The following is a 60,948-nucleotide window of genomic DNA, read 5'->3' on the forward strand; positions in this document are numbered from 1 at the left end:
TGGGAGCCCGGCTCTCCCTGTGCAGTGGTTGCAGCCCGTAAAAGCATCCGAGGAATTCGCCACGGCGGTCCCTGTGCAGGGTGAAAGCCGCCCTTTGTTCCCGCAGCCCTGGGCCCGCCGAGTCCCACACAGGGACGAGGCTGGAATCTGCGGAGCTGGACGTGGGCACGTCGCCCTGAGCGGTCCCATCGTGGGTGCCACGCTGCCGTCGGGAAAGGCCCTTCCCGCGTCCCACCCCGGCCGGGGGGAGCCGCCTTAGGTGCTGCCAGGGCACGACAGAAAGATTTCCCCGGGGTTTACCAGCGGGGTCGAGCGCCTGCCGGTACCCGCCGGGTGACCCGAGCTTTAGCCCCGTGCTGCTTAAGCTGAGTCAGAGGAACGGAAATCCCTTCTTACACAGATATTTTTCCACTAAGTGTTCGATTACAGGTTTGGGGTTTAACCTCGCGCCCATCTCGCACCGTTCGCCGCCTGCGTGCCGGGGCTGCTCCGGCAGGAAAGGACGGAGGGCTGACACCGAGCCAGGACGTGCCTCCGCCGCAGCCTGCACACAGGCGGCTGGCACCCAGCCCAGAACATGGCTCTGGAAAAAAATAAATGCCTTTTTTGTTTTTTTGAGGAAAGCCCAGAACGCTTCGACAAGGACAAAACCTCTTCCTAAATCCGTTTTTATAAAGTCCTGTTTTCTCTAAGGGTTCAAAATGATCTGGCTAAAAATGTCTTGCTTGTCCGTGGCCAGCTTGGATGCGATAAACCTGGACCCACACTGCAAAGGCTCCCTCTGAAACCACAGGTTGTGGGGGGACTGAGGGATGGCACCCATGTGGCCCCTTTCCAGCAGGGTCCCCACCCATGGGTGCTGGCAGGGGGTCCCTGGACCTTGTCTGTGTTGTCATTAGCAGAAGAAAACCACGGGGTGACTCAGCAAGCGTCGGGTGCCAGGCCGGGGCTTTGTCACTGTCCTCCAGCAAGACTGACACGTACAATTCAGGCGGAGCCTGGGCTGGCTAAAGATACTGTGTTACTTAAATATTTTATAGAAAATCATTAAGCAATTAAATCTGGCGGATCTCGCAGCGTAGAAAAAGCAGATTGAAGTCTGTGCAGTAAACAGGGCAACGCTTCCTGGTCGTTTGGGATGTCTTCTTGGAGTCTTAACTCCAATCCTTGCTTCGGAATAACTATAATTATCTCTTAATTGCCATTATTGTTTAACATTTTTAGCATTTGCAAGTGCAAACTGTTACAGTTTTCCATGCAGATACAATCAGTAGCCAGGGTTCACAATGAAAGCAATTAAAATCCCGTGATTATTACAAGCCTGCGTGTCTATACAACAGCTTCAATCTGCATAACTTGCCAAGATGTAGGCTAGAAACTCAGACAAATTTAGCATTTATTTAGTAACCCAGCAGAGCTACTACTTCTTGCTGCCTCCAGTGATTTGCATCTACAGCACTTTTTGGAAGGACGCAAGCCTTGGGAGGGGAAAGAAAGCATTTTCTAGAATACATCCCTGGAGAATATACAGCCGAGATAAAATTATGCACATGAATTATGCATATGAATTATGATTTCACTCCTATTTTTGTTGGGATTAGCTCATGTTTGGTGTGCATCCCTGGCAGGCTGCTGGTGGTTCGGCAGCTAGCAGAGCGCTCTCTCCAACTCCCAGCAGGTCCCTGCAGTGGCGGGTCCCGCGTTCCCCGCTCCATGGGCTGGCAGAGCTTCTTGGGGATCCAGCCCAGCGACGGCAGCCCCTGCTCCTTCGCCCCTCTCGGGGCAGGGCAAGGAGTTTTTTCGCTGTTAATTTACGGCATCTCTTCTGAAAACGTGTGCTGGATGAAAACAGATTTAGGTATAAAACTAAAAGAGCAAGTCTGAGCTATTTCGTGTAGAGGGGGAGGCGTTTGCAGGCTCCGCTGCCACCAGCTGGGCTTTGCCAGTGTCCCCCGAGTCCCCAGCATCTCCTGGGAAGGCAGACATGGAAACATCCCAGCCTCCGCCAGCTCTGGGGAAATAAAGCCCGGGGAGAGGAGCACAAGGGGGAGGCAGTAGCAGCGTTTCCAAAATCTCTGCATCAGACTCAGGTCAGTCCCAGCACACAGTCAATTAAAGCCACGTTAAATAAAACCAGCAGTTCTTCCAGCAGAAACAGCTTGAAAATCCTGAGGGCCCTTTCCAGGAGTGCTGGTGACTCCAGCCCGCGGGTGTTTCCATGGGAAAGGAGGTTTAATGGCCTTCGCTGCAGGGGAGGAATTACCCTAATTAGCCAAATGTCCAGGGCACCTGCACCCAGGGCAAGGAGCAGGCTGGGCCTGAGCAAGTGGGGCTCAGAGAAGCGGGTGGGGGGTCCAGGCTGGGGTGAGTGGGAGCAGGAACACCCTTCCTGGGATGGGACCACACTGGGGGGCTCCCTGGCTGGGTCCCCTCCCCTCCCCTTCCCTCACTCCTCGTCCCATTCCCACATCCCATCTCTGCTGCTGCCTCAGAGAAACATCCCTGACAAGGCAGCAGTCCTTTGCAGGAGAAAATGAGATTAGGAAAGTATTTCAAGTATTTGTGTCTGTTGGTCAGTGGCAAACAAGCCCGGAGCCAGTGCTGTTTGTCCCGTCAGCTGGCTGGCAGCTTGGGAAAACAGCCGGGAAGGCTGTGGGAGCCACCTCTGGCATCTGCACATGCCTCTTGGGGAGTGGGAAATGTGGTTTGCAGGCACCCCACTGCGGCGGGGGGCTCCCTGGGACAGCCCCTGCTCCTTCACCCAGCTCTGCTCTGGGTCAAGTCATTTTTCTGTCCCCCCTGTCCTTGGCCTGGCCGCTCTCCTGCTCTCTAACCTGAGCGAGTCACCCAAGAACCAGCATGGCTCAGGATGGCACAGCTCGTGATACTGGTGTGTGACACACGGCGATGCTCCGCGGGGCACAGGCAAGCGGTGCAGCCACACAGACTTCTCCAGCTGTATGAGCACATCAGAGGATCAGGGATTTTTCTAGGTTTGGGTGTTGTTCATCTGCCTTGAAATGCTGCTGATAGGAAGTGAAAAGTCAATGAACTGGGACAGTCCCAGGAAAGGACTGACAGAAACAGCGGGACTGAAACCCCCTGAAATTCCCATCTGAGCTTTGGGTCAGTTATCTTCTCAGAGCAGTAAGATTAAGATGAACTCTCTCCATTTTGCCTTTTTCAGGTAGAGATGCAGCTGACAAATCTGAGAGGCGAGGAGGAGGCAGGGAGAACCGGCGGCAGCTCCCAGGTCATCGCTTTGTCAAAATCAGCAGGTATCTGCCGTGCCCTTGAGCTCTCTAGCGTGGCTCCTGTTTAAATTGGCTTCCCCGCGGCAGCTGTCACCATCGCTGCCTTATCAAACCACCTCCCTGAATTTCAAGGCTCTCATCCATATATTCAACAGGAATATCAGTTTCTGGGAGCTCTTGGCGGCCTTGAGATCAGAGCAGCTAAACCGGGGATTTCTGCTGAGCTGTGCTTACGGCACCGGCGCTGGAATTTCTCCTGGCTGGGCTGCCTGCTGGGGGGCTGCAGGGAGGTGGGTTTTGTTTAAGCTGTAACCCAACAGGGTTGGCAGAATGTTGTCAGTGTTAGCCCGGCCTTAGCCCCGCTCGCCGGCACGTGGAGGCGCGTGGATCCCACCCCGTGGATCCCGGGGGCGCGGCGCGGTGCTCGGCCGGTGGGACCCATCGCCCAGGTGATGCAGCCCAGGGAGGATGCTTTCTCCATGTGTTTTTAAGCCAAAAGTGGCTCTTGAAATCAATAGAGAAGGCGATTCCTCTGCAGCCTGGGGAACCATCCTGTCCACATTCTTTCTGAGACCTTCAAAGGAGCTGAGGAATCCAATTCCCACTAATTTACTTTGAAAACACCAACATAAAATTGTAATTATGGCATGCTGTATTACAGGGGAGGGAAGAACCGACCAGACTGTAGCTACCTTGTTTTCCTAAGACATCAGTTTTGATGATTTATTAAGACTTACATTTTTAACAATATTATGTTGGTTAATGTTGGAAGATGTTCCTACAATTAATGAAAATTTCATAGACTGACTGGGGAAGAAAGAGACCATTTTATGTCCCCTACCAGATGGCCTAAACCAGCTGCTCACTTTTTTCTTTGAACTGTGATTCTAATGACTCCTCTGTCCTTTGAAGTCTGCTTCTGAGCTGCTGAACCAGATGGATTTGCATGATAGTAGCAGAGCACGTTTAACAGTTGGAGGACTTGTGCTATTTTCCCTCGTTTGGAGGTTTTAAGGGGTGAGTAAAATGTGTCTTGGTGTAACATCACTGGCTTCAGTGGAGTTATTCCCCAAACCCACGGCGTCTTTACCCAGCTCTTGTCTGGTTTCGTTGCCTTGCAGTGGTGTCAGCCTGCTTTCAGTCACAGACTTATTAGGGCCTCACAAAAGCGGGGGCTGCTGTCAAAACGCACATTTCAGCACCATTTTAAAAACAGAGGACAAGAAGAAAGGAGCTTTAAATATGTATTAAGAAGTTTTAAAAATAATAAATCACAAAATAAAATCGTGACGAAAAGAACAAAACCAAAAAACAATCCCCAAGCGTGGGTTTGGTAGAAATTTAGGCCAAGCAGAGCTGTTGGGAAGACAACGCTGACATTCTTGGCTTTGACATGTCAAACCCAGCGCAGCTCCACCTGAGCCCGTCCCCAGACGCTGTAAACCCCTGCACGGGAGGGTGCGACTCCCAGGCAGCGCTCACCCACCCACTCGAGGAGCTTTCCCACCAAAACCACACACGCATTTCTTCTGACCACGATAAAGATCCTCGCACAAAGGCTCTGCCACAATGAAGGTGGCCACATGCTCTTCTTTTTTACCATTCCCCAGAGCACTTCCAGGGTATCAAACAGCTGTTCTCCCCGGAGCGATGGCTGGGCTGGGAAGGCAAAGAGCTCCCTAAAATTATCCTTGCACAATATTAATATGTGGTACTGCTTGAGGCTGTCTCTGCTACTTGTTTCACCATGCCTGCCTCGGAGGCCTGTTAGGGACTTTTTGGGGAACAAATATAATATAGAATAAATGGAATGATAAAGGTAAGAAGCAGAGCAATTAGCCATAACCAGACAGCCCCAGGGCAAAGAAGAAAGCCAAGGCGACAGCGTGTACTTTTCTTACTCGAGGTGCTCAGTCTGATAAGGAAATGAAAGTTAAGCGAGGTAAAACAGAGGTAAGACAGTCTCTCGAGTGAGGAACCAAACCTGGGCTTGGCCTGGTTGTGACATGGAAGGAGAGGGGACCGTGCCCCCATCTGCAGCCTTCCTGTTCCTTCCTGGGTGGGGCAGGTCCCCGTGTCGGGAGCTGTCGCTGTGCAATAACGCCTGGCTCGGCCCCTTCAAGTGTTTCCCATCAGCTGGGGGCTTTCAGTCCTTGGCCCCTCTCCTGGGATTCTATTCACAAGGAAATGGCGGGAGACCCTCAGTTAATTCGATGTTACCCATCAGCAGGGAATTAATTCCGGGTGAGGTGCAGATCAAATTCTCTTCCCAACCGCCAGCCCCTTGTGTCCCCAGGGCTGAAATCTGTTACGCCCCGTGTCTGTGCCTAAAGCAGGTCCCAAAGAGGTACGGACAGGTCTGGGACGGGGCAGTGGGTGTGGGCAGGAGCGGCCTGGACCGTGCTCTTATTTCAGGGTACAACGATCACTCACTGTTGGTTTTAAAGAAACACTGAGTGTCTGCGATGGTTAAAATCCGCAGGGTCCCCCCGGGGCGCTCCCCCGGGACGCTCGGCCGGAGGCTGCGCAGCAAGGCCGGGCCCAGCGCTTCTCCCCAGCCGGGGATCACCGGGCTGCAGCCCGGATCGCGCCGGGCCTTGCGGTCACAAACACGGACGGGCAGTGCCACCTACTGCGGCCCTCCCCGGCCACCGGCACCGCGCCCACCCCGGGACACGCTCGGCATCACCCGGGGCCTGGCCTCGGGTCGGGAGGTGGCAAGACCTGGAGCCACAGTCACTGCGCGGGGCAGGTGTTTGTGCTGCTCCCGCCACCCGCAGCCACGAGGTCTGCTTCTGCCGGGCTGAGTGCTGCGAGGGGACACGGCTGTGAGGGGACACGGCTGCGAGGGGACACGGCTGTGAGGGGACACGGCTGCGAGGGTGACACGGCTGTGAGGGGACACGGCTGTGAAGGGACACGGCTGCGAGGGGACACGGCTGCGAAGGGACACAGCTGCGAGGGGACACAGCTGCGAGGGGACACGGCTGCGAGGGGACACGGCTGCGAGGGGGCATGGCTGTGAGGGTGACACGGCTGTGAGGGGACATAGCTGCGAGGGGACACGGCTGTGAGGGTGACACGGCTGTGAGTGTGGCATGGCTGTCAGAGTGACATGGCTGTAAGGGTGACAGGACTGTGAGGGTGACACAGCTGTGAGCGTGATGGCTGTGAGCGTGGCACGGCTGTGAAGGTGACACGGCTATGAGGGCGACGTGGCTGTGAGCGTGGCACAGCTGCGAGTGCAGCACACCTGCGAGGGTAACACAGCTGCAAGGGGGTGACATGGCAGTGAGGGTGACATGGCAGTGAGGGTGACTCGGCTCTGAGGGTGTCTCGGCTCCGAGGGTGACACGGCTCCGAGGGTGCCTCGGCCGCCGGCCCCGTGCCTGCTGGACGCACACCCAGGCCCGCAGCCCTCTGGTGGGCCCCCAGCGGGGCCGCCGGTCCTGCCGGGCCCGCCGCCGGCCCCGGGGCTCCCCCGTGGCTGCTCAGCCTGCCCCGAGGTGACAGCCGCGGGCTCCCGGGCCCGGCCGCCCGCTCGCCCCCCAGCCGGGCCCCGCCCCCCGACCCGGAAGTGCTCGCGTTGCCATAGCGCCGCTGCCGGGAGGGCGGAAGATGGCGGCGGCGGCGGCGGGGCCGGAGGAGCCGGAACCGGGCGGCTCTTTCCGCCGTTACCTGGCGCGGCTGGGCGCCCTGCGGCCTCAGCCCGGCGCGGAGCGGCCCGACAGCGGCCGCCGCACGGAGCTCCACCTGCTCTTCGACCAGCTCATCTCGGAGAGCTGCGGCCCGGCGCCGGCGGCCGGGCCCAGCCCTCAGGTACGGCGGGGGTGGGTGGGCCGGGGCACGGGCCCCCCGCCCTGGCGCGGGCACGCGTGGGGCTGTGCACGCTCGGCGGGGAGGAGAAGGAGAAGGCGCTCGCTCGCGGGTGTGCGCGTCCCGGGAGCGGCCTCACGCCGGGGAGCGCACGCTTAGGCGGGGCCGTCGCCCACCTGCGTGGGGGACACGCGTGTGCGCGCCCTTCAAGGTGGGTGCGCGGGCGCCTTCCCGGCTGTGGGCCCCCACGGGTGTGCGCAGCCTCGCGTGGAAGCGCCCGCAGCCGCCTCGCCCGGTGCCTCCACGCAGCGGCCCTGTGCCCACGGGCCGGCTCGCTGCAGGCCGTGGGTTTTCTCCTCCCCACGACCACGTTCCCTCCTGCTTCAACTCACCGCCCGGTTCCCTTCCCCACCTCTTCGGGTGACCCGTGAGCCCTGCTCCCCTGTGCCGAAACCCTGCGTGGCCCAGCGGCGGGAGGGCGGGAGCGCTGGCGGCGATGGCGGGTGACACCAGTGGGTGGGACCGTAAGCACCAGGGCTCGGCAGTTTTCCGTAGTCTGCTGTTCAAACAATTAAAAACTGTCAAGTCTTAAAGTGAGCCCGTCAAAGCTGAGTGCTGTAGTTCTGCAGGGCTGACACTGCTTCACTGGGAACACGCTGTCCTTTGTTATTATTACACGGTAAAGAGAGACCTCAGAGCGGCCTCCCAGGGCTGAAAGGGGCTGCAGGAAAGGTGGGGAGGGACTCTGGATCAGGGGAGTAGGGAGAGGATGAGGGGTGATGGTTTAAACTGACAGAGGGGAGATTTAGATGAGATCTAAGGCAGAAATTCTCCCCTGTGAGGGGGTGAGGCCCTGGCACAGGCTGCCCAGAGAAGCTGTGGCTGCCCCCTCCCTGGAAGGGCTCAAGGCCAGGTTGGACGGGGCTTTGGGCAACCTGGGCTGGGGAAAGGTGGCCCTGCCCGGGGCCAGGGGGGGCCTGGATGATCTTCAAGGTCCCTTCTGACCCGAACCACTCTGTGATTCTGTGAAAAGTGCTGACTTACCAATTTTTCTTCATTTTATTTCCTGAGTAGGCTTACTTTGCACTTTGGAATTAAATGACTTTTTTGGACAATGCTCCTTTCTTCCCCCTTCCGTTCCTTGATCTAACTTTGTGTTTTTCTTCTGCCATCATTATCGGCTTTGATTTTGCTCCAGTGTTTAAGTGGTATTGTTTGAGCAGCGCTCCTGCAATTTGAATCCGTGTCAGCGTATCCCTGCATGGGGATGGAGGTCTGTGGGTAGCTGAGGGAAGCTCACTAGCTGGCGTTTCATTCCTTTCGTTATATCATCCGTGTGTGTCGATGTTAGTGCTGTCCACACGCAGATCTGGTTGTCTGATCAAAGTCTTAGCTGATGATGTGGTTTCCACCCTAGCCTTGTAGTCTCTAAATAATAAACCGAGGCTTTCTTTTCCAGGATGTTTGTGCTCTGCTTGTCCAAGCCTGTCAGCTGGTTCACCTTGATCAGGAACATCTTGTCAGCAAACTTTGTCAGCTTATCCATCACTTACTTAACAGATTTCAGGTACGAGAAGTTTGGCTTTGTCCCTCCTTTCCCTGCGTGCTGGCTGCCTGGTCCTCCACTGAGCCAGGGAGGCTTCTGTATCTTTATGGGGCTACAGAGCTGACTTTCATGCCGAGTTTCTTGGATTTTCACTTTTTATTCTTTATATATTTCACTATTCTTAGTTGAGGTTTTGATCTGTGGCTCTAGCATGGTTCCTCATGTAAAAACAGCTCTCAGCCAGAAGCGATACACCATCGGAAATACTCTTGGCTGTAGGATGCTTGTGCTGATTTATCCACTTCTTAAGTGTCGGCTGATTCTGTGTCTGTGTGTAGTTTTAACAGCCAGATCACCTGAGTCTGTAACCAAGATATCTGCATATACTGACTCCAGCAGTACATGATGATGTTTTCTTGACCACAGTCCTTTTCTGTTACAACAGGTGATGGTTGATGAACAGAACTTGAATTTTCTTCTCTCCTACTGCATCTCTGCTCTTAAGCAGTGCAGCTCTTGGACACATGTTGAAATTCTGCAAGCCTTAGCAGCTCTTGTTTACAATAATGGACCTAAATGTCAGAAAGTGAGTTTACAAGCTAAGAGAAAGTAACCACAAAAATATTTGCACCCTTTTGCTGTTTCTTCTTCCTTTTATATTTTTTTTTTCCCCAAACAAAGAATTAAAAAGTGTCATGTTCTCAAATTGCCTTACCTTTCATGCTAAGATTAGATCCCATTTAAATAGTGACTGATATTTATGGAAAAGTTGAATTTCAGGTGTGATAGGTGTGTATACTAATAATCAAGAGATAACAAGGTTCTTGCCATGTTGAATACCTGCAGGCTGCAGCCATAGGGACCTTTTACCCAGCTTGAGCCAAAGGCATGGTATTAAAGGAGGGCACCAGACTTAGTCTGCAGACTAAGCACCCTGGTATGCCTCTGTATCAGGCAGGAAGAACATGGGGAGCTTCAAATTTCGCATTACTCAGCAGGCTCCATTGAGGATCCTGAAATTCATCCTGTAACCAGATCAGGTCTTTAGTGTGTGGTGGGCTCAGAGCCGTTTCAGCGGAGACTATCAGGTATCAATCCTGAGGTTTGTACGAAGCTCCTTGTTGCTGCAGTGTGACTGGTTGTGTTTGGTACGTTGAATTCTCCTGCTTGTCACCAGCTCTTGGCAGCTTGCAGAGCAGTTTCTGCTGTTGGGCTGAAGCACAGCATGGTGATGCTAGCAGTTTGGAGCTGCCAGGTTGCGTGGGTTTGCAGCCTGTAGAACTGCAGCAGTTTGGTACAGCAGTTGTTACTAACGTAACTTTGTGTCTGGGAAGGAAGCATAAGCTGGGACTCAGTCTGAACTATGCTCACACTCCAGACTTTTTCAGTACAAAATAAGAGAATTTTGGAAGTTAGTGGTTTCGTGCCACTTTTTATAAACGTAGTCTGTCTGTGAAGTCTGAAATTGCAGCTGACAGATCTTTTTTTTCAGCATAAATATGTTTAGCTACCAAAAAGAAGAACCAGGAGGCTGAGGGAAGAGCACTGACCCCTAATGACTTTTGGTGGTTTGTTTTAGTACCTGCCGGATTTGCTGGGCCAGGCTGGGCTCTTGGTGCAGTTCAGTGACTCTGCTCAACCAGACGTGGAGCTCAGGAGAGCAGCGGTACGCAGCATGGCAAACCTGTGTCTCAGGTGTGTACAAACCTTTTCAGGTGGTGGAGTGGATGCTTCGGATGTACATCTGACAGCACAGACAGCTGGTCTGCTCTGTTGGTGCTAGGAACGGCAAATTCAGGACCAGTACGGTGTATGTGCATGAATTTGAAGTGTAAAATCTTTAGTGCTCCAAGATACTGCATCATCTGCAGATAAAACCCTGAACTGTCATTCTTCCACAAATAATGTTACAGAGATTAGTTTAGGAAAGAAAAGAAAAAGTGTTATGCTGTCTGGTCCCTGCAGTGATTCTTTGGGTTAATTTTGCATAAGGAGTGGACAGCTACAAGTTTTCGTAGTGATTGTCAGTTATTCTTTTGCAATTCATCCGTTTTTACATTCCACATGTAAATATGCTGATGCCACAGCAATACCACATCTTCATTAGCTGCTCGGTGGGAAGAATTTTGACTAACCAGACTCTGTAGGCAAGCAAGGAATTAATAGAAACAGTAGATATTTGGCCTTGCTGTAAAGGGTTTTTTGGTTAATAGTTCTCCTTGTTTTTTATTAAAAAGAAACGCAAAAACTTGGAATTTCAGCACTTACAGATGGAAGTCTGAAGAACTACTTAATAAATAAATGCAGCATCTGGCATTTTATTGGGCAATTTAGGGCACGATGATTTTTCTGTGTGGAGAGCTGGGACTGTTTATCCTGGAGGAGGCTCAGTGAGGATCTTACCTGAATGGCAGGGAATGAAAAAGAGCCAAACTGTTTTCAGTGGTACCCAGTGGAAGGACAAGAGGCAATGGGCACAAACTGAAATACAGGAGATTCTGATTAAGCATAAGAAAAAAAAATAAAATTATTGAACACTGGAATCAGTTGCAGGGAGAGTCCGTGGAGTCTCCAGCCATGGAGATATTCAAAACCCAACTGGACAGAGTCCTGGGCAACCTGCTTTGGTTGACCCTACTTCAAGCAAAGAGGTTGGACTAGATGATCTCCAGAGATCCTTCCAACCTCAACTATTCTCTGATGCTAATTTCAGGAAAATCACTTGTAATATCAGTGTTGTCCTGTGAGTATTATGAAATGTGTCGATGGCTTGAAGTAATTAAATGTGTTGGAAGCAGGTACTTAGGAATCCATTACGAAAGAATTTATTTAATGATTGAATCTGCTGCAAAAATGGCCAGCTCTTACTAAATGGTACTCAAGGTAGCAAAGATGAAGTGATTCATTTGCCCTCTCTATGCAGTAAGTCGAGTGGGTATTAAAATGTTTCAGTGCATTAAGGTTGCTCAGACTTCACAGAAACTGGGGAAATGGCAAAGTCATTCTAGGCTCTTTTCAATGGCAAATTTTGCCTGAAAAGCATTTATGAGCATGACGGTTTGTTAAGTTGTGCTTGGAGAGTCACTGTAATTGAGAAGGCGGCCTCAGAAGCAGAGTAGGTGTAAGGCACGCTGCGACTGAGTAGTTCTTTGTGCAGAAGGTTTCAGTTTGGTTTTTATAGTGGTAGAGCTGATCCCTTTCAACGAGCCGTCCGTCCGTCTGGGGCTGTGCTCTTCAGTCTAGCCAAGGGCTCAGATCTGCCTTTGTGTAACTTTATAAAGCTGTAAACCAACCATCTGTTGTGCCCTGCTTTAATTCTAGTGTGCCTGGGCAGCCATACTTGGATGAGTCCTACAGAAGTGTCTGTTTTCAAACTTTTCTCAGTGTTCTGCAGTCTTCAAAAACCTCTGATGTAGATGACATCACTTTTTGCATGGTAGGTGTGAGTCTAATTGTCTAGAATACTCTAATTAGGAGATTGTGCTGCTGGAATATTGGAATTTGGAATATTGTCAACTGAGATTTTGCTTAAATAGTCTGATTTTTTTTAATAAGCATAAGTAACTGTCCCGGTAATTATATTGAGCAAAACTGTAATTGCCTAGAAGGTCACTTGAAAGATGTGAACCTTCAGTGTTTTGGGAAAGAAAAGTAAGTAATTCTGTGTTTTGCTTTTCAGTTACTGCAAAATGCACTGAAAGGTATCCAGTCACTTCTCAATGGCGGGAAGATGAAACTAATGCAAACTGACCAAATTGGATCTCTTCTTGCAGTATTAAAGGTAAAGACTTCAGTCCATCTTGGGAAAGAGGCAGCACTGGAGGGTGCGTGGTCCGGATGCTTGTTAAGTGGGAAACGGTAGAATAAGAGAAAGAGGGAGCGGAGAAGCCTGAGCATGGGGGACAATGTAGTGTAGAGTGTAAAGAAAAAGTAATGGAGTTTCTCTCACAGCGTCTTCACTGCACTTCCCACAGAAGAATGGGAGAGAAGGACGGGAGGCTCGTTTGTTTGGATCTACTTAAAATCCTTCTAGATATAGTTGAATTTCAGGTGTTGCGTAGCTGTTACATAGCACGGGGAGAGGCAAGACCTGGGGGAAGGATCACAAACCCACCTGAAAATTGCTGAACAACTGAACACATGTACTGTAATGTAATGTAAACCAAGTAGATCTTGGTGTGTCAAAAAAGGGGAAGGGGTGCTAACGGTTTTGTTACTGTTCCAGAAATGTATGTTTCACGGACTGCCAGGACTGAGCATAGAAATGCCCACGGCCTTGTACCCGGCTCCGTTACCACAGTACGATAAGAGGTCGCCTGTCAAACAGGAACAGTCGGAACCGGCCGCCTTTAAGCAGACAGGGGTGAGCTGAAACACCAGTCGGCTTCTCCGGTGCGCTCGCTGCGCGCGTGTTTGTGGCGGTTGTACGTTACCTGCCGCGGTGTCGCTGGCCGGCAGGCTCTTTGTGTTCGGAGCGTGTCATCCATTTCACGTTCTTTGCTTTAAAGGTATTGATTATAAATCTCTGCACCGAGTACAATTGCTTTGTAAACTCACGACGAGAACAGACGGCTCTGCAGAGATCGGTTTTCCTGAGTTAAGCTGTGTCTGTCGGTTATTTATCTATAGCCAAGAATTCTTGGCCCGCAGACGTGGGGTTGGTGCGTGCAGAGTAGCCAAAGCTTTTTATTTTATAGGTTACATTTTCTCTCCTAACACTTGCGCAATTGTTTGACTCTTTCTTGGGGAAGTCAAGTTCATCTAGAGATTGATTTCCTCCCCCCTCCCCCATCTGTTCTGCTTAATCCTTCTACAGGTTATTTTTTAACCCTGTAAACATTTTGGATTACTAATTATCTGAAAGACATCAGAAAAAATAAAGCTGTATAGTCATGTTGACTTGTTTCTTTTTAGATGTTAAATACGTACTGTAAATCTAAAAGAACCGCGGAAGTATTTACTGTTCCTCCTCTTTAATCACTTTTGTGTCAAATATGATTTTTAACTAGAAATTTTCTTGGAAATCTCTTGCTTTACTGCTGAAGAGGCCAAAGCTTAATTTTTGTGGCTGTTCAGATACAAACTGCTGGCTTACGCTGAGGTATTACTGCACTGATATTACTGTTGCTACTAATAAGCAGAGTTTGCAAACTCTAAGATATTAAAGCAATGATTGTTTCTTTATGTACAGTATTGCACATACATATAATGGCACTTATGTGCAGTATTGTTGCGTCAGAAGGTGCTAGCTAACTGTGATGACTCTTGGTTAAACTCAATCTCATCTAAAAACTCATTTAGAAACTTGTATAATTTGATGTTGATGTCGATGTCAGAGGGCATGGTTTATTATATTACACTGCTTTTGTCCCGGATTAGCAATGAGTTTTGTTTTCAGATGAGACCTTTTTCCTTTAGATTCACAACGGTAAAATGTTTACACATCTTTCTAGATATTATTTCAAAAGATTAAAAAAAAAAATAAAATCTGTTTTTGTCTTAGAACCGAAGAAAGAAGTCCAAAGGGAAACAAAAGAAGGGAGAGCTTGCAGAAGAAGGAAGAGAGGAGCTGGGTGATGCGGGAAATGAATCAGTGCTCGGAGCAGGCATGCTGAAGTTACACCTGGGGGGTGTGCAGAACAACCCTTGTTCGGACCCTCGCACTGGCACATCAGATGTTGTGTACGTGCCTGCTGGAAAGGATCCCTTGTCCTCACACTATACTAGTTGGAAAAGAATCAGCAGCAGCGAGTCGGAATATTCAGATGCTGAAGGTGGAATCCAGAGCAAAATGAGGTGATTGTTGTTCACCTAAACATAAATCGCAGCAGCAGAGCGTACTGTTGTTCCCAGCAGTTTAAGCTCACGTGTCGTGTTAAAGCATACCTTTTGTTCCTGTAGATCTGGCACAGATTTTACCTGTGTGCAGACTCTTACACTGCCACAGGATCCTAGTGCTTTATTCTTAATCAAAACTGTTGAGGAAATCACTTTCCCTGTTGATTTATGTGGTGATACAAGAAAATTGGAATGCAGTCATTTGTATTGGTTTGAAAGTACATTTGCTCTTTCTCTTCCTGTTCTTGGTCTAAAAAATTTCTTCTCACAGCTAGCCACTAATATAAGTGAAAAAGGTAAAGTCCTTTACTTTTCAATGCTGCTGCTTCATTAATCTTCTTGTTTGTTTTTAAGATCTTATCAAGCCAACGTTCGTCAAGGGGCTCTAGCCTGTTTCCTCTCCGCTATAAAATCAATAGAAAAAAGAGTTCTTTACGGCTACTGGTCAGCGTTTGTTCCTGATGCACCTGGTATTGGCAGTCCCCAGTCAGTGTCCTTGATGACTATTGCTTTAAAGGACCCTTCGCCAAAGGTGAGGCAGTTCTGAGTAGAAAAAGCATTTTATTTTTCCCATGTTGATCTTAAGAGTTGTCTTCTCCGGCCTTCAGTAAGTACTTTGGCTACTGTATCGGTGTCACTTGGTCACTGTACTGCAGGACATAAAAGAGGAATGGTATTGGTTAAGGAAAGAAAGGATCGGTTGTATACTGCTTAAAGTTGTGAGAAAAGATCGTTGGAGTGGAATTTTCTCTGGCTGGAGAAAGAGACTTTCATAAATTTTAAAGTTCTCCGTCAGCTTGAAGGAGGTGTTAAAAGTGGGTAACAGAAATGTTTTATCATTTCAGACCCGTGCCTGTGCTCTTCAAGTTCTCTCGGCCATCCTGGAAGGTTCTAAGCAGTTTCTTTCTGTTGCTGAAGATGCGAATGATCACAAAAGAGCTTTTATTCCCTTCTCCGTAACTATTGCTTCGAGCATCCGGGAGCTGCACCGCTGCCTGCTGCTAGCCCTGGTGGCAGAATCCTCCTCTCAAACACTGACACAAATAGTTAAGGTAACTATGCTGTAAACATTTCAAATGCTGCCCAGGAGATGATATTTGTCTCTAGATTAAGCCTTGAAAAAAAGATTACACAGAAGTTATTGTAGGTGCTGAGGACTGAGGTGGGTGGTGGTGGTGGGAAACAGGCTGTTGTCATCTCACAAAGCTTCAATGACTGAGGCTTCCTGCAGAGTCCTGGGGTTACTTTTCTCTTCAGCACAGTCCTCTTGTTCCTGCATTTCTTTTGTGTAGTCTTTTTGGAACTGAAGGAAGCTATGAAATTATTCTGAAGACTCCCATTGGCTTTAAAACTGGAATCCAAATTGGTAAAAAAAGCTTTCTGTGAGCTACTGAAATGCCTCGGTCTTTATGCCAGGTCACAGCAGTTAAATACTTGTTCTTAGGAGCCAAGTTTGTAATCAGTTTTCAAACAGCAGATAATTGGGGCATTTGTTTTCAGGTGCCCTCAAATAATTAGCTGTCTAAATGACCTAAACTGCAAATGTAGAAACAAACCTGTTGGAGGCCAGGCTGACACTGTAACGACCGCTCCGTGTGTGTTCTTTTGTGTGTTTCAGTGCCTTGCGAATTTGGTTTCAAACGCACCCTACAGCCGTTTAAAGCCTGGGCTGCTGACCAGAGTTTGGAACCAGATAAAGCCATACATTTCTCACAAAGGTTTGCATTCTGTTTGGCTGGAGCCTCTTTGTATATGTTCTGTCTTAATTCAGCATTAGTCATTACAAAATGGTTGTGGATTTTTTTTTTTCCCCCCGCTGTGCTTCATAAATACATAAACACGTGTATTGCTGTTGAATTACCTGTTGTGATCTGTCTTGTCTGGCAACTGCTGCAGAAGGATGCTGATGTGTCTGATACTAACAGACTGGCTTTTTCTTCCCCCACCCTGTTCTTTCTTGCAGACGTTAATGTTCGAGTTTCTAGTCTCACGTTGTTAGGGGCTATAGTATCTGTCCAAGCACCTTTACCAGAGGTGCAGTTACTCTTGCAACAGCCCAGTTCTTCGGGGCTAAATAACAGTGGTAGTGCAACCCCTCACCGTTTTAATTCTTGTGAGCAGTGGAGAAAAGCACTCCCCTCAGAAGGGGAGCCTCCGGATAATCCAGCAGGGTGTGTGTCTTCCGAACCGTGCTGGCTTCTCCGTCTCTGCGTTTCCATCATCGTTCTGCCCAGAGAGGATTCCTGTTCTGACAGCGATGCCAACTTTCCAGCATTTTCCAGCGTTTATGAACCGTGTCCCCTTCGACTGGAATCCTTACAGGTGGGGACGAACAGCTAGATCGTGCAATGAACAGCTTGGTATGGTATCAAATTGCCAAATTATCAAGTGTCAGCCAAGCCCCAGCTGTGGGTCGCTTTTGCTCCTAGCTCTTGCAGGGAGATTTAGGAGAATGCGTTTAGTGCAGCATGTCTGAGCTGCTGTCACCAAAAGAGCAGGAACATTTTGATTCTATGCCTGTGGCCACAGCACAACCATCCCATAGTAAACCTGCTGCAGCAAGTTTGTCTGCCTGTGGTGTTTACCACCTTCATTATTTTTAAATATTATTTGGTTGTGTGTTGGCATCTGGTGAAGGCTGTGAGTCTTCCCCACGCAAACTCCTCCATGTGGAATCTAAATTAAAGTTTTGCTCGAATACAGTGGGGAGGATCCTTGGAATCAAAGAACAGTCTGCGAGGAGCTATGGAGTGGTGCTGATACGACTAAAGGAGTACCTGTGAATGTTGAGACTTGGCCTTGTTTTCCTTCACGTAACCACAGAAAATAGTAAGATTTTGTAATGTGCATCCCAAGAAGTCTCACTCTTTTTCTGCAGCAATGAATATTAAATCGAGCTTCATGGAACACAGCAGCAGTGTCACAGGAGGTACAGAATGTGTCGCTCTTATAGGCACTCTTGCTTGGTTTTTTTGCTACAGCAGACCTCACTTGCAGTAAATAATTCATTGTGTGGCTACCCGATAGTGCTTTTGTGTCCCTTTTTGAACAAGATAATGGAATAGGGAGGTTTTTAATTAGCTGTAGTAGTCTAGAAGTTGTGCTGCAAGGTGTATCTGTTACATCAGAGTTTAGTATATGGTCCCAGTGTTGATTAGCCCATTAATGTTCTCTCTATGTGTATTTGGAGTATTTTGGTTTAACAGAAGGAAAAAATACTGAGTGGAATTTTTTTTATTTGTGTTCAGGTGTTGGCTCTTCTTGTAAAAGGTTATTTCTCTATGGCCCAGAGCTATTTCCTAGAACTTGGAGAAGTGGCTTGCAGGTGCATGGAAGAAATGGATCCATCCATTCAGCTTCATGGAGCCAAAGTAAGAGCACGAGGAAACGTCAACGTTGTTGTAGTAAAAGTCAATTTTATCTATTAGTGTGCTTTGCAAATACAGATGGGTAGTGGTGAATATTCGGAGCATCTCCGTGTGTGTGATGTAGCACCCGTAAAGAGCTGGTACCTGCTCGAGCTCTTTGGGAAATGCAATACCCTGATGCTTTGAGAAATGCACCTTCAGCTGCCTGTCTTGAATTCTTGGCAGAATTTTGTTGCTCTGCTGAGTCAACAGAAAGCTTGGGAAATGCAAGGACTGGCCCTTCCCTGATTTAGCATCAGCTGGTGCTGGAATTGTACTCTGTCACCCCAAAATTGGAGAGATTTCCTCTTTGTGTGGCAATTTGTTATGTTGGTCTAGCTGGGGGCCTTATGTAAAAAAGGCTTTTCCTCTAATTTTTTCACTAGCAGGGATGGAATAGACTCCAAACCGATACTGAAACTTTATTTTTGTTCCCTGGGTAAGTAAGTATTGCCCTAGGTCAAGGTTGCTATAGTTCCATGGTACCTGAGTCATCCCTGCTACAGACCTAGTTGCTTTCTGTTTCCTTGCAGCTTCTGGAGGAGCTGGGCACAGGTGTGCTGCAGCAGTACAAACCCGATTCAGCCGTTGCCCCTGATCAGAGAGTACCTGTCAGCGTGGTAAGTGTGTGGGCTCCCTCTGAGATTCCACTTCACTGAGCTTCCTTTCTTCAACTCTGCAAAGTCACCGGCACAGATACGGATAAATCAGGCAGAAGGGGACTCAGTACCCTGCAGCTGACGGGTACAGTTTTTGTAGGTGTCCTGCATTATTTTGGTATTTGTTTTTGTATATCGTCAGGCATGTTGGTTGTATTTTTTTCTTTTACATGATGTTAATACTGCCTTTCTGCCTTTCCTCATCCCTCCTCTTCCTGCCTGCTGTAAGTCAGCTGGAAGAACAGCCCCGATTTTGCACGCATCGTTACTGCGGCATAAAACCTAGATGTACACTTTCAGAGTTTTGGTGAGTTTGTGTTGGTACAAGAGCCAGCCTACGTGCTCTGGCTGCTCACAAGTGCAGAGAGAGTGGCCAGAACCATAACATATGTGATTTCAGGAGAATTCATCATTTGAGGCTGTTTGTGGAAGCTTAGGAACTGGTGTTCTAGTAGTAACATAGGCCTCTAAGTTTTGCTTCTGTGAACAGAAGGCAAGTTTAAAAACTTCCTTGGTGTACAGTCACCAGTGACCCTACAAGATGGGAAGTGTGTCCAGTAGCACCAGGTCCTGTTACTTGATATGAATGTAAATTGTCAGGCAAATGAAAATACCCAGCTGTGCGGATTCAGGAGTGGAATTGTAATTCTACCTAATGCAATCTAATCTGACTGTATGTGGCCTCGAGAAGGAAACAAACAGAACTCGGTGAATAAGTACCTGATAGCAGTACTGAAATGTCTTTCAAATGTTTCTGAACGCTGAGTCTTTCAGGCTTCCCAGCAGTTGTAATCCCTTTCATGTGTGACTTTGCTACCTGCCGTAAGTATGTCTCAAAGAAGATCATAGGAAAAGACAATCTATTTTAGAATTTAGGCATAATTGCTGAGTTTAAATCGGTAAACCTGGCTGCTTCTTCTGTAGGTTGTGACTTTCTGGACTATGATGTTAAACGGCCCTTTGCCTGGCACTCTCCAGAACTCTCCGCATGCGACTCTGCAGACGAGTGCCTGTGATGCCCTGTCCTCTATCTTGCCAGAAGCTTTCAGCAACCTGCAGGTAAGGGAGGACCCCCTGAAGTGCTCCATTTTTACCTAGTGAGGCTTTGTTCGTGTCTACCAGGTTACAGTAGTGTAAAGCCTTTAAAAACTTAAAAGAAGAGGGTAGAGAAACCTTCCAGAATTATTTTTTTTTACGTTCTGAACAGGTTGTGACTATTGAAGATTGGAAAAGGCGATGTTGGGAGTAATTAGTCTGTCAAAACAATTAAACTGTGGGTCACAGAAGCTGTTTGGCCCTGCCATGAATACTCAGCCTTGGCAATGATGCCCGGGAGATGGAGGGCAAGAATTTCATTGCATGAGGGAGGGGTGAAGGGTTGTTATTTTGCTGGTTAAGTCTTTGAAGAGACAGCTGAGCCAACAGCCATGGACTGACGTTGTTCACCGATTTGCATGCATGTTTTTTCTTTTGGCTGGCTTTTAAAACACCAAACTGCGGTGATTGCCCTGGCAGAAGCAAACAAATGTGTTGGCCTTACTCTCCTTTTTGCAACATGAAATATGCTTTTAAACATGAAAGCCTTGGCAGTGTATCACCACGGCATTGTGCAGCTCCTTTTGTGTCACTGTGCCCTTCTTGATGGGAGTACTCTGCCAGCTCTCATTTGCCCAGGAATTGCTAGTGCAGCAGTATCTCTGGAATTCTCCCTCTGGTTTCTCCAAGTACAACGTGTACTTCATCACCCTGTACTTTGATCCCTTGCGCTCTCCTGTCCCTCTTGGCCCCGTGGGGTCAAGTCGGTGCCCACTCTGACCCTTTGCTCTGATGAAACAAAGATGTTTGTCATGGGTTGGTAAACTGACAATCTGTCCAGGGTGAACTTAATCTGCTTGACTGTCCTTGTTAATGAAGGGGAAAGAGTGAAGTAAGACAGGAAAAAGCAACCGATCCAGTCTGGGTTACTTCTGATGGCCCACGCCTTCTGTGTTTGGATGGTAGCTAACATTCTGGGTTCCTTTGTGTTCTTATTTAACAGCAACAAGATCACGTTTGCTGGAAGCATTCCCATTTCCTCTGTGGCATCCCAAAATGCCAGTCAGTTCACTTTAAAGGAAAGAGCACACTCTGAATGTTAGCTTCTACAGATTCCTCATGTTAGGGTCCTTCAGAGTATGTCTCGGCTGTCTGTCTTTGTGGGACAGAGATCTTTTCAGTTCCCCTCCACTGCCATGACTGTTTCTCGTTGCAGAATGAGCAGCAGATACTGTGTGTCACTCTGCTGCTCGGCCTGAACCACAGTGAGAACCCGCTGGTAAAAGCTGCTGCCGCACGTGCCCTTGGAGTCTACATCCTCTTCTCTTGCCTTCGGCAGGTCGGAACTGTCTCGTTTTTCTTCTTTTGAGCCATTCTATAACGGGCTTGATGATCCATAAGATGTGGGACATGAGCTCTTTTGGAATGAAAGGGCCTTCCTTACTTTTCCTTACTGTCTCCAGACCTACTCTTGCCTTTTGTGTGGTGAAGAGAACCAGCTCAGTTTTAAGTGAGATGAAGCAGAAGGCAGAGTGCCTCGTGAGTGAGAGCAAAAGGAGGGAGGTCAGGGTCTTCCCCGAGCTCTTGGGGATGGAGGTGGGAAAGGCTGGGCTGGCACGAAGGAGCTGCAGGAGGGGAGGTAGAGCTGGGAACGAGGGAACAGCTGTACAGCACTCTGTTTAACAAGTTTTTCATTTGAAGGCTTCAGTTTTGCTTAAAACTACAAAGTAAAACTTATTTAGAGAAAGATACTGTTTTGTTTCCATAAAAACAATGATCTTTGCTTGGCTGAGCTGGACGGCTCTGTAGTTTTTGCAGTGTGGCCTTAAATGAGTGATTGTAATAAAAAAAATTACGCAGTAGCTGACGTTGAGCTTTGATTCCGAAACATTTTGAAAGAAAATCTTTTACCATAGGCAAGGGAATGAGAATGAAATGTAATGTGCCATACAAGAGAAGATGAGACAGGCAGTTCGACAGGGAGTTTGGAGAAGCAATTAAGAGTGAGATTTGATGAGTGGCAGTCCAGGTAATTATGTTAAAATCCAAAGTAACTAAAGCACCAATGAAATTCAGTACATTGAAACCTTAAAAACATTGAAACCTTTCAACAACAGTTACCCACGAGAGTGGTGAACTTGGTCAGCATGCAGGCTTAGACTGTTAATTAAAGATCAAACAAAGCTGTACAGAGAGCACCATAACCATGTTAAAAGTTGAGCCTAAAAAAGAAGAGTGTATGAATAGAGCTGGTCTCTGTGCAGGTATCATTTTCCCTAGAACAGCCAGGATGCATATGTTCCAAAGGAAACCACCTGCGTTTTTGAAAACTTTCTAACTTTGCAGCAGTTTTTACTTGTACAGGACGTGATGTTTGTGGCAGACACAGCAAACGCCATCCTGAACTCCCTCCACGACAAGTCTCCGAACGTCCGTGCCAAAGCAGCTTGGTCCCTGGGCAATCTCACAGACACTCTGATCATCAACATGTACGTAAGCCTGCCCTGGCCGGTGGGACGCCTCCCTCTGCCCCTGTTCCCCTCGTGTCAGACAGAGCCTGCTGATCTGCTTACTAGCAAAAAGCAAAAATTTGGCTTGGATGCTTCTTTTTAACCACTTCTCAGCCTGTGTGTGTCTACCAGCCATGAGGCTGTATTATAAGTATCTTGTATCCATCTGGGATTGCCTTCTACCAAACTGGTTTTAGGTCTTTCTAATCATTAGTTCTGGAGTATATCCCAGTTTTCTTTCCAGTTACCTGTTTCTTGCGTGTCACTCCGTGCAATTGCACGTTCCCTGGTTACTTCACTTTCAGCGTAACACAGAAGTAAAATTAATAAATATCTAACGCTTCCTCAAGCCAAGGGCTGAAGGAAGTCTAACCTACTGTTACATTTTTAACAGGTGAAATAGTTATCATATATTCCTGCCACAGAATTGTCTCTGAGCAATTCATTGCCCTCTGTTTTTTATTACAGACTTAATGCATTGCTAACCAGCTTTCTTGCATTGATAGTTTGGTTTTAAATTAATAAACATAGTGGTCACATGTAGTAAGGTCTGCCTTACATATTAGCCTTCTCAAGAGTGAAGGTTGTTCGTACGCCTTTGTAAAGGATTGTGTCTCATCTTTGGGGATGGATCAGCTGAGCCAGCCTTTCCCCGTGTGATTCTTCTAGGGAAACGATGGGACAAAGTTTTCAAGAGGAATTTTCTGATCTCCTGCTGTTGAAAATGTTACGGTCCGCGACTGAAGCATCCAAGGACAGAGACAAGGTATGACTGAGGGGAAGGAGGGTGGAGTTACCGTAGTGGAGTTAACCCTTGGATTTTTATTTTGAAAAAAGGAAAAAAGGCACCAGTTACTTCGAGGTGTTTTGCCCCAGCAGATGGGGAGCTGCAGCTCAGCAGCCTGCCTCGAGGGCTGGCGTTTGGAGGTTTCCCATGGTGTTTGATCTGCAGGGCATTTGATTGTGCTTTTTCCAGAGTGTGGGGGTGGGTTTTGGGGGATTTGGTTCTTCTTTTTTTCCCCAGGGTAAATACCATTTGCAGAGGATGATCTTTGTGGTGGCGTTGAGGAAGTTCCCATCTGATAAGACAGGGGTCTGGTTCCAGATGGGCTCCTTGTTGGCTCTGAGCATGATTTCATAGCAGGCTTGACAAAAGCTCTGCCTACAAGCTGAAAGCCAGAATGGGGTTTTTTTGTGTGTGTTTGTGTGTTCTAGGTAAAGAGTAATGCGGTCCGGGCCCTTGGGAACGTGCTTCATTTCCTTCAGCCGTGCCACATAGCGAACCCCAGGTTTAGGGAAGCCATCGAGGAGTCTCTTCAGGCCCTTATTTCTACTGTTCGGAGCGAGGCCACTATGAAAGTGCGCTGGAATGCTTGTTACGCGCTGGGGAATGTGTTTAAGAACCCTGCCTTGCCACTCGGTGAGTAGCTTGTCCCACTGGCTTTGGATTTGCACAGCAGGTTGTGGTTTTGATAAGAAGGTCTCTGCTAGCAATGTGCAGGGGAAGAGGGGAGAAAGCAAACTGAGCTGGATCTTGCTGCTCTGGCTTTTCCAGAACTCTTGCCCATGAAATAGGCTCAGATCCTGTGAATACCTGCAGGGCTGGGTCCAGCTCTGGGGGCACCAACAGCAGGACATGGACTTGCTTGAGCAGGGCCAGAGGAGGCCACAGAGATGCTTGGGGGGCTGGAGCCCCCCCTGTGAGGACAGGCTGGGAGAGTTGGGGGGTTCAGCTGGAGAAGGCTCCAGGGAGACCTTAGAGCGGCCCCCCAGGGCTGAAAGGGGCTGCAGGAACGGGGGAGGGACTCTGGATCAGGGGGGAGAAAAAAGGACGAGGTGTGACGGTTTTAAACTGACAGAGGGAGATTTAGATGAGATCTAAGGCAGAAATTCTCCTCTGTGAGGGGGGTGAGGCCCTGGCACAGGCTGCCCAGAGAAGCTGTGGCTGCCCCCTCCCTGGAATGGCTCAAGGCCAGGTTGGACGGGGCTTTGGGCAACCTGGGCTGGTGGAAGGTGGCCCTGCCCGGGGCAGGGGGTGGCACTGGGTGGGCTGTAAGGTCCCTCCCAACCCAAACCAGTCTGTGATTCTATGAATGCTGATCCGAGCATCACTGTGCTGTATTCAGTTGGATCTGTCATGTTAGAAAAGAGCGTGAGGATGGGATTATAGCTGTGAATAGATGCAAAATGCCACTTTAGCTCTTACAAAACTTCAGAAGATTAACTTTTTAAATTAAATTTTCATTTCATAACCCCTGATTCATTTAAACCAGAATAAATACAGTAAATGTAAGCCCATTAAATATTTAGGAGATACATTTAGTGTTTTGTATATTTTGACTTACTGAAAAGGGTTGGGTTTTTTTTTTTTAGGAGAGACTCCTTGGACCACGCAAGCATATAGTGCCCTTTCCTCAGTAGTGAAGTCCTGTAAGAATTTTAAAGTCCGAATCAAATCAGCCATGGCCCTCTCCATCCCTAGCAAGAGGGAATGCTACGGCTCCACCGAGCAGTTCTGCCAGATCTGGAGCGCCTTGGTGGTAGCGCTGCAGAAGAGCGAAGACACCGAGGACTTTCTGGAATTCAAGTACAGTGCCAGCCTCAGGACGCAGATCTGCCAGGCTCTGCTTCATCTGTTGAGTCTGGCAAAGAGCACAGACCTGCCAGTCCTCCGGGAAACCATCGCCGAAAACGGGGATGCGATCGGATCCCACGTCTTGCAATATCTGAAAGCTGGAGTTGAAGAAAACGAAGCGGGAGTGCACACGGACCTGTGCGAGAGGGAGAGAGCGTTGAAAGGAGCTATCGAACATCTCCATGGGGTCGAGGAACAGCAGGAGGGCAAAGCCAGGGTCAGGGTGGCTCTTTATCTGGAAGGTGTCTTGGCAAACCATGCCAATGCCACTGGGCTAATAGAGGCTTAGAAAGAAACACCTCCTGGCGACCAGTACCTTACACTTCAGGGCACAGAGAAGAAACAAACACGCTGCTTTCACCTCCACAGGGCCTCCAGAAGAGAAGTTTCCTGTTGTTGGTATTAAACAATTTATTTCAAACTGACTGAAATAATTCGTTAATGCCTGATGAAAAGTTCTGTAGAACTTCATTTTTTAAAATGTTTTTTATTCTCGTGTTGAGTGAACTCTTAAGTTGTCTTCCCTCACTTAACTGTTACAGCGTTACCAGTTGGAAAACAAATGCCTTTTCCTTCTTGGTGTGTTTTATAAAAACAGCCTCTTTCTCAGCTTATCTAAAAGCATTTTGTTACTATTGCTGCTGTATTCAAAACCATGTTTGTAAAGGAGGGGTCTGGAAGAATTCTGTTCTTCTGAGTGCTGCAAATGTTGTCACTCTTGTGTTCCTGCAATAAAGCCAAATATGCCAATATTTGAATAATAGCATAGAGCAAACACCCCCTGCCTTTACCTGTCCCCGTTCCTGGTGTCTTACAGCACTCAGCCCATCTTCCAAAACCTCAGCATTCCTGGTTTCCAGGTGATGGTACTGTGCTGCCTAAGCCAGAAAATCCCAAGTAGAGACTCCGAGGCTGGAATTTTGACTCTTCAAGCAGTGCTACCCCTGGGCCTCCGTCGCCTTTCTGTGGGAGGCACAGCCACATTCCAAACTGCCCGTGGGCTTGTTGCTGCTTCTGAAATTCCGTCCCCTTCCCTGTGCTCGCTCTGGTTGCTGTGTGCTGGCCGAGCTCCCGCGCCGCCGCCGACAAATCGACGCCTCCAGGAACGAGCTGGTCTGTGGGAGCGAAGCGCCTACTCCCCTGGATGTTTGAGCAGAGCTCAGTGCAAGCCCTGACTGTCACAAAAGCCCTTTGCGATACAAAATTTACTTGTTTTTTTCCATCCTCACCACTGGTTTCAGTGGGGCTCAAGTAGTGCGAGTAACCGAAACCCCGGCAGCGTGATGGAGCCCCGTTCCCTGGATTTTCTCCTGCCGGGAGCGACTTTTCCCGCTGGCGGACGCTGGGGCCTGGCTGTGTCTCGGAAGGCTTCAGTGTTGCTCAAAGCTACAAAGTAAAGCTCATTTGGAGAAAAATACTGGTTTGCTTCCATTTAAAAAATGGAGCTTTGCTTGGCTGAGCTGGAAGACTCTAGTTTTAGTGATGGGGCCTGGGCTGGAGGCTGAGGAGGAGAAGGGCAGAGCTGAGCGTCACTGCTGGGCCCCATCCTGCTCAGGAGCACCCCAGCTACGCTGCGAGTTACAGATTTTCCCCTAAACTGCCACTTGCTCCTTTTCTCCCTCTTTGGCTGCTGCCATTGGACCTGCAGACATCTTGGAGCTTCCACCACCCAGAGTTTCCCAGCTGTGTTCTGCCTCCACTGCCAATGCGACCCTGCCTGGATTTCTTGCCCAGGTTTGCTGACATCTCCAGAGCTGCCCACGTCCTGTCCCAGCCGAAATACAGGCAGGGAGGGAGCTGCGGGGCTCAGTATCCAACACATAGCCAGGTCTACCATGCTGAGTGTCTGCTCCAGCAGCCCACATCCCCTATCAGGGTGTTCTGAACAGAGAAATCGCTGATTTTATGCACTCTAAGAAGTGGATGGGAGCTGCTGCCATTCCCAACAGCATGTAGCCAACATCTTTGGTTTCAATAAAAATTTCTGTGAAGTCTCACCTGGCTCTTGAATATCCAAAGGCTTTTGAGGAAACATGGAGTTGTTCTCTGAGCGGCGTTAAGCCAGTGATAAAGACAAACTGAGAGCTTGAGCAGGTGGATAAAAAAGAAAGGGGTGTCCCCACTGAGCGTGGTAGCAGCCTGCCTGCAGGAGCTTGCCTGCTCAGCGTGTGAAGTTCTCTAAATAGCCACAGCCAGTATTTCAACCTATTTTGAGGAACCTGCAACTTTTCTCAGAAAGAGGAGAATATCTTTTATATTTGGGAGCAAAAGCAGTTTCTCGGTAGCCTTGGCTGAAGGCGTCATACGCGGTTTTCTCTGTGTGAGAATCTGTGTGTATTTGTTTAACGAAGAGCCCAGCTCGTTCCCAGATGCTGGAGCAGACGGGGTTCAGCACCTTCCGCTCTGCTGAGCCTGTTCCCCAACATCTGGCTCCTCTCTCCCTCAAGACCAGACACAAGGCAGTGTGTGTCTGAGCACAAGAGGGTTCATCTGTAAAGGAACTGACCCAGTTAGGGGCTGGGTTTTGTTGGTTGTGCCCATCCTCAGCCACTCCCTTCTGTACCTGTTTTTCCCGGACTGGGAGTCCCCGACACCGACTCGTCCCATCACCGCGCTACAGCAACAAGCTCTGAAACGTGTGTTTGGGTAGAGTCTGGATTTTGTGGTCTCACCCTGTTCCTTCATCCCAAGTCTGCGAAGAGGGGAATGTAAAATGGGTCTTACATCGATGCCAATGGATCCCCAGCTTCTGGACACCCTTAGCTGACCCTCTGGGGAGAAAACCAGGGAGAGGCAGGAGCTGGTTTTTCACTCTGGCTGGTGGAACTCCATCCAGCATGTCCCAAAGATGAGACAAACACCCCATCGCCCCTGCCCCGCTCCCCTCCCGCCAGCACACAGGTGTTGTTGGCCAAGCACACGACATTCAGACCGAGTTTCTGTGGGTAACAACTAAAAAGCTGCTGTGTGGGGACTTGGATCAGTCATGGGGGTCAGCTGTGCCCGGCCCCTGCCCCAGGGGCGATTTGTGCTGCTGGGGGTTGCACCTGGGTACAGCCCTGAGGGTGCCGGAGCAGTGCTGGGCTGGGTTCTCCTGCATGTTGCCAAGGTCAGTGATGATTTTTTGTGTCATTCTAGCGTTAGATGCTCCGTTTGGGTGCCGGACGGAGCAGCGTGGGCCCTGTGCTGCCCGTCCGCTCGCGGCCTGTGAGAGCAGCAGGGGCTGATCCATCCTCGGCTGGGGACTGGTGAAACATGAGGTGCGTGGGGCTGGCGAAAGGCAGCACCTTCCCCACCCCAGCCAAGTTTTTATTGTCCTGCCTCTTTATTGTTGTGTTTACAAGCCAAGCGCTTTATAGGTTTTCCTATGAATAGTTTCAAGGAGAAGGTAATTACCTTATCACATGCGGGATGATTTATAGCCAAGGTGGCAAGGGACATTCAAGCTCCACATCGGCTCCGTTTGAAAGACAATCCGCCCGTTCTTCCGCGCGGGGTCACTGGGTGGGTGAAAACAAAAGGGTTTTAGTGCCTGGCCAGCGCGGTCCCAGCACGGGGACATCTCCTGCGGCCGAGCCCTGGAGGGGGCCGACGCGATGCTTGTGCCCACCTGCAGCCCCGGGGGTTTCCCGGGGGCTGCCCGTGGTGGTGGGCCCTGCCCGGAGCGACCCGGTGGGTCCCAGGCTGGGGTCGCAGCTGGGGCTGTAAAGCCATTTTTGTGTCACCGCAGGGCAGCGTGTGCGGGGATGGCTGGGTGAGCCGGGGCCGGTGCTTCGCCTGAGCAAAGCCCCGCACCGACGGCACCGGGCCTGGCTCGCAGCAGCTGGGGGCACTGGGACACATCTCCCCTGCCAAACAGGCTGGTTTGTCATCTTCTTTTCCATATTTCCTCCTCCTTTCCTTTCCTGGTTTTTTTTTTCCTTTCCTGTTTTTTTTTCCTTTCCTGTTTTTTTTTCCTTTCCTGTTTTTTTTCCTTTCCTGTTTTTTTTTCCTTTCCTGTTTTTTTTTCCTTTCCTGTTTTTTTTTCTTTCCTGGTTTTTTTTTCTTTCCTGGTTTTTTCCTTTCCTGTTTCTTTTCCTTTCCTGTTTTGTTCTCCTTTCCTGTTTTGTTCTCCTTTCCTTTCCTGTTTTCCTTTCCTTTCCTGTTTTCCTTTCCTGTTTTCCTTTCCTGTTTTCCTTTCCTGTTTTCCTTTCCTGTTTTCCTTTCCTGTTTTCCTTTCCTGTTTTCCTTTCCTTTCCTTTCCTTTCCTTTCCTTTCCTTTCTCCTTTCCTTTCCTTTTTCCTTTCCTTTCCTTTCTCCTTTCCTTTCCTTTTTCCTTTCCTTTCCTTTTTCCTTTCCTTTCCTTTTTCCTTTCCTTTCCTTTTTCCTTTCCTTTCCTTTTTCCTTTCCTTTCCCCTTTCCTTTCCTTTCCTTTCCTTTCCTTTCCTTTCCTTTCCTTTCCTTTCCTTTCCTTTCCTTTCCTTTCCTTTCCTTTCCTTTCCTTTCCTTTCCTTTCCTTTCCTTTTTCCTTTCCTTTCCTTTTTCCTTTCCTTTCCTTTTTCCTTTCCTTTCCTTTTTCCTTTCCTTTCCTTTTTCCTTTCCTTTCCTTTTTCCTTTCCTTTCCTTTTTCCTTTCCTTTCCTTTTTCCTTTCCTTTCCTTTTTCCATTTTTTTTTCCTTTTTTTTTTTTTTTTTTTAATTCCCCAGTATCTCTCTCGTTACGGACTCGGAACAAAGACAATAATAATTCGCTTCCTGCCTTGTGGCTCTCGCACTCTGAGCAACCAGATGCAGCCGCCGCGGGGCTGGGGACGGCAGCGGGCCGGTAGCCCCGGGGGGGCGAGCAGGGGCCGGGAGCAGCTCCGGCCACCGGACCACGAGGTGGCACCACGTCCCCGGCCACCGCCGAGCTCCGTCCCGGTGCCGCGGGCTCCCCACGCGTGACGGCCACGGGCGGCTGCCGGGGCGCGTCCCCTTGCGCGGGGGTGCCCCTCGCAGGGCGCACAGGGCCCGTGGGGGTCCCCTTGCAGAGTGTGGGTGTCGCCTGCCCGTGCACCCACCGGAGGCTCCCCCCGAGGCCTGGGAGGGCTTCGATGCCCCTTGGGGACCCCTCCTGCGTGGGGCCTCGCTGCTGCCCACCTCCCCCTGGCGCGGGAAGGGGGATTTCTCACCCGGGGCGGGGGGTGGCAGCAGCAGGGCCGGGGGTGCGGTGGCAGTGACGACGTGGGTCCGTGAGCAATGGCGTGGCGAAGGCAGGGGTGACTTCCAGTGGCGGGGTCAGAGGGAAGAGGCTGATCCTCAGTTCATGCCTGCTGTCTCTCCCGTAAAAAATGGCTCCACGCTATCTCGCAGGCCGTCCCTCCCTCGGCCCCGCTAATTCGGTGATTTTTATCCTGTCTGTTTTCCTTTTCTCCCTTCTGCCCTGCTTCAACCTCCCGTCACTCCTCCTCGGGGCAGCACCGGGGTCGCTGCTGATGGATGGCCCCCGGCAGCGCCGGCGAGGGGGCTCTCGGCACAGCCAGACCCCCGGCCACTGCACAAACCTCGCCCCGATGCTCTTCCCTGGGGCTGAAAGCCCGTTGGGGGCCGTGGGGGTCACAGCAGGAGGGGTGCGGGCGATGGGGGAAGGCGTGAGGCACCCCAGGGCCTTGGGCAGGGGCAGAGCCAAGCCCGGGTGGGGACCGAGGGAATAAAGGGGCTTGGAGAGCCCCGGGGCGCAGAGGGGTGTCCCTGGGGTCATGCCTCCTTGTGCCACCCCCAGGAAAAAAGGAGCCCGCAGTGCCCCGCGGGGGGGTCGTCCGGCTCCCTGGGAGTCCAGACTGGTATTTCAGTCTAGACGTGCTGGTATTTTTTCAGTCCAGCAAATTTCCTTGATGGCCCAGCGGCGAAGCACGAGCACGCTCGGCGCGCTGGCACCGGCGGCGGCTGCTGGAGGGTGGGGGGGTTCCCGCGGGGGGCACGGGGGGCAGAGGCTGGGCAGCCATCCTGCCGAGGAGATGTGCCCGACGCCTGCTCCCGGCGAGGCAGGAGAAATATTTGCACTGGAACAGGAGGGAAAACTATGTGAAACTTGAAATTTGCTCATAAAACCAGGCTTGCCGGGTGGAAAACTTGCCGCATCTTGCTCGAGCGTTGGCCGGGTCTGCAGAGGGCTGCGACGGGCTGGCGTGAAAGGCTTTATTCAACAGCCACCGATGTTCCTGCTGCCCCCGTGCTGCGTGAGGCCGCCCGACCCCGCGCACCCGGCAGGGTTGGGCTGGGTAAATACTTTGGGGGGGCAACGGGCTCGGTGCTGCCGGAAACATCGCGGTGACTCAGGGGTCAGTCCCTTCCCCTCGGTGCTGCAGGACCCGGCCGGTGTTTTTACCCTCCTGCCTGCCCCGGCGATGCTCCTCCTCGCGCCGCCTGCCCCGAGGGACCCCCGACGCTCGCCCAGGGACTGCCTGGGTGGACAAAGGCGGCTTTCAGGGCCCCGGCGGGGCCGGCCGTGCTTGGGCGGCCTCCGAAATGTGTGAAATTCAGCTTTTGCCCAGCTCCTTCCTGGAGCGGAACTGTTCTCAACGAAACCGTCCCCGCCACCCGCCCTAATGGCTTTTCTCTGTGCGCCCGCATTAATGAACGCGAGGCCCAGCCTAATCAGAGGGAAGCCATGCAAGTAATTGCTTGAATTTTTAATTCGGGGTTATGATAGGGGAATCAAAGTCACACGGCAGCCGCTGAGGCCGCCCGTGCTCCGCGCCATTGACTCCTGCAATCTGCGTTTGATTTTTGCCCTCCTGGCTCCCCCCATGGCCCAGCAGAGACCCCGCCGGGGGCCGGGGCCGGACCCTCCTAGGGAGGGCACCCAGGGGAGAAATGCGTTTGGGGTGGGGGTCCCACCTGCGGCAGGCGCTGGGCTGCGTTTGGCCGGCACAGCCGTGCCCCTGGGGTCCCTTGTCACTGGTGTGAAGCTGTTTGCAAACCCTGACGGCGTTTGCTTGCCTCCAAAATCCCTCTCCCAGCGACGGCCACACCTGTACCTGACTGCGCTGCCCGCAGGGAGTTGGGGTTTATTTTTCTTTTTCCATTACGGCAGCAATCCCCCGCAGCCCAGGGAGCTGCCAGCGGTGACCCCCTGCCCGCTGCATGCCCGGGGCCACCGTCCTTGCACGAAGGGGCGAGCGATGCGCAGATGGGCATGGGCTGAGACACGGCGTTTGTGTTGGGGAACCCGGGCTGGGGGGTCCCCACAGTGCCACGGGGGTTCACACCGAAGCTGACGGGACCCCCATTAGTGAGGAGCTCCTCCAGCCCCGAGCATCTCCTCCACGCCACCACACTGCTTTTGTTTTCCCAGAAAACAACCCCACCTCCCGCGCCGGTTCCAGCTCGCTTCTCTCCTTTTTGTCTTAAAATTAATAAAAACTTGCAGGACGCGCGTCTGCTCGGTAAAGCAGAATGGCATCCGCGAAATGTCTGCCCTGCGTGGGGAGAGGGCGCCTGGCGAGGCTGCCCGTCTCCCTGCCGGGGTCTCGGGAACCGGCTGCACCGGGAGAAGCGGGGCCGGTGCCGTGCTCCGCCGTTGGGCACAACCCCGCGTGGGACAGACCCTGCGAGCGCGACGGGGCAGAGCCCGGCTCTTCTCACAGCCGGCGGGCTCTGCCCCGTGCCCCCGTGTTTGGGGTTTGGGCCGCTGTTGTGGTGTTCTTTGTGCCACGATTCCTGGGCAGATAGCATTGTTTGCCCTGACACGAAGCTGGTGGTAACCTGCAAGAGCTCTGGCATGGATTCCGGCGGCGCGGCTCCCAGCCTGCCCCGCGTCCAGGGCCTTTTTATAGCCTGGCAAAACTTGTTCTCTGGCAGCGAGGCAGAACCCTGAGTGTGGGCTGGGAAGCCGCAGGGGAACACGCATGTGGCTCATGGTGGGTGCTGGGTCACGTCTGCACCCCCAAACACCCCCCGGGGCAGGTCCCTGCTCCCCATGAATCACCCAGCTGCAGTGCTTGCCTCTGGCTCAAGACTCGGGGAGCTGGAGGGAACCCCCCAGGCTCTGAAAACGAGGGGTTTGGGGGGGTCCCAGAGAGAGCTGGGAGCAGAGGTGGGGATGTGGTGGCCAGTAGAAGGGCACGTGGCCGTGGCTGTGGGCCGAGGCGGTGCTGAGCCCCGGCAGAGCACGGGGATGCTGAGCAGCCCCAGGGGGGTCCCGCCTGCGGGCAAGGGGCTGCCAGCACCCCTGCCCCCCCCCCTGCAGTGCAGCAGAGCCTCGGCAAAGGACGGGAGGTGAAGCCGGATTATGAAAGTGTTTCTTTGCTTTGCTTTTGAGAAAGGAGAACTTCAAAGGGGCCATTTATCACCAGACAAAGAGAGTCGCGAGTTATTTGCAAAGTGTAAGGGAGAAGCATTAATTATCGAGTGACAGACAAACGCCGCTGCCGGGTGTCCTCCTGCCCACCCCTCCGCCCCGTCCCGGCAGCTCCTGGCAAGTCCCGGGTGGCACCCGCGCTCCCGTCCCTCCTGCCACCCCGGCCCCGGCCCCCCTCCAGTGGGGCTCGGGGTGCTGGTGGGTGCTGCAGCGGATCCGCCCGGCTCCGGGTGATGGCACCGGGGCGGTGGATGTCCCCCCCAGACGGGGTTTCCCATCGTCTGGGAGCTGCGGGCTGGGGGAAGCGCTGCCAGGAAGACCAGCCCGCTGCCCCGGCCCCGCTGGGTGCTCGTGGTGGGTCAGACAAGATCACGGTGGAAACCAGATGGGGTGAAATTTGGCACTTTTGAGGCAGTTGAGCAGCGCGGGAGCATCTTCCCCCGCAGCAGCCCAGCTCACCCCACCCTGCCTGTGGAAATGGGGTTCGCCCAAGATTTGCTGTGCTTGGAGCTGGGGGGGCCCGTGGGTGGAAGAAGAGTCGTTCCTACACCCCTGCCTTGCTCCGTGACCCCTCGGGCATGTCCCGTCCCCAGGAGCTCCTGCCAGGCCTGGCCTCGTGCCCGGCGGGATGTGGGGCACAGCCGGTGCGGGTGGGGTGTTTGTGCTGGCCACTGCAGGGGCCAGCTGGTGGCCGTGGCCAGCAGCCAGGTTGGAGGTGGGATCAGCAGGGCTCAGCCCCCCACAGGGCACCAGACCCCCCCAGCTGAGCCCCCACCCCAAAAGCTCTGCAGGGGGAGAGCCGCGGCTCTGCGCACTGTCCGGGCGGGAGAGGACGAGGAGCGAGAGCATTTACACCCCAAAGTGCCAGCAGCGCCGGCTGCCCTCGGAGGGTGAAAGCAGCGCCCGTGCCACCACCCCCGGCACCTCTGCGGTGGTGGGGGGCTGCAGACGTTGGGGTGAGCAGGCTGGGGGGTGAGGGGTCCCCGCGGCCCTGCTGAGCGAGCCCTGCGCGGGGCGGGCAGCTCTCCCTTTCATGTCTGATCCCTCCCGAAACCACAGCTTCCCTTCGCCCCGCGCGGGGATCAACCGCGGGTCATATTTAATAAAGGTGGGGATGGGAGAAGCCTTCAAAACATTACGTCACCTCGGTGTGGGGGAGGCGGAGGCAGGCAGGGAATGCGAAAATCTCGGCGCAAGTGGGGGCAGAGGAGAAAAAATATCAGCGAGGGGATTTAATGGCCCTGTTTTGGTGGGAACTCTCTTGCCCACTGCCCGCGAGGTCAGAGGCAGTGTGTCTGCACGCGCTCAGGCGTTAAATGAAACTGTAAGAAGAAAAAAAAAAAAAAGGCATATACGAAATGCGTAAGCGCGTCCGTGGCAGAAATCCCCCGGCGCTACGTGAGTCACGGCGCTGCGCCCGGCTGGCCCGCCGTGGCGGCTTGTGGAAGAAATCCCCACTGGTCCCCAGAATGATCCCTGGGGAGGCATCTCCCACGTCGCCACGCTGCCCGGGGAGAGGGTGGGCGCGAGGCTGCCCCGACGGGGACACGTGGGGTGCCCTGGCAAGGTGCCCCCACCTTCCTCTGCCTGAGACGCGGCCACACAGGGGCAAAGTCCCCTGTGCCCGACCCCACGGGGCTGGCTGTGGCCACAGGCGAGGGGTTGCCGGGCCGCGGCAATCGGGCTGGGACGGTTATTCCCTCGCGGCGATTGTGAGGGGATGGGCTTTTCCTTTGGTAGCGGGGAGCCTCGCTGGTGCTCTGAGCGATGGGGAGCGTGGCACGAGGCTGCTTCCAGCCACGGGAGCTGGCGGCCAGCGCCGGGCACCCAGACCCACCCGTGACACATGTGGGCTGGCTGCAAGCTGGGTGGCTTTAGAGGGTTGGGGGGCTGAACTGAGCATGTTCAGCTTAAAAAAAAAAAACCCGCCGTGTGCAGCCACCCCGCGTTCCCAGCCGCAGTCACCTCCTGGGGAAAGCTCAGGCTCATGCTCACGCCAGGCTGGTGCCTTCCCCCGGCTGGGAAACTATGTGCTCCCAGCCCTGCGGGGCACCCATCGGCCCCCCGAGCCGTGATGACCACGCTCTTCTGCTGAGAGGAGTTAATGAGCTGTGCAGGACAACGATGGGAAAAGGCTCATTGCAGTGAGGCTCCTGACACCGCTCGGAGGAGCTGGGCGTGGAGGAAGGGGAAGAGCAATAGGGTGAGAGAGATGGACCAGAAAACGATATCCACTTCATTAGCCAGGTGGCTCCAAATGTGTGGAAACAGGACAAGGTCCAGGGCACCCACTGTGACAGAACATTATTATCATGCGATGCCATGAGGCCTGTGCAAAGACCAAGTCAAAGCTCACCAGCCCACTTGAAAGGGAGAGGGGACCTTCTCGGAGCAAGAGCCAGGCCGTTCCCAGGCCAGCAGCAGGGCGGGGGGGTCTGTGCCGGGGGGCTCTGGGTGCTCAGCCCGGCTCCTGCTCACCCCCGGCACCTGTGGAGCCTCCCACGTGGAGGGGGCAGCCATGGGAGGACAGACGGGGGGGCACAGCGAGTGTAAGCCCATGTCCTGGTGGCAGTGGGATCTGGGGTGCTTTGGGGTGATCAGAGACCTGCCGTGCTGGGAGGAGAGCACCCATGGGTGCAAGGGACCTGCAGGGCACGTACCACTCGCCCTCGCAGGTGGGAAAACCAGGCACGGGGTGGGGGGACACTCACCCAGCAGCCTGGTCCCTGCACTCTGTAGATATTTGGGTGCTCAATATACAGATGTTTGGAGCTGACCCGAGCGGGACTGGCATCGGAGGGGGTGCAGAGCCCGGGAGCCCCCCACCCTCACCAAAGGCGGAGCAGAGCAAGGGAGGGGTGTGAGGGAGCTGCCTTTGACCCCCCCCTGGCTGCACAGCCCTGAGTGTGTGGGAGCAGAGCTGGGGAAGATGCTCGCAGGGGCAGGGGGCTCCAGGCTGGGAATTTTTGGAGGGATTTTTCAGTCTTTTCTTCCAAACGTTGTGCTCAGCCTGCCACGTGCCCTCGGGAAACCGCGCACGGCCATCGCGTGCTCATCCACAAACTCCCAAGCACACAGAGAGGTTTCCTGCTCCCTCTGGAATGCACTTGACCCCCGGCCCTCCCAATGCCAGCTGTGGCTCTGGCCCCGTCCCCCAGAAGGGCAAGGGGGGTCCGAGGGCCCCGGGCTGGTGTCCTGGCCCCGCGCTGCTCCATGGAGCAGGAACGGTTTCATCCGGCTCCGCAGCAGCGGGGTCAATCCCTGCGGCTCCCAGCAGTCACTCCAGAGCTGCCGGGCTTTCCCGTCGCTCTGCCTGGCTCTGCTGGAAGCAAAACTGCTGCCAGCTCCCCGGAGCGTTTTGCTGGGAGAGGGACCCGCGGTGGCTAGTGGTGGCCAAGACCCGCAGCCGGGCTCCGGTGGGGCTCTGGGGCTGCGCTCCCGTGGGTTATTCCAGCGGCTGGTGGGATTTTCTGGGGGTGTTTGTGATGGGCAGGCAGCTACAGCTCAGTGTTCTCTGTGAAAGTCCAAATGCGGGCTGGAAACGCTGGGTTTAGAGCTACTGTCCTTTGCCAGGGCTGACGTCCAGGTGCCAGCCAAAAGCGGTGGGCAACTGGGCTACCAAACTGGAAGTGTTTGGGAGGCCGGGGGGGGGGCACGACTGGAGATTTCAGACACGGGCCCTGCCTCCCCCTGCAGGTCCCAGGCCCCTCCACGTTGTGCTCAGGGTGTGGTGGTGCCTCTTGTACCCGTGCCTGCCTGGATTTCAGGGCATTTGGGACTTGGTGCATTAGGAAAAGCCGGTTTTGTTCAGATCCCAGAGCCTGGATCTCTCCTACCCGCTTCCAGCCTCGCTCCCCGCTTCCACCCCGACAGCCGCCAGGGTTCAACCGGGGCTTTGCGTCCCCCGAGCACCCCTGTCCCCTCAGGGTCCCCTTTGCAAAGCCACCAAGACTCCCCCCACAGCTGAACCACAGCCAGCCTGTCCCCAGAGCTGGGCTACCCCCGGCACCCCCATCAGAACCCCCCGGTTTAGGGGTGCTCTCCTGGGGCCTGGACCCTCACAGCCTGTACGTGCCTGGGCCTGGGCTTGAGGGGGGGGTGCTGGGGGACAAAACTCCTCAGCGAGGGGCACAGCCCCCGACGTGCGGGCGGGGGGGCGCCTGTTGTCCCCGGGGGGGTGCAGGACCGACGCTCGAGGGGGCGACCGCGTCCCCATGGCGGGGAGTACGGCCGGCACCGGGGCCGCAGCCGCCCCCCTTCCCTCCTCGACGGCTCCAGCCGTCCCGTCCCGTCCCGTCCCGTCCCGCCGCTCCTCCCGGCGGCGCAAAGTCCATCCCAAAGGCACCGATAAGGGCCGGACCGGGGCGGGGACCGGAGGAGAGGCCTTGCCGGCGCTGATTTGCATAAGGTATCGATATACCTTATGGTGGCGGTCATGGCTCGGTAGAGGGGCGGCCCGCAGCAGCCCGCCGGCCGGGGCGGAGCGGCAGGCGGCCGGAGGGCGGGCGGCAGGCCCGGGCCGAGCCCGGGAGGATGGTGTCCCAGCTGAGCGCCCTGCAACGGGAGCTCCTGGGAGCCCTGCTCGGCTCCGGAGCCTCCAAGGAAAGCTTGATCGGCGCCCTGGAGGACATGGTGCCCGCCGCCGGTTTCGGCGTCAAGCTGGAGAGCCTGCCGCTCTCCCCCGGCGGGCCGCCCGACGGCAAGGCCGCCTTCCCGCCGCTGGCCAACGGGCACGGCAAGGGCAAGCTCTCCGGCGACGAGGGCTCGGAGGACGGCGACGATTTCGACACGCCGCAAATCCTCCGCGAGCTGCATGCGCTCAACACGGAGGAGGCCGTGGAGCAGCGGGCCGAGGTGGACAGGATGATCAGGTACCGCCGGCACCGGCACCGGCACCGGGAAGGCGACGGGGCGCAACCCCGCAGCGCGCCGGGGACCGTCCGCAGCGGCTCGTCCGACGGCCCCGGCCCCCGGCGCCCTGCCCGGTGCCGGCGGGTCCCGAGGCTCCCTCAGCCCCGCGGTTAATCCCGGTGGCGGGTCCCGGCGCTCTCTCAGTCCCGTGGTTAGTCCCTGCCCGGCGCTGGCCGGTCCCGGGGCTCCCCGCCCGCCCCGTGGTTAATCCCGGTGCTCGCTGCCCGGTGGCGGGTCCCGGTGCTCCCCGGCTCGGCGGGGAACCGGGCGGGCTGGGACCCCGCTGCGGAGGGGAACGGGCAAGGGAGAGGGGCCAGGGCCGGGGCAGGGCGGGCCGGAGCCCCCCGGCCGCGTCCTCCCGCCCCGTCGGGTGCTGCCGCCCGCCCGTGGCGGCGGGGCCGGGGGGTGCCGGGGCCGCGGAGGCTCGGACGGGCCGCCGGCTCCGTCCCTCCGCGCCGGGAGATAAAACATAAACTGCAACACGTGGAGCCCGGGGTGTTATTAATTTATTTCTATAAATCATCAACAGAAAGATACACAAAGGGCCGCGATTAGGGCGAGCGGAGCGGCGGGTTATTCATTGCCGAGGTTGTAAAGCGGCCGGGGAGGGGGGGAAGGAGGAAAACCCCCCAAAAGGCTGCGGGCTGGGCTCCTGCCTCTCCCGGGGCTGCGGCTTCGGGCCGAGCCGGGCCGGTCCCGGCCGTGCCGCGCTGCCGGGAACGGGGCCGCCGTCGGGGCGCGGCGGAGCAGCCCGGTCCCCTCCTGCCCCGGGCCCGTCGGGGCGCGGGGTGGCACCGGCTCCCCTCCGTACCCCGGGGCAGGCACCGGGGGGAGCGTGGCTCCGGGTGTAAGCGGGTGGGGAGCCCCGTGGGAACATCCCTGTGTGCAGAGGGGGCACCTCTGTGTGTGTGTGACCCCCCCCACCCTCTTGCAGGGCAGTTGGTGCCCCCGGTGCCTGCCTGCACCCTCTGCCAGCCCACAGAGCCCCGGGGGCAGCCCCAGCCACCCAGGGCCCGGGTGGGGATGGGGGCTCCGCTGTGGCGGGTGCAGGCTCAGCTCCAGGCCTGTCCCGGTACCGGCAGGACGGACGGAGCCTTTTTGGGGGACGGGGCTGGGCGGCAGCACCTGTGCTGGGGCTCGTATGGGACACGCTGGGTGCTAAGGCAGCTCCGAGACCATCGCAGGCCTTTTGTGCTGGGTTCCCACCCCTCCTGTGTAGCGCCACACCCTGCACCTCTGGGTGCTCCCCCCTGTCCCCAGTCCCCCCCTCTTGCTGGTGGCATCCGTCCCCCGGGGGTGCCCGGGGTGGCAGCGGGGGTGCGGAGGAGGCTCAGCCCCGGGATCGCTGAGCTCCCACAGGTGTTTCTGCGCAAAGTTTGCCTTCGGTGCAAACAAGAGCAGGCACATGTCCCTGAGGAGCCTTTGCAAAGGGCCCGTGTTTGCTCTGAGAGAGGCCTTTGTACTTGGAGAGGGAGACGGGAACCATTTACTGCAGCCACGCTCGGGGGCTAAACCCCCTCGGCTCCCGCTGCCCCGCCAGCAGCGCCCTGAGCCCAGGGCCGGCTCGGGCTCGGGCTGTTCCTGTGTCCCCGGGGGTGCTCAGCCCCGCGGCTCTTTTTGCGTGGGCACAGGCCGAAGTTGCCCGTCACGGTGGTTCTGAGCAGTTCGCCCCGGCCATGGCCCCTCGGCAAGCGGCGCCTTCGCTTGGGCTCATGGCCCGGTGGCACACAGAGCCCAACGCCGGGTCCCTCCCCGCCCCACTGGGGCTCGCCTGGACCCAGCTTGGGCAAATAATATCTCCCAGGAGCACCCAGATCCCACGGGGACGGTGGGAAAGCCACCCGCCCTCGGGGACCCGGCCGGAGATGCCCCAAAGCCGCTCAAGGTGTGGGGAGCGGCGGACACGGCACCTCCCCGCGCCGATTCCCCGCGTGCACAGGCAGATGCAGATTAGATAGATCATTTGGGGAGGGAGACGGGTTTATAATCCATCTGTATAAATTCTTGGCATAGTTTTCCGAGGATGTGGAGCGTATTTACCTGTTTTCAAGGCTGACAAAGGGGGTGAGTGGGTCTGGGAATCCCTGCGGAGAGGGACGGGCTTTGCCCCCCACCTCCATGTGAGGCTGAGGTGGGAAATCCCTCTTTCTCTGTCAGTGTTGGCAACTGGGATTTGGTTTTAATTTTGAGCAAGAAAAAAACACCTTTCCTTGATTTCAGTTGAGAAGGACCGTGGAGCCAGGCCTATAAACTGTTTTTCCAGTATTACAAAGCACTCCTGGGGTGGGTCGGATTGTTTTTTTCCATGTAAAGTCCTGGTGAAGATTGGACAATTAATGTTTTTTTTTTTCATTTTGGTGACAGAAGCAAAAAAAAAAAAATGGGCTTGTGTTAATCAAAAGGTTTTCCTCTGGCTTTTTAGGTAGAAGAAAAAAAAAAACCAAAAGGCCAAACAAACACTCAAAGGTTTCATTTTGGGTCAAGTCCAAACATTTTGTTTAACATGAAACAAAATGTTTGGGTTGGTTTCAGGTTAACCCTTTTGAATACGGTCAAGTTGATTTGTAAAGAAAAATCACTGCTCAAAAATTAAGAGCCGAATAATTGTTTTCAAAGCGCAAGTGTGAAACAAGCTGGAAATAGGAAGGTGAAGCCTTTCTGAAAATAATAAAATGGAGGGAAACTCCTGTTATTTTTTTCCTAATTGTGATGTATTTTTTCCAGCCAAAACGCTGCCAAATTTTATTTAAATTCAGAAATCACATCTACAACCCCCGAGTCATTTGTTCGACATTTTAAAAGCGCGCTGTGTTGCGCTGGCTCACGATTTCACTCTGGGAAAGCGATGCCTTTGGCTTAGTTGTGAACCGAACTGCTATTAGAAATGGTAATGAGCTCTGTTCCATTAACTTATTATTAATCAGTAATTAGTAGGATCAGTTAGGTGACATGAACCGCTCGTGACAAAAGCCCGTGTGAGCCCCTCGGCTCGGGCACGGCGGGAGGCGCGGCGGGCGGCGGGCTTTGCCCCGGGGAAGGAGCGTGCGGAGGGACCTGCGGTGGAGGGACGTTGGCTTCGCATCCTCCTTGTTGGCTCCTGGGGCAGCACGAAGACCCGAGACCCCCAAAACCCCGCGGCCGTCCCCGCTGGCAGCGAGCACCCAGCAGAGAGGTGTCCCCACCAGCACCCGTGTTTGCCGTGGGGCTGCCGCCCGGTGCCACGCGTTTTGGGGACAGGAGCTGGTTTTTCTGCTTGCACCGTGCGTAGCCCAGGCTGGGGGCCGGGCTGCTGGGAGCACCGGAGCCGCTGTGTCCCTGTGCCCGCGCCGCGCAGAGGACACGGTCTCTATGGCGAGGTTCCTCACCCGGAGGATGCAGGATTGGGCACAGGGACGTCGTGTCCTCCCCAGGGTGACACAAATCCCCCGCCACCATCAGCGGGCTGGCCCCGGTCGGGTACTTTTCCTTTGGATCCAACCAGCTTTGTTTTCACGCTGCATTCAGGACAAAAAGTAAGAAATCTACTCGTTGGTTTGGTTGGGTTTTTTTGTGGTTTTTTTTTCCCTTGACAAGTTGAAGGATCCAAAATAAGTAATGAATTGGGAAAGCAGTCGGACGGTTATTCCAAGCGCAGCGTTAGAGTATCGCATTATTTGAGTGCATGACTGTGACCAGGTTCAGGCTCCACACCGATTTTTCAGTGTTAAAGCACTTCCTTTTAGCCCAGCGTCCTCCTGTAGTGCAGAATAAGCCCAGGGGTCTTGAATACAGCGAAGGCGTGTTGGCCTGCTCCTCTGCCACTGCGTTGTGATTTCCTTTGAGCGGAAGAATGCAGCATTTTGATTTTTGGCTGTAATTTTATTTGTGCCCCAGATTGGTGTCAGCTACCCCAAGGACACCAGTAATGCGGATTTAGGAAAGAGTCATTTTACACCTGCATCCTGCAGGAGCCAAATTCAAGTGTTTAAATAGATTAAAGAAAGATTTAAAATTATTGGGGGGGTGGGTGTTGGTTTTGTTTTTCTGTTCGGGGACTGGCTTGGGGTTGTGTGCCTGGTTTGACCTTCGCTTCGCAGCCTTTCGCGTATGGCCCGTGTGTGCGCCTCGCTGTTGTGGGAGTGTGGAATGAGGGTCGGTTATTAAATGAATATTGAGATTTTTAGATAATTGTCCCATCAGGAATGGGAGAAGATAAAGCAGCAAGTGCGGCAGGTGGGGTTTGGTGGCCGTGAGGGGGGTCCCTGCCAGCCGGTGACAAGCCCGGGGGACACGGGGCACAGTGTGGGGGCCACATCTGGGAGCAGGGGCAGGAAAAACATCCTTGGTTTCTCCAGCTGAGAAGTTTCTCTTTGGAGAACTCTCCCCGTGGGCTTCCCGTACCCGTACGTGTGTGTGTGTGTATCCACTGTGGGTGCAAGAAATTGCAGTGACCAAAGTAACGGCAGCGGTTCATGGATTGCCAGCATTTAGAGTAGAAGAGAATAGAAAAAAAAAATTCTCCTTGAAGGAGAAAGAAGCATTAATGAGGCCTCGATGTACCCCGTCAGGACTTTCTACTTCTTTTTGCTTCTCCCTCCCTGAGTGACGAGCCCGGGGGGCGTCCCCAGGGTGGCCGTGGCACCCTCCAAGCCCCCGTCCCGCCAGCCCCTGCCTCCCGGGGGCAGGATGGGGCTGTTTTGGGGGGCTGGGATGGCAGTTGGGGAAGAACGGATGCTCAAGGGATCACGTGTCCTTCTGAAACAGGTTTCGCAATAATGACAGGTTTCCGTCATGGGAAGGAGCGAATATCGGGGTGCTTTTCCCTCACTGCAGACATTAACCCTTCGTTTCCCTCCCCGTCCAGCGAGGACCCGTGGCGGGCAGCGAAGATGATCAAGGGGTACATGCAGCAGCACAACATCCCGCAGCGGGAGGTGGTGGATGTCACTGGCCTCAACCAGTCGCACCTCTCCCAGCACCTCAACAAGGGCACCCCCATGAAGACGCAGAAGAGAGCCGCCCTCTACACGTGGTACGTCCGCAAGCAGCGGGAGATCCTCCGGCGTAAGTACCGGCGCCAGCGCTCGCCCCTCGGGGCTGGCCGGGGGGAGAGGGGGTCCCCGCGTCCCCGTCCTGCCTGTGGGTGTCCAGAGCTGGGTGAGGAGCAGCCCCCTGGCAGAGCCCCCTGGACTCAGGCAGCATCTTCCCCAAAACAGTTTTACAAGTAAAATGGGTTTAAGGCACAGGAAAGCCGGGCGAGAGCCCCTCTGGGTCACAGTAACACCGTGTGAGTTCCCCCAAACCTGTGCAAAACGGCTGAGTATCTGTATATTTATATTAATTAGAGCTGGGAAAGCAATTAATGATTACACACGACTAGATGCCTTTCCCACCTCTGAATCACAGAATCATGGAATCAAGGTTGGAAAAGACCTTGAAGATCATCTAGTCCGACCATTAACCTCACACTGACAGTTCTCTGCCCCCTTTCCCCCTCTGTTAAGACAGCTCATTTTTGGAAACTACTTGCAAAAAAAAGTAAAGAAAGAGAGAGAAAAGAAAAAACCCGCAAATGGCTTCTACCTGTAGCACAGTTTTGGGGCAGCCCGTGCTATTTAAAAAGCAGATGATTTTGACCTATTTATATTATATTATTATATATAATAATAATAATATATATTAATTATATTATATTATTTATATTGACACAGCCTATTGCTTTTGGGCCCCTCTCCCACCCACCCCGACCCTGGGGTGGTCTCATATCGCTCTGAGCAGCCCCATTTTCAGCCGAGGTGCAGGTTGGGGCACTGACACCCCCCTTAAAAGGGCTCTGTGCCTCCCTCCTCCAAAAGGATGCAATACCCACGGACGGGAAGGGCAGAAAAAGGTTTAGCACCGAATACCTTTGCTTTGAAAACACACCTGGAGACGTTAGAGCAAACAGAGCCTGCTCCAGCCTTGCCCTGCGTTTCCCCCCTTGTCACAGGGGCAAGAGCCATTATAAAAAGAGGGAGAATTCCGCTGCAAAACTGAGAATAATAAAACCCTCCCATTAATCTCCCTTTACTGCCGCGGTGACAAGTGCCGGGTCTGAGGCGGGCTGCCGGGGAAGGTCACCCCTGGTTCCTGCTCACCCCCGGGCATGGGGCCCGAGTCCCACCGCGCTGGGACGGGAGCGGGAGCCGGAGGGGAGCTCCGGGCAAGCAGAGGGACCCTCTCAGGGGGCTTTGCAGTTGCCCTGCCTGGCTCCTAGCTTGCAAAAATCCTCCCAAAACGAGTGGGCGCCGGCGCAGGGACCCTGCCCATGAATATGCATGTCCTGCACATGCCTCCCCATTAAACACCATCCTGAGGGATGGTGATAACTCCCCCACCAGCGTGCAGGGCTGGCCCCTTCCCTGGGGTGGGTGGCAGGGAGCCCCCAGCTTGCTCCAAAGGGCTTGGGGTGCTGCGGGAGGGGACACGGTGGCGGGGGGAGGGCCCCCTCCGCGCGGGACGGTGACTGCGAGCAGCGGCTATAGGCCAGCTCACGTCTGCTCCTTTCTCTTTCAGAGTTCAACCAGACAGTCCAGGGTTGTGGAAATATGACAGACAAAAGCAGTCAGGATCAGCTGCTGTTTCTCTTTCCAGAGTTCAATCAGCAGAACCAAGGGGCTGCCCAGCTCGACGACGCCTGCTCCGAAACCCCCAGCAAGAAGATGCGTCGCAATCGGTTCAAGTGGGGGCCGGCCTCCCAGCAAATCTTGTACCAAGCCTACGACCGCCAAAAGAACCCCAGCAAGGAGGAGCGCGAGGCTCTGGTGGAGGAGTGCAACAGGTAACGGCTGCCCCATGCTGTCTTTCTTCCAAAAACCGCACGCGATGCCGGGCTCCCGGCTCGTAGCCCCAGCTGCCGGCTCACGGCGTGGCTTTGCGGAGCTGCCTGGCCCCTTCTCACCTTGTTTTCCCCATCTGGGTGATGTCTGGGGCTGAGCGAGCTCCATGCTGGGGTGGGTGGGGATGCCACAGGGCTGCCACGGGGATGCCACAGGGATGCTGCAGCGTTACAGCAATGTCAGAGGGAGGCGGGATGGCTTTTACGGCACGGATGTAGTTGGAAAAAGCAGGCAGGCTTTTAGGAAGGGCTTAAACGCCCTCAAATTAACCTGCCCTCCTAAGGGCCCCTGCCTGGCGGCGCTGGCGGAGGCCCCCCCCACCAGCACCCTTGTTCCAACGTGTCCCCTTGCACGCACAGGGCCGAGTGTCTGCAGCGAGGGGTGTCTCCCTCCAAGGCGCACGGGCTCGGCTCCAACCTGGTGACGGAGGTCCGCGTCTACAACTGGTTTGCCAACCGGCGGAAGGAGGAGGCTTTCCGCCAGAAGCTGGCCATGGACGCCTACAGCTCGGGCCAGACCCCCCACAGCATGAACCTGCTGCTGTCCCACGGCTCCCCCCACCACAACCAGCCCAGTGCTTCGCCTCCCAGTAAAATGCCAGGTAAGCCCTCGCCGAGGGGGCTCGGGCGGTGGCGTTGGAGCAGTTGCGGTGCTGGCTCCCGTTTTTGCTGGGGAAAGGGGTGCTGAGCCCTCAGAGCTGTGCACAGGCAGCCTCGAGGGGGGAAGGTGGTCACCCCAGTCCCTGCCGCAGCTTCGAGGGGTGCTGGTGGTTGGAGAGGAGCGAGCACTGTCGCTGCGGTGTTATGACCGGGCGAGCCACGTGGCCGGGGCTGGATTTCCGTCCTGCCACGGATAAATCGGTGTTTGCTGGGTTGGTTTAATTCTCTGGAGTCCTCACACGGGCTGGGCTGGGCAGGGCGGGGAGGCGGGCTGCTCCGCGCCTGACGTATCAGTGCTGGGGCCTTGGGACGCAGCCCACTGGTGAGCACTGGTTTTGGGGTGGGCTGTGCACAGGCAATGCTGCGGTGGCTGTGGGAAGACGTGGCAGCGTGTCCTGGCCTCGCCGCAGGGCTGGAGCTGGCCTGGGCTGGGGTGCACGGTGCTGCACCGTCCCCATGCCGGAGCGGAGGGAGGAGGATGAAGCGAGCCGCTCGGGGGGGTGCGGGGCTCACCCCAGCCTCCACCTCTCCACGCCGCCCTCCGGCCCCGTTGTGCATCATGAGGAGTCAGCTGGGGAGAGCAAACCCGCCGAAAACTCCTGGGGGGATTTAAGCAGGAGATAAGGGGGCTGCGCCCGGGGAGGCTAATCAGGGCAGGCGGGGAGGGGGTTCGGCGTGGGGTGAGAGGCATTGTTGGGAGAACAATCCCCATTGTCCTCTACCTGCCCTCTGCAGCCAACGCGCCGGCCCCCGGCACGCAGGAGCGGGTGCTCGGTGGTGGGGGGTCAGCGAGGGGGCTGCGCCCCAACCAACCGCCCCACGTCCCCCCTCGGCCATGGCGCCCGCACCGGCACAGCCCGGCCAGGGAGGCTGAAACCAGCCGCCGCTTGGAAATGACCCTGCCTGGCTCGTTACACACACCCAGCTCATTACAAAAGCAAATTAAAAGAAACTCGTGTGGCAGAGAGTCCCCGCGGGAAGGGCACGGCGCCTGGGGAGAGGAGCCTGAGAGCTGGGGACGGTGCCAGTCCGTGGCTGGGCCCCAGTCCTTGGGCATTAGAAAGCGAGGGCAGCCCCCCAAAGGGGTACCCGGGGGGATGCACCAGCCCCGGGTGGGTGCGCAGCATCCCCCCAGCTCCCACCCACGGGAGGGACGGGACGGGCAGCATCCCCCCACCCGCAGGTCCCGCTCTCCCCGTAGGGCCGGCCAGCGGTGACCAAAATGTGACCCTGCCCCAGGAATGCCCCGCACAATGGCGGGGACGGGGAGGACGTTTGCCCTCCTGTCACCGGCTGATTGCTTACAAGGTGCCCTACAAGCACATTGTCAGCAAAATCAGCTGTTTTCAGTGTCGGCCGGCGGGCTTTACAATACCCCACCAGCATGCAGCCCCGCGTTGTCATGGCGTTGTCCCCCCCGTGCATGCTTAATTGTCAATTAAGCCGGGGCTTTGAACGAACCCCGCTGCCTTTGATGTGCCCCCGTCCTGCCAGCGCGCATGCAGGCACCCCACGAGAGCCTTTGTTTTCTTCTATTAGAGGATGGCAATTACTGTAACCGCGGGCATTTATCTCAGGGCTGGAGGGCCGTTAAGCCCCAACCTTTATTTTCCCGTCGGAGCGGTGGCCAGCAGGAGCCGGCTGTGGCTATAGGGCCGATGACAGCCCATTCGGAGGGGCTTTTGAGCAGGGCAGGAGTGATGGCCGTGGCGGCGGCGAAGGGCCCCTCCGGAGGGGTCAGGAGGGCTTGGCCACGGGAATTTGTTGGCGGCCGGAGCTCGTATCCATCTGAGGAGGAGGAGACGGGCACAGCGAGGGCCACCGTGGGGTTTTAGAGCTGGTTGGGGGGCGATGGGCAAGGATGGAGCTCAGCCATCAGGGTCGCTTGGGTCAAGCCGGGTCCGGCAGCTTTGCAGCTCCCAAAACATCGCTGCTTAAACCTTCTCCGAGAGATTTTGGGGACACGCTGCCTCGGCGGGGCACGGGGCAGTGCTGAGGGGCCGGCCCCGCTGCCTGGCTGACCCCATCCCGGACTGGCCATGCTGGGATTTGAACTGCCCTTGCACCGCGTGCGGCGGCGTCTGGAGCCCTCAATGCCTTAACAGCTTAATGACGGCGCTGGGACGCTGCCCGCGTCCTGCCCCCGTCCCCCCGTGACGTCCCCCGGCAGGAAACGATGGGGCTGGCGGCATGGGGCAGCTGCAGAACCGCGCCCGCAGACAAAGGGGGATCGCCTGCTCCTCAGGACGTCAGTGGGGTCTTGCAAAAGGGCAGAATGACGGCCGGGCAGGGATAAGAGCTGTAAAAGTCAAACATCCTCCCGGCCTTTTCTTGGGGACCCATCTGTCAAGCCTCAAGCCGTAGTTTTTAACTATTTGGAGGTAAATACTTAAAGCCTACCTATCTCAGAGGCTTCTCTCAGACTCTGGACTTTTCCCTTCCTATGGGGTATTATCAGGGATCTTGGTTCCCTGTTTGATTTGAAGGTCACTCAGGGCTTTATCTCGGTGCCGTGCCGTAGACTCTGGCTTATGCCATTTTTATCTTCAAGAGCCCCGAAGAAGACAATCAGCGCATTGATGAGATTAGGTGCCGCGCCGCCCCGCTCGCCAGCCGCCCCCCGCCTCCCGCCCTGCATACAAAGGCTCGGCCGGCGCCCGGCGGACCCCGCAGAGCCCCGTCCCCTCGGCCGGGGGCCGCAGCATCGCCCCCAGCCCACCGCGGGGGGTCCTGCACCGAAAGGTGGTCGAGGAGTCCGTCCGTCCAGCAGCACCTACGCTGCAATATCAGAGTGTCAGAGCAATAATCATGTATATACGCACACATATATATGAACGTACATTTTTAACACATATTTTTAGGTATCTCTGTAGATGTAGATAACAAACTTAAAAATAACTCAGTACCACCCCTGAGATTCTTCCTAAACCCAGAGGGCAATTTCAGTGTTTTAACTTTTTCTTAAAGAAGAGCCTGTCAATAAACCCTCGGGACAGAGGTACTTCAGTTTATGTCTGGATCCTACACGTTGTTCCTCGGGGTACGTGCTGGTTCTGATTGTGGACCTGGTGCCAGTGGTTGTAATATTTTACTGTTGGGCGCATTGTGGGGCTCGGTGGGTACAGTGCACTGTTAGGAGCTTTTCCTGGTTTTATGGGGGGTAATTAGGACTTTATGACAGCAGCGAAATGGGAGGGTCCAGTCCCCATAAACAGGTTTATAATGGATATAAACTATGCACCTCTCTAACTTAGCAGGATTAACACTTTAGGGACAATTTGAGTGGCAGCCCAAAAATCAGAGCTGCCCTCGGCGCCGCCTGGACCTGCCTTTGGGAGGGTGAAAAGGTCCCGTCACCGACCCCGCTGCTTCCATCGCCGGGATGCAGCATCCCCGAGTCCAGCGTGACCCCAGAAGTGACACTTTGCCTCTCCCAGTCCCAGCCACAGCTGCATCCCCGCGGGCCGGGGCAGGGCCACGGCTGAATCCCTGCCTCTGCCGGAGTGATCGGGGACCAGGCGTGTAGCAGGGACGGGTGTGTTTTGGGGATGGGCATCGCCGGTGATTTGTGGGGTGTTTGCAGAGCTCTGGGCAAAAGGGGCGAGCGGCGGGCGCTGCTGCCAGAGGAGGTCGGGGTGTGCCATGTGTCCTGCGGGAAATACACTTAGAAGTACAGGTTTGTTGGTTTTTTTTTTAAAAAAAGTACAATTTAATCATATCAGTATGATTTAAAGCAGAGAGGAGCCAAGCTGCTTCACTGCTTTTGCCTGCCAAAGACACAAGACCCGTGCGCACCTAGGAAATGGTACAAGCCTGTGATGAAAACAGCAAAAAGATCAATTGCTGCCCTAAACCCCCCCCTATTCCTCTACCCACCCCAAAATCTGCACTGGGGGGTGCTGGGGCTGGCTGGAGAAAGCCATGGGTGCACAGGACCCCCTGCACCCTGGGGGTTGTGGGGTCTGGGGGCTGTCACACCGCCCATCCCCGTCGGCTGAAACACAGGGTTAAGGCTCCGGGGGCCGGACCCCGCGGTTTGTCTGGAAACATGGGAAAGCAGTAAAACATTTCACGGGCTGTGCAGCTCAGGGGCCGCACAATAGCCAGGTCCCATAAACAGACTTTTATATTATGGCTGTAGCTCCAGTAAAAAAAAAAAAAAAGCATTAAAGAGGGCAGGCTCCACAGCCAGGCCGGTTCCTGGTGATCCCCATCCAGGCTCCTCTCTTGGGTGGCTGCAGGGAGAGGCCGTGGAGGAATAAATCTTTTTGCACGGGGGCTGCTTCCAGCTGCGGAGGCGCAGGGGAGCGGCGGGAGAACAGTCTCGTCAGGCTTCAGTGGCCGTCTGAGCCCCTGCTCATAAACCCCAGAGCACCGAGAGCCCCCGGCTCACTCCGGGAGAAACCTTCATGTCCCCGTGCAAACCACGGAGCCGTCCTCGTGTATTCACCCCGGGGTCACGGCGGGGGGTCCCGTGGCAGGGGTGAGCGGTTGTGCCGCCAAGGGACGGCTGGTTCCCGGGGGTTGGCACCCCCTGTGATGGCGGAGCGTGCCCGGGAGGGTTTGCCCAGGGGAGGGCTTGCCGGGGAGGCCCGGGCACAGGTTCCCTGCCCTGCAGCAGCGCGCTGCGTCCCGGTGCTGTACTGGGGGCTGGGGAGGTGGCTGGGGAGGGGTAGCATGCACTTGGGCACAGCCTGGGAAAAAGCCTGAACGTGGCTGTTGCCCGGGTAGATGCTTTGGGCCAGGCTGGGCTGGAGCTCGCTGTGTTCGCTGGGAGCGGGACGCGGGGAGAAAAGGTACCCGCCGTCACCGGGGAGCTCTGCGTGTTACAGCTGTGAGAGCCGCAGCAGTAATGCCTTGTGCTGCTTTCCCAGAGTTAATGATCTCATCTGCCCAAATCCAACCCAACCCTGAGGGCATATAAATAAAAATAATATCCGCCCCGTTCTAGGAATGGGAAAAACCCAAGCCAGGATAGTTGGTGGCTTCCTAAAAGTCTGCACGGTAGTCATGGCAGAAGGCTTCACCTTGCCCAGCAAGTGGTTTCTGGGCAAACCCAGGTGCCCGTGGGATTTGGGGATGCAGGAGCCCCCCACCAGCTCTGCCACCGGCCCCAGAGCCCGACCTTGCACTGCTTGGGAGAGTTAATCTTCATCAAGATGCGGAGTCTTCTGCGATTTTATCTAGAGACCCAAAATCTCGGTCACCAGACTATCTGAAAATCTCAGCATTGGTTATTGTTTCCCAAACAATAAAAGTCTCGTCCTTGGGATCGCATGGAAAAGCTTGAAAATCAGCTTTTAACCTCTCATATGTCTTAAAGACAACTTCATGACTTTGGGTGTCTTGACTCATGGGTCACAAGCATCCTCAGTTGGGTATAGTGTGATTTGGGGCTTAAAACTGATTTTTTTTTTCTCCTTACTGAAAGCTTCACTGAACTCAAAAGAGATTGAAGATTGAGCAGAAACTCTGATTTTCTTTCCAATAGGAGCCGCCTGTGCTCCTCGTCTATCTTTAAGATCACGCTCAGAAGAAAGGGCTTTATTTTATCTCCCCTCCCATTGTTTAACCAGCGCTGCAGGATCTCAGAGCGGCAGCAGCACACTCTGCGCGAGGCCGGGACCGCGGGGAAGAATGTGACAGTGCCCCGATTGAGTAATGTTTACCCTGTTCACGGCAGGGACGTCCACTCGGACCGGCAAATATCCACCTGCCAGAGGACATTCTTTTATTATCAGGGATAAAAGGGGTTTGCTGGGAAATGATCAGGAACCAGACATCGCGGGGAGATTCCTATCTGTGGGACGTGTTTAACCAGCTGATGGGGAAAATTCGGGTGGTGATTAAAGAGTGACTTTGCCGTGGTTTTGGTGGAGGGCGTGGGTAGTTGCCCGTGCTTTGGCAGATGCTTTTGGAGCTCATGAAAAACTCCTGGACTCCAGTTATCATCATTTCTTTCCTTTTCCTTGATTCAGAGATTTTTAGAGTAGCCCTTAGAGCATCCTTTGCCGAACCAGCCTGCATCAGCTCTTCCCCTCAGGCACCTGGGAGAAGGAGATCCTGAAATCCTGGGAGAAAGATCCTTGACCTGGGCGGGTTTTGTAGCTGGGGGTGTCCGTGCAGTGCTGGGACAGCCGCGAAGCCACCAGCAACCTCCACAGGCAGAACCTCTCCGACTGACAGTTGTTTTAGGGAGCCGCCCCCAATAACGCCCCTGCGCAATGGCCGGGGGTCACGGGTGGATGATGCTCTTGGTGGTCTTGGTTGGGAGGGTGGGCTTTTCCCCCGTGGTTTTCTTTCCCAGGAGAGCTGTGGGTTGTCTGTCTGTCCATCAACCGCTTCCATCCCGGGGCAGTTCAGTGAACCCAGCCGGGAGCACGGTGCCGGACTCCTCGTAATAAATGGCTTTTCGTCGTAGTCGTCAAGGCAGCCTCGTAAAAGACGCTTTTGTTTCCCGTGGGTTTTCCTCGGTTAATTATTTGTGATCTGTAGATGCCTTTCCATGACACATGGCTGATCATATGGTTATCAGTGCAGGGTGTCTTAGCCAAATTAAATATATTTATATAGAAGACCTGTGCTCGAGCCAGATTTCCCTCCTCGGCGGTGGTGGGCTGTGGTCTGATTTGGAGGTTTGTGGTGTGTCTGGTCCCTCTGTCTTCCTGTGGTAATCTGTTAATCATCCACTTGTCGAGAGGGAACTCGGATGTGGAAAGGCCTGAGAAAAAAAGTGAGAGGCGTCGCTGGCCAGAGCTGGGCAGCGCTGGGCGGGCCAGGGGCTGCGAGGAGCCGGGCGAGCCTCGCAGCGGGGAGAGCTGGAGGATGCAGAGCGGCTCCCCACAGCTCAGGGCCCCCAGGACAGTGTCTGATGGGTGCAAAATGCGTAAATTAAAGCACAAGGGATGCAGATGGGTGCCCAGGCTGCTGGCCCGGGTTGGGCTCCCTGTCCAGCTCATGGTATCAGGGCCCATCGTGGGCGCTCAGCACCCCTCACCATAAACTTCTCTTTGTAATTTCAGAAGATGGGGTCGGGGAGAAGCTGGGAAGCCGCGCCGGAGGAAGGGGCGCGTTGTTCAGTGCTGTCCCTCCCGTTTGTCGTTCAAGGGTGTCATTTAGGAGCTTGCACATCTGTTTGCATCCTCATGCTGCGCACGCTGAGGAAGCCAGGGAGGGGTCGGGGAGATTTCCCCTTTGCAAGGCCACTTTCAGAGGGGGTTGGCACGGCCCGTGGGCAATGCCAGCGCCTGACGGTGGGTTTTTTTGCAGGGGTCCGGTACAGCCAGGCGGCGAGCGGCGAGGCAGCATCCTCCGGGGCCATCAGCCACCACGGCGGCGGTGCCATGGTCACCACCAGCCAGGCGGTCCTGCAGCAGGTCTCCCCGGCCGGCTTGGACCCAGGCCACGGTTTGCTCTCACCCGACGGTAAAATGGTGAGTACACCTGGCCTATTGTGGCGGCGGCGCTGATAAGATAAGAGGGTCCAGTGGGCAAAGCAAACACGCTTTCCCCGGGTTTCACACGCGGCCCGCGCTGAACAATGGGGCATTGTGGGGCCGGGGCCGCGGCGCGGGCGCGCGACCGTCCCCACCGCCCACCTCAAAGGCGGCCCTCGGCCCCCCGCTCCCCGCCGGGCAGCGGCGTGTTTTCCGAGCGCGGCCCATAAATCTGACAGAGCCCCGCTCTGGTTTTTATTGATTGCATGCCTTGCGGATTGAAGGCGCGCTGGGTGGATCACTGTTTGTTTTCTCCTGCCAATGACATGGGTATCGATAAAATGCTCATTCATTATTTTTTTCCCCAAGCCCTTCCCAAGTCTGGAGTTTTGCTGGGGAAGTGCTTCTCCTGCGTGCAGGGACCTCCTTGCCCCAGGGCATCAGCCAGGGCATCTCACGGAGCTCCTGTCTCTCCCCCTCCCCTTCTACACGTGCTGGGGCTCTGTTGGGCAGAGCTGAAAACACCAGCGGTGCGACATCAGCAAAAAAAGTGGTTGTAAATGTAGGGCTGGGCTGGATTTCCAAAGCCTGAGCACTCGGGCTGCTCCGTTCCGTTCACACCTGGCTGGTGCGAAGCCCTTTGGAGGCGCAGGGCGAGGAGGGGGTGTGGGGTCGGGGCAGGATGGGACAGGACGGGACGGGAGAGCACAGCCCTTCCTCGGAGCAGGCTGGCAGAGGTTTGCGTGCAGCCGCCGCTCTTCCGGGAGGAGGTTTTTCTGCTGAAAGCGAAAGTCAAACATGGCACTGGGCCTCGGGGCCGAGCTCGCTCTTCCCTGGTTTTCACTTCCATTTTCGGAGGGTTGGCCCTCCTGGGCCGTCGCGTGGGTCTCCTCGCAAAGCTGGGTGGCTGCGGAGGGGCTCGGCATCCCCTCCCTCAGCTATGGCACCGTTTAACTTCACCTTTCCCTCTGCCGCTCTCTGGCTCGCGGGGGTCTCCGTGCAGCCCCTCGGGCTCAGATACTGACCCCGCAAAGCCCCCACCGAGCAGGAGGGGATGTTGCAGAGCCGCCTCAGCACGCTCCCTCCGCCTCGAACACGCCCGTATCTCCCCAGGGGTGTGTTGAGCCTTATAACCCTGAGCCTCGAAGTCATAAAATGAATCAGGAATAAAGACGGCGGCAGCAGGCACCGAGTGCCCGGGGCGGGGTATCCCCAAGGTCGGGGCGATGCAGAACGTGGTGGCGGAGGCTGCCAGCACCCCCCTGCCAGCTCCTTCCGCGGGGCCGTGTCTGAGGGGCCCAGGGCACCGAGGGGTCCCTCAGATGGGGCAGAAGTTGCTCACAGCGGCCAGGCAGCACGGGAGGAAGCCGTGGGGAAATGCAGCGGATCAAACTGGGAAAAGCAACTTGTTGAAGTGCGGCAAAAGCCCTGCCGAGTTCCCCCCACGCCATAGGCATTGCACAGCACCGTCTGGGACCGCGCAGTCCTCGGCGGCGTGCGGCTCCGCCAGCTTATCTCTGATCTTTAAGCAGGGCTAGCTAGTGCTTGCAAGTGATTTAATAAAAATATGCTGTAGGCTGTGGTTTCTAGTAAGTAAACATGTGCCTTTAATACCCCACATGAAATCAAAAGCTGCCAAGGAAGTTGCTGCATCTGAAGGCAATCGATTTTTTCAGGGAGGAGCGTTACTGAGGCCACAGAAAGCTTTGGACCTTCACGCTTTTACGCTCCAGTGTTGCCCTCAGCCACGGTAGTGCCAGAGGGTCTGCCCCGAGGGTCCAGTGGCTGGAGGGTCTTTTCCAGTCGTGCAGAGGATTTCTTTTGGGTGCAGTGCTTTGGGTCTAAGGCCCCGTGAAACGAGCCAGGGCTGCAGGCGAGCGGCACGCACTTGCCGTGAGCTGTTTGACCCGAGTGTGGCGTAACCTGGCCTTGAAGAGACTTTGAAAGTGGAAAATACCGGATCAGGAAATATGAGTCACTCCCGGGCTTTGGAATTTATTGATGGATTTGTTTCAATTGCAGCGGGGCTATCTCCAACTCACATGTGCAAAATAAACAAGGTGCTGGGACTGGTGTCCCAGAAGTGTCACACGAAAAGCTGAAAGGACGGCTCTGAATCGGGTCGAGGTTGCTCAGTGCAAGAGGTCTAATTAGAGGGATGAGGAGAATGTGCAGCAATTAAAGAAATCAGTCACTTAGCCCCCTGTTTGTCCCGGGGACCTGCTCCAGGCCCCTCCGCACACTCCAGGTGCCTTTGTGCATCTGATCCCTAAACAATGACCTGAAATCCCAGGAACTGGCTCTGGCTGCGTGTGCCGGGCCCATCTCACCAGTACCCTGCCCGTCTGCAGAAGTGATGACTAAGATCATCACCGTGAGGCCCTTTTTATCTGCTGTCGTCTTTTTTTTTACTTCCTGAGTTTGTATTTCCCACTTTCCTCTACAACTGTGACAAGTTAATGAGTGTTGAGAGTCCTCAGCTGTCCCTGACAGCAGGAGTTTGGTCTTGGGGGACAAAACGTGCCAGGACAAAGGCTCGGGATGTGCCGTGTCCCAGCGTGGAGCTGGAAGCCAGTGCCAGCACAGACCTTCACTGCTGCTTCGGTGTTTATGAACACGCTGTCCAGGTGTCCCAGCCGGGCTCTGCAGCCCCAGGGTGGTGGGTGCTGTGTGTGCTGAACCAAAGGGGCAGCCCGTTTGCCTCTTGGGAGGGGGCTTTCCTGATCCTCCCCCCAAAATCAGCAGCAGGGGAGGGGGCCGGGAGCACCCCCCGGTGGCTGTGTCTCTGATGGTGGCTGTCCTGCCTTGCTCCTTGTCAGATCTCCGTTTCGGGGGGCGGATTGCCCCCGGTGAGCACCCTGACCAACATCCACAGCTTGTCCCACCACAACCCGCAGCAGTCCCAGAACCTCATCATGACGCCGCTCTCGGGAGTCATGGCCATCGCACAGAGTAAGCGCGCGCTCCGAGCTCACCTCCGCGCCCCACGTGGACCCCCCCGCCTCCTGCCACGGGGAGGGGGACGCTCTGCCCACTCGCGCCGGCACCGACATCCCCGTTCTGCTCTCTCCCTCCTCCCAGGTCTGAACACCTCGCAGGCGCAGAGCGTACCTGTTATCAACAGCGTTGCTGGCAGCTTGGCAGCTCTACAGCCGGTCCAGTTCTCCCAGCAGCTCCACAGCCCGCACCAGCAGCCGCTGATGCAGCAGTCGCCCAGCCATATGACGCAGCAGCCTTTTATGGCCACCGTGACTCAGCTGCAGAACTCGCACAGTAAGGGTCCGGGCGGTAGCTGTGAACAGAAGGGCCCAGAAAATGAGTTCAGATGGAAAATAAGCTTTTGCTCTCTTCCTGCTCTCCCCTGCCCAAGCTCACGCCCTTGGTGGCCACCTCTCTGCCGCGGGGACTGGCCGGCGTGGGGCTGCGAGCGGGATGGGTGCCGGTGCGGGATGGCCACGTCCCACTCCATCCTCTCCTTCCCCCACGCATCTCCCGTACCACTCTACTGATGCCCCACGGGCGGGATGCAGCCCCCCACCAGCATTTTGTACAAACTTTCTTCTTCCTTCCATGTTCTTATTGCTAAAACACGTGCTTTGCCAAAGGAGGCGGCCGGGCCCTTTCCACTCCCTGCAAAGCAAACGCTTCCCTGCCGTGCCCTGAGGGGATCGGGCTTCGTCCCTCAGGCTCACCCATCACCCCGGCCCCAGCCCAGAGGGGTGGTCGAGCTCCAGTGTCTGGTCCCACCAGAGCCCTTCAATCCCCACAGATTTCCTTGGGCGAGCTGCTGCCTGAGAACGAGGTGGCTTAGAAGCAGGATGGGTTTCTTCCCACGGCTTGTTTTACCTCCTTGGTGTCCCCGCCGTGCCCGTTCCTGCGCGGCATCCCTGCCGTAACGCAGTGCTCGGCTGCTCTGCCCCGGCGCAAGGGCTGTGGGTGGCTTTTCTGTGACGGCTGCTTGTCTCCCTCCTCTCCGCAGTGTATGCACACAAACAGGAGCCCCCCCAGTATTCCCACACCTCCCGCTTCCCCTCGGCGATGGTGGTGACGGATACCAGCAGCATCAGCACGCTGACCAATATGTCTTCCAGTAAGCAGGTAATGGCCGGGCAGACGTGGCCGAGGGTGCGGGGGGCGTGCGGAGATGGAGCGGGGCTGTTTCCCCCTGGAGATGGGGCTGGAGGAGGGTGTAACAGAGCCCCTGTGCTGCATCCACAGGGGCAGCTGAGGATGAGCCTCAGGGTGCTGAGAACCCCGTCCCAGACCGTTTGTGGTCACCAAAAAACCCACTTGCAGGTGGCAAGCGTGGTGGGGGTCTGGGTGATGTCTAACGCCTGGGCCACACTCATCCCTGGGGCAACTTCATCAGAGCAGGAGCATCCGACTGGGGTACAAACTGGGCTGAGAAGGTCAGGGCCAAGCAGGCTCCGCTGCCTTTGTGTCCAGGGTCAATCAACCCTGGCTGGAGTCGAGTGGAAGAGCCGGGCTCCGATGCACCTCAACGTCCCCCAGCCCGTAAAGTTTTGTCACCTGCCCCGTGCTGGTACAGGTGTAAGGCAGGATTTATCCTGGTTCAAATCAGGTGTGTGAGGCCTTACTCAGACAATAGTCCCTTTCTAAAAGCCAGCTCTGGGGACTGTGGGAAATATGTGGCCCTTATTGATCGCTAGATAAATAAGAGAGCCTTGAACTTGCATTCAGATAAACTTTCTTACCGAGGTTTGACAGGGGAGAGGGAAAAAATGTCTGCAATGACCACAGAGTAAATACGGCGTGGGATTGCTGTGAGACCCCCCCGTGGACGCTGGCAGGGGGCTGGAAAGGGGAGAAGGCAGGAGAGGGGCTGCCCGGGGGGGGTTTGGGGTGCCTGGGAAAGGATGATGAACGCCACCGCCCCCGTCTCGGGTCGGGCTCCCGCGCTTTGTAGTGCTCGGGGTGACGATTTATCTGCGCCCGCGCATCTCGGCCCGGGAGGCGGTCAGGCACGGCCGCGCTCCTCGGGAGCACCATTTCCTCCGCGCGGCTTTATCAGCCCATCTGGTGTGCGCTCAGCCCGAACTCCCCCTGATTAATTGTGCTCTCCCGCCATGGGCTGCCTTTGATGCCGGGCTGGCTGAAAGGAGCCCTGGGCACACAGGAAATATCCCTGGCAGGGAGATAGTGCCCGGCCATCCCCGCTGCCCGGCCGGGCGCTGCGATCAGCCTACCTTGACGTGGTGCTGCCCGGGGGGGTGGTGGTCTCCCTCGTTTTTCCCCCTCCATCATGTTTTTGCACTTTAATTAGAGCAGGAGGAGGTCTCGCGGCTCAGGAGGGGGGAGATGGGGCTGGGACCCCTTGGCTGTGGTGGCAGATGGATGTAAAATGCCAAAGGGGCACACACCCGCCCTGTTAGCCCCCCGTACATGATAAACAAGCACTGGCTGGTCCTGCAAGTGCTGGGGGCAGGATCTGGCCCCTGTCCCCCCCAAACAGAGCTGGCACTGAGGTCACGTCCCCTCCAGCACAACCTCCCAGCTCCTGGGGCCTCTTTTCCTACCAACCATTTGTCGTTCAGGCTAAAGCTGGAAAAATTTATCCTTGAACATTGATTTTTTTTCTCAGTGGTCACCTGTTTCATTAGCAAGGGGTGATTGAAGTGCTACAGAGGCAGCATGGGGGCCCCATAAAGGCTGCTCAACCCCCAAATGGCTCAGATGCTTAAATAATTTTAGTGATTTGGGTTTCTGTCACTGACTGGGGCTAACAAGGGCCATCCCTTGGCTCCTCCACGCTTTGCCTTGGCATAAGGCAGGCACTGCTGGGCACAAGGATGCCTGGCAGCGATGGGCTCCTCTGAGGTGGCCAGAAAGGACAGGAGGGTCACTCGGATCCCCAAGGAGTTGCAATTTTTGGAGGGCAGTTGGCCGAGCGAGGGCTGGGTGCTGCTGGTGGGACCGCACGGATAAACCCGGGGGGTGCACAGCCCATACGAAACCTCAGAGCTGGGGGGGCCACGCTGCTGCTCCCTGAGGAACACCCTCTTTGCGAGAGGAGAGGCATCCTCGTGCAAAGCAAAGCCTCTGTGGTTCCCCGGCAGCTCTTCTGCACCCCGCAGCCCCCGCGCCAGGCCCTGCAAACCGGCTCCGTGGCGGAGCCCGGCTGCTCCCGGTCCTGCCGGCGGGGATGGAGGCTGGAGAGACGTCCCTGGTCCCACCCCAGCTCCCCCCGTGCAGCCCAGTGCCGCAGATCACTTATCAGATGTTGTTATTTAGACCTGGAAGGGGCAAATACCTCCCGGTTCCTTTGACAACGCTTGAGGCTGAGCCACCATTTTTATTACGTTAGCAAACACCTGATAGCCCCGGCCTGTCCCTAATGACATGTCACGGGAGGCTCCTGGCGTCTCCTTATCTCCACGTTACGATGTTTGCTGTGTGCTGCAGCCCACAAGGTCACCCATGGCTCCTGACCCCCCACCTCACCGGTGACCAAGAGGACCCCAGGTGGGGGGACCCACCCTGAGGGACGGAGAAGGGGCCGCTGCGGTGGGATGGATGCGGCGGCCGGTGCTGCTCTGACCCTTCCCCGGAGGTGACAGTAATGCTGGGGGACAGCGATGAGTGCGGCCCCCGGCCCCGCTCCCACCCAGGCGCAAGCTGCTGTCCTCGGCCTCACGCCTGGCTGCTCTTGGCAGCCGTGCTGAGCCGTGTGGCACCATCTCTGCAGCAGCCCGAGCACAGACAGGCCCTTTTTATTATTATTATTTTTGTGAGGAGGTGGCAATATCTGGCTCAGAAAGTATTTTCCCACTGCCTCCCCCTCAGAGGTGCTGGGGAGGGCTCGAGGTCAAGCAGGGCTTGCATGGCACCACCAAGGTGCCAGGGTGGTGCAGGAGGTGATGCCTCCAAATGCTTTGCAATCCCCCCGGAGAGCCCCCCGCAGTGCTGCCTTCACCTCCTGCCCGCCTGCCTGCCGGTCACTGTGCTGCTCTCTCCCTCCCCAGTGTCCCCTGCAAGCCTGGTGATGCTCCACACCTCGCTGCTTTTGCACATAGCATCGGGATCTTATTTTCCACACCATCCCGCCGGTGACCCGCGCGCCGAGCCCGGGGAGTCGTCAGAGCGAAGCCCAGCGCCGCAGCGAGGAGCCCATCAACCCGACACGGGGCCGGAGGCTCAAGACTCCCCGTCGCCCCTCCGCACCCCGCCGGAGACGAGCCCAGATTCATGGGGTGCCCACCCGGGCCCGTGCCTCTCCTTCCATCCACACAGTATTTCCAAGACGCGTCTTGGGGATTTTTTTCTTAAGTATTTGCCTTTCAAGAGGCTGTTGGCTCTCCCGAGGAACTAGGAACAAGCTGTACTGGGAACTGGCAGAAGGGGAAGATGGATAATATTTAAGTTATACTCCTCCCCCCGACGGACTGAGAGGGTCTTGGGTCTGTTACTTGGCATTTGGAAGGAGGAATTGCATGTGCTGTTGAACTGAGCCAACTGAACTGTAAATATAGGTACAGTGTGCTCCATCCTCACCCTTCCCCACTCTTATATAGAGAGATTTATATAAAAGAAGTAAATTTTGTCCAATGGATGTAAACTACTGTAATTAAGTGCAATCCCCCCATCTGTATATATTGTTCCCAAACCTCTTCTCTCTCTCTCCCTTTTTTTTTTTTTTTTTTGGTAAAGGTCAGAGTTAAGGATGGTTTTGGTTTTGTATTTCTCTTCTTCCTTTAAATGAGTTAATTCCAAGAGCTGGGCCTAGGCAAGGACGCCGGGGGCAGGCAGGACCAGGCTCTGCTCTGCAGAACAGGCACACGGTGATGTCCCACGTGAGGGAGGGGCATGGGGCAAGCTGAGCAGAGCCCCGGCAGGACCTGGACGGTCCGAGCAGGAACAACTGCCACTATGGAGATCTCAAGGGACTCTTCTGCTTTTGGGGACTCTGGGGTGGGGAAGTGCTCAGCAGCCCGGTTGACACATCCAGACTACTGGGAAGTGTTTGGCATCGGCAGTTTTCAGCCTGTAGCATTTGCTGCTACAGGATGAGGTTACAAGAAATTCTGGTGGCATCTTCCTCAAATGGG

General features: G+C 55.1%; 2 protein-coding genes across 3 annotated transcripts; both read left to right on the forward strand.

Annotated features, from left to right (window-relative positions):
- The first annotated feature begins 6,863 nt into the window (after window positions 1-6,863).
- On the forward strand, window positions 6,864-25,452 carry HEATR6 (HEAT repeat containing 6). The gene is made up of 20 exons (XM_074922860.1): window positions 6,864-7,073; window positions 8,530-8,637; window positions 9,062-9,202; window positions 10,196-10,311; window positions 11,938-12,052; window positions 12,296-12,397; window positions 12,842-12,979; window positions 14,120-14,412; window positions 14,809-14,986; window positions 15,300-15,506; window positions 16,073-16,172; window positions 16,418-16,776; window positions 17,703-17,825; window positions 18,395-18,481; window positions 19,445-19,579; window positions 20,772-20,894; window positions 21,920-22,044; window positions 22,735-22,831; window positions 23,281-23,485; window positions 24,439-25,452. Exons 1-20 carry the CDS (start codon window positions 6,873-6,875, stop codon window positions 24,987-24,989), a joined length of 3,504 nt encoding a protein of 1,167 aa, XP_074778961.1. The 5' UTR covers window positions 6,864-6,872; the 3' UTR covers window positions 24,990-25,452.
- Window positions 25,453-37,552: 12,100 nt separating this feature from the next.
- HNF1B (HNF1 homeobox B) lies at window positions 37,553-60,479 on the forward strand. Of its 2 annotated transcripts, none has more exons than XM_074922771.1 (9): window positions 37,553-37,890; window positions 42,774-42,973; window positions 44,465-44,729; window positions 45,147-45,388; window positions 52,716-52,879; window positions 55,702-55,834; window positions 55,964-56,155; window positions 56,862-56,980; window positions 59,866-60,479. In XM_074922771.1, exons 1-9 carry the CDS (start codon window positions 37,553-37,555, stop codon window positions 59,884-59,886), a joined length of 1,674 nt encoding a protein of 557 aa, XP_074778872.1. In that variant the 3' UTR covers window positions 59,887-60,479. The 2 variants fall into 2 exon arrangements, with proteins under 2 accessions (XP_074778872.1, XP_074778873.1); XM_074922772.1 differs by having other exon boundaries at window positions 44,543-44,729.
- The last annotated feature ends 469 nt before the right edge of the window (window positions 60,480-60,948 follow it).

Source organism: Athene noctua, chromosome 19, assembly GCF_965140245.1.
Source record: "Athene noctua chromosome 19, bAthNoc1.hap1.1, whole genome shotgun sequence".
Classification (NCBI taxonomy): Eukaryota; Metazoa; Chordata; class Aves; order Strigiformes; family Strigidae; genus Athene; species Athene noctua.

Excerpts from the sequence above, each read along its gene's own strand:
- HEATR6 (XM_074922860.1), top strand. The coding sequence starts at position 6,873 with ATGGCGGCGGCGGCGGCGGGGCCGGAGGAGCCGGAACCGGGCGGCTCT. Across the intron at positions 14,413-14,808 it reads GGAATCCAGAGCAAAATGAG|ATCTTATCAAGCCAACGTTC; the intron begins GTGATTGTTGTT and ends TTTGTTTTTAAG. Across the intron at positions 20,895-21,919 it reads TCTTCTCTTGCCTTCGGCAG|GACGTGATGTTTGTGGCAGA; the intron begins GTCGGAACTGTC and ends TTACTTGTACAG.
- HNF1B (XM_074922771.1), top strand. The coding sequence starts at position 37,553 with ATGGTGTCCCAGCTGAGCGCCCTGCAACGGGAGCTCCTGGGAGCCCTG. Across the intron at positions 52,880-55,701 it reads TCTCACCCGACGGTAAAATG|ATCTCCGTTTCGGGGGGCGG; the intron begins GTGAGTACACCT and ends GCTCCTTGTCAG. Across the intron at positions 56,981-59,865 it reads ATATGTCTTCCAGTAAGCAG|TGTCCCCTGCAAGCCTGGTG; the intron begins GTAATGGCCGGG and ends CTCCCTCCCCAG.